At 32.9% G+C, this 67,666-nt stretch overlaps 6 protein-coding genes across 6 annotated transcripts; 4 read left to right on the plus strand and 2 right to left on the minus strand.

Moving 5' to 3' along the window:
- Window positions 1-2,014: 2,014 nt before the first annotated feature.
- TRIADDRAFT_63804 (uncharacterized protein) lies at window positions 2,015-5,159 on the plus strand (the record flags this gene model as incomplete). Its single annotated transcript, XM_002110672.1, has 8 exons — window positions 2,015-2,290; window positions 3,641-3,738; window positions 3,943-4,145; window positions 4,249-4,334; window positions 4,403-4,470; window positions 4,567-4,721; window positions 4,818-4,890; window positions 5,035-5,159. The coding sequence occupies 8 exons, from the start codon at window positions 2,015-2,017 to the stop codon at window positions 5,129-5,131; spliced, it is 1,056 nt and encodes a 351-aa protein (XP_002110708.1). The 3' UTR covers window positions 5,132-5,159.
- A 2,405-nt stretch (window positions 5,160-7,564) lies between these two features.
- On the minus strand, window positions 7,565-7,918 carry TRIADDRAFT_55029 (uncharacterized protein; the record flags this gene model as incomplete). The annotated part of the gene is made up of 1 exon (XM_002111229.1): window positions 7,565-7,918. The coding sequence occupies one exon, from the start codon at window positions 7,916-7,918 to the stop codon at window positions 7,565-7,567; it is 354 nt and encodes a 117-aa protein (XP_002111265.1).
- Window positions 7,919-10,596: 2,678 nt separating this feature from the next.
- Window positions 10,597-20,554, minus strand: TRIADDRAFT_55030 (uncharacterized protein; the record flags this gene model as incomplete). The annotated part of the gene is made up of 10 exons (XM_002111230.1): window positions 10,597-11,235; window positions 11,326-11,519; window positions 11,620-11,872; window positions 12,077-12,276; window positions 12,374-12,776; window positions 12,898-13,347; window positions 13,441-14,063; window positions 14,750-14,872; window positions 15,423-15,653; window positions 20,479-20,554. The coding sequence occupies 10 exons, from the start codon at window positions 20,552-20,554 to the stop codon at window positions 10,597-10,599; spliced, it is 3,192 nt and encodes a 1,063-aa protein (XP_002111266.1).
- Window positions 20,555-26,078: 5,524 nt separating this feature from the next.
- On the plus strand, window positions 26,079-27,385 carry TRIADDRAFT_55031 (uncharacterized protein; the record flags this gene model as incomplete). The annotated part of the gene is made up of 2 exons (XM_002110673.1): window positions 26,079-26,204; window positions 27,041-27,385. 2 exons carry the CDS (start codon window positions 26,079-26,081, stop codon window positions 27,383-27,385), a joined length of 471 nt encoding a protein of 156 aa, XP_002110709.1.
- A 387-nt stretch (window positions 27,386-27,772) lies between these two features.
- Window positions 27,773-33,982, plus strand: TRIADDRAFT_55032 (uncharacterized protein; the record flags this gene model as incomplete). The annotated part of the gene is made up of 17 exons (XM_002110674.1): window positions 27,773-27,840; window positions 28,501-28,684; window positions 28,748-28,888; window positions 28,997-29,170; window positions 29,267-29,333; window positions 29,503-29,567; window positions 29,649-29,733; window positions 29,831-29,928; window positions 30,046-30,192; window positions 30,318-30,397; window positions 30,461-30,547; window positions 30,611-30,665; window positions 30,733-30,828; window positions 30,900-30,954; window positions 31,021-31,138; window positions 33,379-33,462; window positions 33,916-33,982. The coding sequence occupies 17 exons, from the start codon at window positions 27,773-27,775 to the stop codon at window positions 33,980-33,982; spliced, it is 1,671 nt and encodes a 556-aa protein (XP_002110710.1).
- Window positions 33,983-62,585: 28,603 nt separating this feature from the next.
- Window positions 62,586-65,442, plus strand: TRIADDRAFT_23354 (uncharacterized protein; the record flags this gene model as incomplete). Its single annotated transcript, XM_002110675.1, has 14 exons — window positions 62,586-62,756; window positions 62,927-62,976; window positions 63,059-63,129; window positions 63,251-63,315; window positions 63,392-63,445; window positions 63,558-63,611; window positions 63,687-63,742; window positions 63,829-63,916; window positions 64,029-64,148; window positions 64,264-64,321; window positions 64,412-64,451; window positions 64,649-64,767; window positions 64,933-65,002; window positions 65,097-65,442. 14 exons carry the CDS (start codon window positions 62,586-62,588, stop codon window positions 65,440-65,442), a joined length of 1,362 nt encoding a protein of 453 aa, XP_002110711.1.
- Window positions 65,443-67,666: the final 2,224 nt, after the last annotated feature.

Consider the following 67,666-nt stretch of genomic DNA (forward strand, 5'->3'; position numbering starts at 1 on the left):
GACGGCACTTGTACAGTATTACTGTGTAGAGAGTAAAACTTCTTGACGGCAATTACAGTACTGTATATTTACAGTACTGTAGACAGTCCAACTTCTGACGGCACTTGTATTACTGTGTACTGTAGAGAGTAAAGCTTCTTGACGGCAATTACAGTACATACTGTAGACAGTCCAACTTCTGACGGCACTTGTATCACTGTACAGTACAGTAGATAGAGAGTAAAACTTCTTGACGGCAATTACAGTACATACTGTAGACAGTCCAACTTCTGACGGCACTTGTATGAGATAGAGAGTCCAACTTCTTGACGGCAATTACAGTACTGTACTGTACAGTACAGTATATTTACAGTACTGTACATACTGTACTGTAGACAGTCCAACTTCTGACGGCACTTGTATTACTGTACAGTACAGTACTGTAGATAGAGAGTAAAACTTCTTGACGGCAATTACAGTACAGCACTGTACAGTACATACTGTAGACAGTCCAACTTCTGACGGCACTTGTATGAGATAGAGAATCCAACTTCTTGACGGCAATTACAGTATAATTACAGTACATACTGTAGACAGTCCAACTTCTTGTAAAACTTATACAGTATGAGATAGACAGTCTAAGTTCTTGACGGCAATTACAGTACTGTATAATTACAGTACATACTGTACAGTACTGTAGACAGTCCAACTTCTTGTAAAACTTGTACAGTACAGTATGAGATAGACAGTCCAAGTTCTTGACGGCAATTACAGTACATACTGTAGACAGTCCAACTTCTTGTAAAACTTGTACAGTATGAGATAGACAGTCCAAGTTCTTGACGGCAATTACAGTACATACTGTAGACAGTCCAACTTCTTGTAAAACTTGTACAGTATGAGATAGACAGTCCAAGTTCTTGACGGCAATTACAGTACTGTATAATTACAGTACATACAGTACTGTAGACAGTCCAACTTCTTGTAAAACTTGTACAGTACAGTATGAGATAGACAGTCCAAGTTCTTGACGGCAATTACAGTACATACTGTAGACAGTCCAACTTCTTGACGGCAATTACAGTACATACTGTAGACAGTCCAACTTCTTGTAAAACTTGTACAGTATGAGATAGACAGTCCAACTTCTTGACGGCAATTACAGTACATACTGTAGACAGTCCAACTTCTTGTACAGTACAGTATGAGATAGACAGTCCAACTTCTTGACGGCAATTACAGTACATACTGTAGACAGTCCAACTTCTTGTACAGTACAGTATGAGATAGACAGTCCAACTTCTTGACGGCACTTGTATGAGATAGACAGCAAAATTTCTGACGGCACTTATATGAGATAGACAGTCCAACTTTTGGACATAGTCACAGTGGAACAGCGTCGAAGGAAGAGAAAAAAACTTGTTAACGCCACTTACTGTCCAGTATATGGCATACTGGAGAGTGTAGACAGCAAAACTTGTGAACGGCACTTGTATATGAGATAGTCAGTCCAATTTCTGGACATAGTCACAGTGGAACAGTGTCGAAGGAAGAGAAAAAAAACTTGTCAACGCCACTGGTAGAAGATAGACAGTCCAACTTCTACACGGCAACTACAGTACCGTGTATAGGACATACTGTAATCAGTCCAACTTGTCAACGGCACTTCTATGAGATAGTCAGTCCAATTTCTTGACAGTGGAACAGTAGACAGTGTCGAAGGAAGAGCAAAAAAACTTGTTAACGCCACTGGTAGAAGATAGACAGTCCAACTTGTCAACGCCACTGGTAGAAGATAGACAGCCCAACTTGTCAACGCCGTCATAGTGGGCACAGCCGTCGATGCTGCTAACACACAATCTGGATTGCGTGCGTTTATCTCCTTCAATTCCAGCCAGAACCACTGGTAGCGCAGACGGTCAAGCAAGTAGCTCAAATTAGCCAGTAAAAGGTCCAATTCAAGCATTGGCACGCCATCCAGGCCGACGGTACTTTTCCTACAATTTCATCGACCAATTCAACGCAAAGAAAAGGAATGAACCGTGACAAAAAGGAAAGTAGGAAAGTTGTTCATGCTGGCAAAGATGGCAATCAACGCATACACAATGATAGAAATCATGAAAATAATGGTAACAAACATAGCAATTTGACCTTAATGAGAAATCGAGATGGAAAAGTCAGCCGAGTTGAGCTACAAATGGAACAAATGAGGCAGTTATTGCTCTTTAATCTCGAGCTAATACAGCAGCAAAAGGATTGGCTTACTACAAAAGATGAACAAATTGCCCACTTGAAAGATCAAAATGAAAAGGTAAGCCTTGCCACATCATTTTCTACTTCATCAACCCTGTTATTGCGCCCATTTTCCTCCGCGTCGTTTTGCATCTTGCAAGTCGACATCATGTCGTCTTGATCCATCCTGACTGACTTTATGCTTGCATAGTTGATTACACTCCTTTGACACCCACTGCTGATAGCGTACCTACTGTAGTCGATCACACTACGCTAATGTCCATTTTTTTCAAACTGATTCCCAAATTGCGATCGCTAGCACACCTTGACTACACTATATCACTTTGCTATCACTGCAATGCAAGGACAGTACTGTACTGTTAAATGCGTTCAACTAGTACAATAACACTGACTGCTGTCATATGGCCCGCGCGCCTATCGATCAATGATATTGTCCCAACTTGCTTTAATGACATGATAGGCGATTGATGAAAGTCTAGTAGAGGAGGAGAGAACCAGACGTTCTACTTTTCAACAGTCCATTTTATACTGTACTGTATATAGTAGCCGATTTACAGTATGTATCAATGATCAATGTACATTCTCTTCTTCTTACTTTAGGCCATTGCACAATTCTAATAGCCTTCGTAGTCATGTCAACAATAACAATTTTACAATGGCCGACTGTATCATTGGTACAGTGTCTATGCCGTAAGACATAATCAAAGCAAAGTCAGCCTTGAGGATAGCATCCACAAAATAATTACACTTGGCTGTCACCGATATCGTTTTCATATTTTGCCTTATTTGCCAAGTTAGTAACATACTTCAAAATACATTCTCATCAATCAACAACGTTGCTCAATCGACCAACGATAGGGTACTGTACAGTATAGATGTAGATACATTAGACAACAGTATTTACAATTTGCTTCACCGGTGTTTTCCACCCAAGACAAAATTGTTTCCCAAATCCAATTTTGACCCAGGATATAACATACTGTACAACACTGTGTATTCTCTGTAAATAGGCTCAATCTAACCGTCGATGATTAATAGTATTGACTGTACAATATCATTCATAGTCCATTCTTTCTTTTTACTACTATAGTTACTAACCTTGCTGCGTAGCGCACATTCATTCATAAACTTGTTATTAAAAAATTCTCCATTCAATGCATTAGCAAGTCTTGATTAGTGTAGAGTACAGTACTGTACTGTAAAGCAGAGTCCATGTAATATAACTGTAACTGTCCACGCCTATTGGCAATCATCATGATAAGTGCTGTAGAAGAAAATCGTTGCTGCTACTATACTTTCCTTCGCTGGACTGCATTACCAATCGCATTTCTACAGTATACTACTTCTATAAATACACTTTCAAGCTCGAATTAGCACTATATCATGTCTTATGTCTTGCATGATATAGCTACGAAGCAGGCTAGAAAGACTAGAACGCAGAATCACGTTAGAACGAAAAGGAAATCTTCGAAGAAGAGTCAGAAGTGAAGAGGAAACGTTAGAATCGTAAGTGAAATTAGATACAAACAATTGTACGCTACTTGGCCATTGGCCAGTAACATACTTCCACGCCTGTACTTAGTAAAAATGTATAAGGTTACTAGTAGGCTCAGCTGAGTCAAGTCAGTGATGATGATGATTGTAGAGATAGTCATGAATTATTCAAAGTTATCTTATTTCTCATCTCATTTTATGCTCTACAACGGGTAGTATTCAAAGCATTGAGATCGAAAATGACGTTAAGGAAACTAAAGAATCCAATGAAATGAATATAACAGGATTTAGAAATGCAAATTATCTGACGACAAAGCTACCTTATCGACATTTGGATCATATCATGAATTTTTGCGCTGTATCAAACTTTCAAAATGTACCACCAATTAAGGTTGCTAATAAAGATGACGACGTACTTGGTAATGAAGCATAAAAACTTTCTAATATTATCCGCTACATTGCATATACCGTCCTAGATTAACGCTAGTGTAATCAAAAGTTCATTTATCCATTGATCATTAGTCCCTAAGTGGCGCGTATGTGACGATTCTAATGATATGCTACCTGAAGATGAAAGCAATGCAGAGCCAGAAGAAGAAGAAGCGGAAGTGAGTTATGCGTTTGCCAATGTCTTTTATCGCTTAATTTTAATATCTGCTATTTCATTGCGTTTTAGACATTGTCGGATAGCGATTACGCCAAACGTCATTGGAAGCATGAATTGGATGAAAAAAGACGGAAAAGGTTCATCTTTATTTGTAGCACTGATTACTTTCAGTACTTTGATTCCAAACTGTAGCCTCGATAATATTAATGCCCTTGGTTTCTTTTCACTTATAGATGGGATTTGCAAAGAATCCGAGAAGAACAACTGAAAGAAAACTTGAGAAGGCGTTCTGAAGAGAAATCGACTTCTAAAACGTTATCCAAATCTCGTAAGAGAAAATCACTTGAAGAACAGCGAATAACTTCTTTTGATCCATCAGTGGATAACAGTAAGTAACAGGCAGCAAAGTAATATAGCTTTAGCAGTAAAAATTTGTCTGGTATACCAAATTTGAATAATAATTTATACCATTTTTGGAATCAAGTAAAGGGTATATGCGTTGAAGACACGATACCTGTTGTTGCCTTTGGTAGTACAATCCCCATATTTCCTTCTAGGTATATAAGCTAAATAGGATGACTGGAATATATTTGTAATATCTTTTGTCATGATTCAAAAATAGTAATAGTCTGATCAACTGTGTCAGTATAGGGGATTAAAATATTGTTCTAAGTTAATCATGATCTTGCATTTCAATCCAGCGAATTTTCTCTCCCATGGTTTAATGAAAGCAAAGTCGACATGGACAATGACGAAAGGTCTACAAAAAAAAGAAGAAAATCCAGAAGAAACAATTAGATCTATTCCTTACTGTAAAAATACTTAGAATGACAGCGTGCGACGCAAGTGTGTATGTCAAACTGCTAAAGTAAATACAATCAAAGTACTGTATTTTAAATATCATCTCACTCAAGCCTAACACAAAAGCTTGCACGGATAAGCTCTTGCAAGACAGTAATTTTGCTATCATTTTTCCTAACGTATATATTAAGCGAATCTTCTATTTTGATACTGTAATGTAAGTAACTGTATCTACCAACTGCTCGGGCAGATTTATAAGGGCTTTCTTTGTACCGTAAAAATTCAAATCTATTTCATCCCTGAACACTTTTTAAGCGCTGTAGCTATGTAAAATTCTGGAAAATTATGGCGATGATAGTCAATTTGGCGTCAAGATATTGTACAGGTATTATCACAAAGTATCGACAAAGGCAGTCAGTCAGAATGCATTGAAACAACCCTATTGAGTATTATGCGTATTCTATATTAGTATATAATGCGAATTCGCTATAATCGGCGCTGTTATTGCATTACATTAAATATGTGCTGTATACGACGCAATAGTAATTACGTATGAACACGTTGGATTGCTTCATTTTTTTAGCATTAGTGTATCGAATGAGCCGTAAAATGTCGCTTTCCTTATTTTCTTTTTGACAGAAATTTGTTCAAAAATTAATTTTTAATTGCCAATCGTAGCCAGTTTTCGTTATGTAAATATTAGAGATTTTTAAAATACTCAAAGAATGCCTTGCCGGTTCTATAAATAATTATATAACTGATTGATTTTGCACTTACGGCTCTAAAAATCGGTTATTAAAATTTTAAATTTTAATAATAATTGTGTCCGCTATCGCAAAGTCAATGTTAGTACTGATGATAGGATCGGAAATCATAGTGCAGTGTGCACTGTGGGAAAGGTCTAAACAGCATTCTTGAGTGTGGTAGTCATTGTAGGGCTTGATATCTTTGCATTTAATGGTTATGATTGATTTTAATCTATCTCCGCAAAGTAACAATTACATCTGGATTACAGGTGACTGTGGAAAGTTGTAACAACTAATTATGATCGCGATTTCTATTCAAAATTTAATACTGAAATAGGTGTAAGATTATCGTAGATGTATAGAAGAGAAAATGGGATTTCTTCTGCATAAGGTGATACTGACTGTATTAGTATTGCTAATTTTTATTAATTGTCTACTAGCCCAGGTCAAATTTTCAGCTTTCTAGTTGTATTTAGAGCTACAATTCGTAAATATATTATCGTCCAAATGAAGAGTTTAACCGATGTTTCAATAGACCAGAACTACACTCTACTTGCAAAATTTGTACAGTACTGTCTATAAAGCTGCTGTAAATAATTTAAGAAATTGCTTTTACGCCTCGATAAGATTAACTAAATCAGTAGAGTAGCACAATTGATAGTACTTGTAAATATTGATCATGACCCTCTCAGCAGGTCTTGACAGTTTGGACTTTTACTATCAATGATTTTAACTACACTTTTCTAGATACCGTACTGTGCACTTCACACCTTACGATTAATATAAGATAGAAATTTGAAGAGGTTCGACGGTGATCATCATAATTTCTTACAGTTAAAATAGAATCTAACTTCTACAGACACAGTCCATTGCGAGTAAAAACGATAGTAGTTAAAATGTAAAATTTATTTATCCTATGTTATGGCTTCAGTAAAATCATTACAGCAAACGTGATACATGATAAGCATCACGTCTGCCGGATTGATGTAAAATATCAAGTTAGTCATAAATAAGAGCAAAACACAATAAATAAAATTGGTGAGGATTATCACCTTGATAATTGATATTCGATACAGTATCGAAGAAAACATGTTTTCCTAATAGGACTAGCGCACTTGATAAATCCTTTTATTTACTGAGAACGAGATTTTTTCATGCAATAGCAGTAAAGTATTACAGCAATAACTTCTTATAAGATTTCTATTCGTTCGAGGAACATCCACGCATCAGTATCAAAGCAGATAAAATCTTCTTTCATATACAGTGGTATACATATATTTGTATATTATAATTCGAGATTGTCTTGTATCATTGATTATATTGCAAAGATGATTCTCTTTACAATGTCAGCCAATCTATCTCAAGAAGCGACTACTGGTGTACGTAGCGTACGCCAGTCTAACATAACTGCGACAGCAATCCACTTTACGTTTACATTATAATTCTGTACAGAACTTTACTTTACAAAATTGTATCATTGTAATTGATTCAAATTGGATAAATTCTCATTATAGTACATTATTTGACGATCATACAGTAGGAAAAAAATTGAGGAAGAAATAAAAATAGTTGAGTGGTCGGAAAAGAGATGATGGTTTACAGTATCACGAATGGCTAGCTTCCTTGACAAGAAATATCGGCTTTATCCGTTTCTTAAATGAACTCTTGTATGTTACGCTAAGGATTAACGAGTTAATTCCATTTCAAGAATTCTACCCCATGTATCGACATCAAAAGGTCTAGTAGGGAATGTCGGTAATTGATCTATGCTACAAACTTGACTCATCTTGCCCGATAACCAAAAATTCAAAGTTAATTTTTTATAATAGTTCATTTTAGCCAATTGCTTGAGAGATTGTTGACCTTGCTCATCATCAAGTATCGATACATCGCAAAGTTGCTTCCAGATATAATCTGTATGATTAATAAAATCATGCCATGTTGTACATGTCTGTAAAGCTTGAGATAAATCGTTGTAATTAGCTAAACCAAAGATCATGACACTAATTTCCGCTGGCAAAAGATTGACGAAATCCATGAGAGATTGTGCTATTTCCGATCCACAGATGACCAACTAAGCGTTGCGGCAATCAGTCATCAACAATTTATACAGTACACACCATTCAATTGACAATTTGTCTTCACAGCAAGTGGTTGTCGCTAAATCAGTGCTGCCAACAAAATGAATCAATCACCAACGACGTCGTAAATCAATTCGAATCTACAGTAGCAAGTTGATAGTATGATCCACTTCTTCTCCAGGTGGAATTAAGTACTGTTCATCTGTAAACAACATCGATTTGAAAAATCGCCTTTCTCCGCATGATCTCTATATAGGGTCTTGAACGTGTCGTACGGTAGAAGGGCAAGTACTGGAAATGAGTCACCAAATTTTCGCCGCTAGAAAAGGGAAGGGTCCAAACATCACCATGGAAACAATGATTTCATTGGCTAATTTTATTATTGGTTTGAATGACGTACAGTACCAGACGTGTCTAATTGTATGTATTGTAACTGTACACTGTAGAGGCGATTCTACAGTACTGTACTAAAGTATAAATATATACAGTACTATATACAGTACTATATATACAGTATACTGTACTAAAGTATAAATATAGTACTGTAGTAGGCTATACAGTATATTTGTTAGATTGTACGATGTACAGTACTACGCTAGTCATAATCAGAGAAGATACAGATAGTACAGTACTGTACTGACTACAGTATAAATATAGTATAGTACAGTATGTATATACAGTACTATATATAAATATATATATATTGCTACGGTATATATATAGCATATATAACTAGTACATACATGTATATATATATATATATATATAGTACATATATATATAGCATATATAAATAGTACATATATATATATATATATATATATATAGCGTATACAGTATATATAGTAGTTAGCTATATATTTGTTAGATTGTACGATGTACAACAGTACAGTGTACTACGCTAGTCATAATCAGAGAACTTGGTAAAATAAAATAAGAATTTTCATAATCAGAACATTATCAATTCAATAATAACGACTTCATTGATAATAGTAGCTCCAACTGTTTTGGCAATTACTTCAGTAATGGCAAGTTACATATATATTGATTCATTGTTTGAATCAGTCCATTATTATGATTATGATAATCATCAAGGATATGGTTTTGTATGTCATTAGAACATATTACTACACTTAACTGAATAGAACAGTTATTCATATTATTATCTTGTACAACATACAGTATCATGACAGACTACCTAATCTGTCTTCCCTGTGTGGTTATCTCCTTGTTACTTATTTCTAATAAAGTGATTGATTCCCCTATCGATTTTTCATCCCATTCACTCAGCCTGACATCGAGAAATATTACCGGTATTGATGCAGCATAGTAGTGTACAGTAGTACAGTACATCAGGGACTTCTGCAAGGCAATGAAAAGTCTCTGGTACAGTAATGAAAGGATCGTACTTTCTCACTCACTTTAAAACATGATTAGGATAGTCCAATTTGGTGGACCAGAGCTAATACATGACTTATATGGACCGTAAACTATCAACGAATCCTTGAGAAATTATTTCGTAGTCCATATACGTACAATACAGTCGTTCTAATGGTACGCGCTGCAACGGTTCAACGTATAATTTTCTTCCAACTACGTTAAATTATTTATCAGAACCTTCATTCGCGCGGCATGGCGATAATGTGCTATATCCAGTGTACGGGTTCGGCTAGTCCTTTATACGCTAAAAAATAAATGACGGTTTTGCATATGATGGCTATAGAATTACAGCAGAAAGGATGGATATACCACCAAAAAAATGACTTTAATGTGTGTAACTGTTAATGCGAGCACTTGTTGCGTGCGTAAGAATAAAACTTCTACCTGGATAACGATGCCTTTTCCTACAGTCCATAACCCAAAACGATAGTATTATATTTATATGTTTGGCACTTACGGTTAATCTGAATTATACAAGTTTTATTCAAAGGCGTAAAATGGTATATCTTATATAACGGCAAATGTCAACATCAATTAGACATAGATATCAATATCTAAATTCCAACTTGAAATAATTTAAAAAAATAGCATCATCTATCTTTACATGATACAACAAGAAGGATGTATTGCGGCGCTGAGCAATGAAAGCAAGTATAGTTGCTATATAAAAGATACCAATTGTACTGTACAGCATATACAATGTACAGTACAATATGAAACATACAGTAAGCCATGACTGAAAGTTATAATTGCTGTAGGTACATTTAAATAATATGATAAGGGTAATAGGCACAGAATTTGTAAAGAAGAAATTTTTATCCTTATACGAAAATGATAATAAATCATACAGTAGTTTATAACTTATTGTAATTAGGTACCATATACTTACACAACTCATTTAATTAATGTATTAAATAGACGTATATACAGTAAATCAGTTTCGGCAATTTTTTCCTCGAATTAGGATAAAATGGTAATGAATCATTCATCATATATAAAAAGGAATCTTTACAAATGCAGCACGATTTCAAAATAAAAAAATCAATCCACAATAGCGTGATTAGAGTAGCAAATAAATGGGCTATGTTATATGTACACAGAATTTATACAAAAGAGAACTATATTATGTGTGGCGCGATCAAATCATTGATAGTCTGTACATTCAAAGTAATTAGCTCGGAAAAAGATTATCATATTACACCGATGAATTGCGCTCAGCGAGAGGTTCTGTCATCATCAGTTTCGCGACCTCGGTGTACTGAGCAGATTGCTCTTGTAACAGCAAGAAGATAGACTTAATATCTGTTTTTAGGTGCTTCTCTAATTCATCTATACGTTTCGATAGGATCGCAACTTGCCCTTTCAGTTCTTCCATAGGAAAAGACGAACATTCAGAATGTTCATTATTACATGTATCAAGAACACTGGATAAGCCTTCTTTATTATGTGAACATAGACTTGAACTGTCTACACTACTAGTTCCTTTGTGGTTCTCTGCATGTAAATCGTTTTTGCTTTGCAACTCTGCCCTGTGGTCAACACTCTTGCTAGTAACTTCATCGTGATTGGTATTAGCACGATCCAACGATTGTGTTGTAGTGTTTGTTGTATCATCAGGAGACAGATAACTCCTACTAATCTTTGTTGTAATAGACGAAGAACTTGATCTTACTCTAACTTTACATTTTTCAGCATTACTTCTACTGTACAGGTGTTCCAAGCTACGAGCCGAAAGTGTAACAGCACTGCTACGGGTTCTTTCTCTTGGAAGTGATGGTAAAGAATTAACGTTCGATTCATCATTGTCATTTTCATTTTCAACTGTAGCTCGTTTCTACGGATAAAAGATAACGTCATACAACTTGTTTGCATCCTTTATGTATAATAAAGTTTTCATTTATGAGCGCTAGCAATTTAATAGTACCTCTCTTAAATTGTAAGTAATTTCCAGTTCACGAGAGAAGTGTTCAGCAAAATCTGTATACGCGTCTAGTACCTCAAGGAGACTTTCTCTACTAATAGTATGTAAGTCACAATAAGTTAATGCTCTAACATTAGCATTGGATTTAATAATTTCTCTGTGAAGATAAAAGTTTTCACCAAAGGTATCACCAACACCTAAGTAAATATTAGAAAGTTTTCAAGTTATATGTTAAAGTGATGACTATACTACACACTAGCATTTAAAGCAAGTTTTTAAGATCATACGACAACATACCCAATATTGCAACTACTACATCATTGCGAAGAACTTCGACCGATCCGCGAGAAACAAAATACAATGCATTAAGCTTATCGCCTTGCATGATTAAGTAATCACCAGGAGGACAATGAGTAGATTGAATCTTAAAAGCTAGCGATCTAAGACAGCTAGGTGAAGACGTCGCAAATACACCAGAGTTTTCTAATAAATTCCTATTTAGATGTAAGGAAATATCGGCTTGTAGACTCTCCGGAAAACTCTTTAATACCTATACCGAAATTACACATTTCAATAATTAGTAACCTGTATACAGTACCAGGAAAAAATTAGTTATTAACAAGGTTATTAGTCCTGCTTTTAAACAACCAATACCAAATATATACTCGTAAGCATTGTCGTGCTTGTATCGTGCTGTATAGGCGCAAACCATACGTTGCAATTGCTATAATTACGAAGTTATTTTTCTTCTTACTGATGTCATATCAATCCCTTTGTGAAATGACCAGGTATGTTGGAAATATTCGGCTAATCGATCTTTCAGTGGATACGGAATTTTGTGAAATTTGATAAATTCTCGAATCTTTTTTAAGTGAGCATGATATCGCGCAGTACTGGCATATAGCCTCTGGATAATGGCTGTCACATTACCAAATATCGATGCGTACATAAGAGCTGCAAAATAAAATTGAAAACATGCCCCTTTATTCAAAATTATCGAATAAAAAATTCAACATAACTTTACAAATAATACAGATATTCCTTTACTTACACCCAAGCCACATTACCAAAATAGCGAATACTTTCTCTGCTCTAGTAGTTGCCGAGACGTTACCAAATCCTACAGTAGTTAAACTGCTAAAAGTGAAGTATAATGCAGTTAAATAACGATCAGTTATCGGGGGGCCACTATCACCAAGGGTCTTATTGATAGGACGGTGAATTTCCTCTGACAGTTGATCCAACCATGAATATTTCGGCTTTGGCAGTCCCGGTCTTTCAGCAACACCAATTGCATACCATATACAAGCGAGCCAATGGGCTATTAAAGCGAATCCAAACATGAGTAGAATGAGTATCGCAGCTCCTGTTTCGGAATAACGATCGGCCTTCCTTACTACTCGGATAACTCGTAATAAACGGGCGGTTTTGAGTAGACCAATTAAAGTGATAGTCTAGGAAAATTAAGATTAAGAGTAGTTGCATAGTCAGTTTTAACTATAAAGAATATCAGCTGGTATAAATTACACAAACTATTCAGTAGATGGTCCGAAAAATTAATACATGTGATAATACCTGGTCATTTTGTTCCCCACCAATAAAGAGTTCAAATGGAATCGCCGCAATTATATCGATTATAAACCATGATTTAAGGTAGTGGAGTGCGATCTTTCTCCAATCAGTTACAATTTCATCATTCGAGTTGACGTAAGTTGTTCGAAAGTTTATTAAAATATCTATAATAAACGTAATATCCACTATCCAATCAATTACGAATAAAGGGTCATTGTAAGCATCGTCGATAGCGTGATTCGAACGTGTTTCAGGGTTGCGATCTAGCATAGCTTTTTGAGCGTCTCTAGTTAGCAAAAAAGAAGCTGCAAAGGGTGTCACTATCGCAGTATATAATACAACAACGAGAATTAACCAATCCCAAAAGGCTTTAAACATGGAATAATGTACAATCATGAATTTTGGAATATAAATCTCTTCTAACTTATACTGTGGTAACGCTGATCTGCGAACCTATAATAGAATATATATTAATTTCAATATTTGACATTGGTATTTAAAATTAAAATTAAATAATTTGACTATAATAAAGAGGAGTTTACCAACCGTCGAAAATCTTTTATTATTTTTCTCCGATTGAGTAACGTCTGATGGATTAACATTTACTTCATCTAATGCGGAGATTATTTCCGCATCTTTGCCTCGCTTGGCTTCTGAAATTGACTGACGTAAGTTATTTAATCTATTGCTAATAAATGATGTTCTAGATTCGTTTGCACCAGCTGGACGTCGAATGTTTACGTCATTTACAGATGCTGAGTCGTTAGTAAGACGACCAGTTGCAGTAACGTTATATTTATTACTGGCGTTGTCATCATCGCGACAGGTATCATCAGCATTAAAAGTACTTGTACTCGCACTATCAGTCTTGTCCGCAATGTCTGTAATATGTATGCGATCGCAATTTCCAATTTCAAATTGAGGTTTTTGTATATTGTCTGGATGTTTGGTGTTAGAGTAGTATAGGGATTTACTACCAATTTTAACTTTAGGAATACCGGCAGTAACACTTGAAGAGTCTTCATCACGGTTGCTTTTATTATTTAATGAAAATTCATTTTCTTTTATTGCTGACGAGATTGATAGATCAGATCTTTGACTTCGTAATGTAACTTGGTTGACATTGTTATGGGTGCTCTGCTTCCTTGAAAATCTTCTTATCTTTGAAACTACAGCATTGCCGCAAGTAAGCAAGACAATAATATGAGGATGATAAATCATGGAGAAGAATACAAATACATCGATAACATAAATAATAAATTAAGCTAAATCTATCAATTCATGATAAGCCAGACTGTAGCTGGCAGGTGAATTTGTATATATAACACGAAAATTTTAAGACACAGGATATCTCAACCATTAGATACATGATTTTAATAATTATTTCTCGTGCATAATTAATTGGTTGCGTATGACTTTTTCAAGATTTCTAAGACTTTACACGAATGTTTGCGGATAATTACAGTAAAAACTCCCAGAGATATTTTATATATCAAAATATGCCAATTCGGACGCGACTTTCCCACTCGCTATCATCTCAAACTGCAAGTAAAATACTGATATAATGATCATTTTTGGGGACTATAAAATACTGCATTATGTGTCATTATTTATCCTCGCATAGGCTCATTGGTTTACTTAGGTATAAAACTGGTCTACAGTTGGTTCCTTAGATTCATGTAAGGTTAAAGATGAAGGAAAGCACCATAGAAATTTTACAAAAACATGTAACATAAAGCAGGTTGAATTCGTGGAAATTTTCCCAGAAAGACTGCCGTAGGCGAACAAAGGCATTTCAAAAGCGTTGAGAAATTGGCTAATTATTAAACTTTAATAATAAATAAATAGTACTTACGCCTGTTCTGTTTTTTAATTTTGATATTTTCAGTAAGTTCTTCATGGTTAACAATGTACATCACAATTTTGTCAACATCATTGACAATGGGAGCTACCAAAACTGATACTATAATTGGAACCTCTGAAACACAATTCCAAATCATAGTCTTATTATAAAATGCATCCCATAAATCGATACAATAGTAAAATGATAGCGTGAATCAGTAATTAGGTGTTGTTGTAGGATTTATTTTTCAATTAAGTAATAAAAGCCATGCTTTAATAATAGCTTTACAACATGATACAAAATTAATTTACAGCTATTTCGAAGGAATAAGCTTTGGAGTTAACAGAAGCAGTGCTAAAGTATTTTAACACGTTGCAAATAAATCGAGTTGCTATATGGTATTCGAAGATATAAATACGTAGCTTTAATTTTATCCGTGCAAGTGTAACTAGTATCTCTAACAGTGTAATAGATAATTTTATGCTTAACCTTTAGTTCACACACGGTAAATCAAGTATCGAAATTCACTGATTTAAGTGCAATGATGTCGTTTATGAGAGTATGCCAATACTGAAACTGAAATTCTTGTCGATACCAGTAGGTCGTGCAAAATTTAATGTTAACAACCTCCACTATCGGATGGCCTAGAATAAGTGATCTATCACCACTAGTTTAATGTGCTTACCGTTTTTCGTGTAAAAGACTGCATCAATTCGTTGCTCATGAGGCTCCGTTAGGAATTTTTTAATGGAATTGATGGTAATTTCATCTGTTTGTTCACCTTGTAGAAATTTACAATGGCTCGACTTTTGCATTAACTCAGCACGAGTGTATCCATAAAGTTTACAAAATCCGTCACTGCAGAAGACAATAGGGCAATCAGGAACAGTAGCATTGGCCAATATGAAGCTTCGACCTGTAGAATTGCATAATATAATAATGATAAGTTTTCTTATAACATTTATACATTCTTATGTATAATTTTTTATATCTGTTAAACACTATGATCGTAGAAATATGATCTATCACGTGGTAAAGCCCAGAATATATTTTTATTTTCACCTACAGTAGAGAGCAGTATACTTCTAGAATATAGCATACTGTATCATCTTTACAAGGTCAACATTTTTAAAACATTTAAGATTTAATTGTAATAATCCTTAATTAAATCTAATGAAGAGCCAAAATTCCATTCTTCTGAATGTAATTTTAGAAACTTGGCTTAATGATAAGATTTAATTGTAAATTAGACTTTGGAAATATAGCAATATATTAAATATTCTTCTTAATTCAACTCTTTTGAATTACATAAACTAAATAAGTACGTACATTTTCTAGAATAGTATAAATTGGCTGTAGCTGAATGTGACGACTTGAATTATACCGTACATGCAATCATTCGAATAGGAGGATCTACTGTATCAATATCAAGCACCAAATCACGAGATGATCAAGGCTCGTTATTAAACTATCATGATTATCTACTGTATGTATTATTGTCTATGTTCAAATGAAATCACTCTCTATTTTGTGGTGTATCTTGCATAAAAATAGATCAACGTAGAGTCAGTGATGTGCCAGATTTTTGATCAATGTTTTATTCTAGTACGGCATGTTTATGTTGGTATACTGTAGTACAATTTAGTTTACCACCATTTATAAACAGTCTACTCTTGTTGAAGTTATGCTTTTATCGAAATTTGTTGTATCTGTCTGTCCACTTAGTCGGTTTCTATTGAAAGTAATTTTCGAATTTTACTTGGCCTATGCGTATTGCCGTACTCCCTTTCTCTCTTTCGCTTATTTTATTAAAAAGTCCTTGTCCCTTGTTCCTTTCCCTCAATGTTCTCAGACATATTTCTCCTCTATTATACAACTCTACTTCTACTGCGATAAAAGTACAAAGCATGGTATACTGTATATTGGGTTAGAGTCCACGAACAACAATATGGCACCGGACATACTTACTGGAGTTATTTGTATCATTAGTAGATTAGTGCACTGAAATTAAGGTGCAGTATTTGATCAGCAAAAAGCCTGAGGCTTGTATCGGATTAATTAATTTCAATGCTATTCTAATCTGGTATTGTTAAGCCGTTTTCAAAACAACTTTAGTTCTTTCACAGAACTATACTCAGATGTTCTCCAAGATTATGAAAGGATAAATACATACGCAAATAAACAAATAAAAAATTAGATTCAACGGCAAAACTATGTGCTTTATAACATATTCTTTGCTGTTATCATATTATTTGTTCAATATTAGTCCATACAGTAGATTTCTATGAATGTACGATTCGTAATTTATGACCAAGTTTGATCGCCGGCTTTTAGACGTCTCTAGGTACTATTTTACTATTCAATTCAGATACTCATTCTATTATTAGAAGAGGGATTTATTAGTTTGCATTGTGATTAAAATTTATTTATCATGGGAATTCAAAATTTCAAATTTCTGATATTGACGTGTAATATTGCCAACTTTCTAAGATTTATGATATGCTATCGAAATCGTATTTGATTCAAGCGTCTACTCAGTAGGGATTCGTAGCGTAAAATGCAGCCTGCGTGTATATTTTTATGCACGTCGACTGACTGTAATTACGTTAGCTATAGTAAAAATAATAATTCTTCTGTACATACTCCATTTACTTCTGTATTGACAGAGAACACAGGGTATGCAATGCATGTGAGAAATTTGCTATGTGTGTATTGTAAATAATCAACGCAAGTTGCCGAAATCTAGATTTATTATATTAATTGCAGTATTATAGGCAATGCAATCCATTTTAAATGGTGATAAAAATGGGTAACTGAAAAACGCAGTCTGCACTTTTTTTTATCAAAAATACTGTAATAAGGTAGTTAAATCAGAGTATCAATATCAACTATCTACCGTTATTCAACTGCTCTACCGGTCATTAGAACTACTGTATAATGATAGTATACTGTACACATAATATTGACAGTAATGTGCGTAATAACGTTTTACAATTTACGATAAAATATTGTTTACTGTAGTAGAAGTTGAAGACAAGAGCTCAGTTCATACTAGGCAGCTACATGATTGATATTATCGATAATAAACACAACAGTCCTTGCTGGCTGATCGTGATGAACGTTTGATCTGAAACGAGTAGGGAATTGAATCTAATTCTACATACAAAATGAACATCGTTACTTAACAATTTGGAAACGTACAGTATATCAAGTTGCCATTAACCTGCTGCGATCGGACAACAGTAAATAAATCATGAATAGTAATTGTTCAGCTATGATATAGACAAGTAGAGAGGTTGGTTGACAGTATTAACGACAAAACCATCATGACTTAATTTATTCAGTCATTTTGGGTTAGCTTTCACTTAGTACCATAGGAGATATCTTACCGCTACAGTATACAGTACAGTACAGTACATAAAGTTATGAAGATATTGGTTACAGGGATGCTTTGAATCCCAAAAGTCAACATTCATTTTTTTAGAAATGAATTTCTTATTTATCAAAATCTAAGATAACTTGCAAATCGCAACAATACAGTTCCTGACTAGTGGAGTAGTTGAGGAGATCTATTAACACATAAAGCGATTATAAGCCGAACTAAGTATACGAATATCCTTCCATGGACAAAGATTATAGGCGTGGAAATTTAAAAATACCTGGATTTTGTTCTCAAAACACCGAGACTTTATTAAGTAAACAATATCTCGATAGTCCCACAACGGGGAACTCTTTCAACTACTGGACCGCGTTATACAAGTTGTAAAGACTTTGAAGGTAAAAAAAAAAAAATATTATTAAGCCAAAGGCCAGCAGCCCGAGGGTTTGAGGAAAATAGCTCAAGATACGGGAACCCACCCACCATAAGATGAATAACCTCAGTTTACTACACTATATCAGTTAGCATTCGAGATTTCCATTTGGACATTAAAAATTGGCAATATACACGGATAAAACAGTCAAACGGTAGTGGTGGAACACCGTAGACAATGCTAAAGAGGAATCAAAATAATGTGCAATACAATAAGGCCAGCTTGCATTCAGTCAATCGTACCGCCTCCAAATTGATAGTAGTGTCCAAGAATACTTTACCGGATGAACAGTTCAACACTGGATATCTCATAAACTGAATGTTGTATAGGTAGAAAGAATTCTAAACAAACGTAATATCTACAATTGTACATGCTAGTGAAAAGGGAATAACGCTGAAACAGGTTTAACGTTGTAGAATATAATTAATAAACAATTGTCAACTTGCAATAATAGCATTGGATTCGTTCACACGATGATTTTGCTAACTTTCACCTTCAACGTCAATAGGCTATAATACCGAAATACATGGTGAAAAAATAAAACGACATGGCTATTACATTTAACGTAGTACTGTATATGCTTTGTAGATTAAAATTTTATATTTTCATTATTAAATAATGGCCATGGTTGGGTTTGACTAAATAATAAATAGGGGGGGGGGGAGAGAGAATCTTGGGGGCAACTACAAATTGATAAGTTGGTCATACCTGTACTGTCCACTGTACAGAGTATAGCATCGTTTTCCGCCTTTACAATATTTCAATTATAAATATATTATCACAGTATATCTTTAAATGTATGTACATCCATGTAACGAATAATACATCAAGACGGGTACGGATGCTATCCAATTTTTTCTTGAATGAAACAGTCGCAGCAGGAATAAAGAATAATGCATCCAAATAAACTCACCCAATACAGCTGTCATTTCATTCGAATACAGTAGTGTAGTATCGATATTGGTTCTATTTACATGTAAATGGTCAAAACTGGAATATTTGCAAGTCGAAGATTGATAGACTACTCGTAATTAGAATGGTTTACTTCTGGCATGGTTGGATTTGATTTGCGGTAGTTCATTTTTTAATTGTTAAGTCATTCCAGTATCGAATAGGACAATCATCATTAGCATCTGTTGTCACCATTGCTGTAATAAGAGCGTCAATTCACTTTCATAGTCATTACGAGCAAATGATGATGGAGACAGCAATTTGTATTGATGAATGTGTGCAGTAGAGTATTGTTGGATAGATCGAAAAGGATAGATGTGATCCAAACTGTCCTAGCTTGATTTCATAAATTGGAAAAGTCAAAGACATTTTATATTGTATCGAAATTGTTGAGATCATTATCATCCAAGTATTCTATGCCAGTGACGATACACGATGATGATCAAATCATTTGACGGTCAAGTAGTAGACAACGGCGCGACTCGAAAGTGAAAGTATGACCATCCAGGGTAGTGATGATGATTAAAATGGTAGGGGTATAGTTACTCGTAGAAACTGGAGATTGATTTTGATTGAGGATGATACATTACTATCCTACTGGAGTAAGTCGTGTTCTGGATTGTAGTGATGGGTATATTTGGGGGACTTTATTGTATCATCATGACTACAAAAATGGCCTACTTTCCAGTTGTAGTAGTCTGTTTCTGTACCGTATTTCCATCGCATCATGATCAATGAATCATTGGAGCATTGAAGATAGGAAGGAGATCAAGTTTAATCGCCGCCCGAGCACAAAAACAAGATAGCAAGGAGATCAAGTTTAATCGTCGCCCGAGCACAAAAACGAGATAGCAAGGAGATCAAGTTTAATCGCCGCCCGAGCACAAAAACAAGATACGTACGTATATTGAATAGAGGGGGAAAAAAAAACCCACTTTGGAAATGGGCAAAATGACCATATAGAATCGATATACAGACCTGGGCCATCGAATTTCTTAATAATGGTTTCAATAAATATATTTTGGGGCGCCTTTAAGCCTCGACGGATAGGCATGTTGAAAAGTGGATGTTGACGTTAACACGCGTTCTTCTCCAGTTCAATTGATTGGGTATTGGCAATGTTTCAAATAGGAAGAATGCTTCTACGTCTATCCATTGGCATGCAAGGACAAAATATCTCAATTAATGAATCAATCAATTAAGCCTCTAAAAGTTGTGAAATATTATTACCAATAGCCGATGTTAATTGAAATAGTCTATGGAGAGAAAATTGTACAACAAGGCATTTGGATTTATCTTTCCAATATCTATTTACCCTAATCTTAAAAGATTGCATTGGCTATTCAATTCATTGAAAGCGCACTTCACCACTGTAGTCACCTGTACTGTAGATTGTAAACTAACCATGTTTCAGGCAGAGAGTCAGTCATGACAACACCTGCCCTACAATCCTCTAGACTGTAATGAACAATGCTTTTACAGTACTCTAGGGGTCTAAAGTACCGTAGTGTACAGTACAGTACGTGTGTGGAAGCTCAGTAGACCTGAGAAAGGTTCGGTTCGGTTCGGTTCAAACCGCTATGATCTATACTGTACTGGAAAGTCATTTGATATTTCAAGTGCCATTTAAATGACAGACGCAAAAATGTGTGGAAAATATCCTGATATTACACTTAGAAATCTCCAATGACTTTCCACACACATCTTGTTACGTATGGAATTCATTTCAACGTGTTTTCATCTAAAGAGATCGACATCGTCAGTACCCAATAGGAGAAAGAGGACAACGAATCTACCGCTTCCAATCAACTAATGCAGTCATCCTGGTATATCCTGTTTTCTACAGGCATTTTCTATGGTAATGTCAAGCACAAAACACGTACTGTACTCTTGTCCATGTCTTCGTCCTGCGCTCGAGTGCTAGTCTATCAGTGAGTCAGTCCTACAAGACGTGTAGACTAAAAGGTGAAGCACACAACACGTACTCTTGTCAGGCTTCGAGTGCTAGTCTATCAGTGAGTCAATCCTACAAGACGTGTAGACTAAAAGGTGAAGCACACAACACGTACTCTTGTCAGGCTTCGTTCGTCCTGCTTCGAGTGCTAGTCTATCAGTGAGTCAGTCCTACAAGGCGTGTAGGCTAAAAGGTGAAGCACACAACACGTACTCTTGTCCATGTCTTCGTCCTGCGCTCGAGTGCTAGTCTATCAGCGAGTCAGTCCTACAAGACGTGTAGACTAAAAGGTGAAGCACACAACACGTACTCTTGTCAGGCTTCGAGTGCTAGTCTATCAGTGAGTCAATCCTACAAGACGTGTAGACTAAAAGGTGAAGCACACAACACGTACTCTTGTCAGGCTTCGTTCGTCCTGCTTCGAGTGCTAGTCTATCAGTGAGTCAGTCCTACAAGGCGTGTAGGCTAAAAGGTGAAGCACACAACACGTACTCTTGTCCATGTCTTCGTCCTGCGCTCGAGTGCTAGTCTATCAGCGAGTCAGTCCTACAAGACGTGTAGACTAAAAGGTGAAGCACACAACACGTACTCTTGTCAGGCTTCGAGTGCTAGTCTATCAGTGAGTCAATCCTACAAGACGTGTAGACTAAAAGGTGAAGCACACAACACGTACTCTTGTCAGGCTTCGTTCGTCCTGCTTCGAGTGCTAGTCTATCAGTGAGTCAGTCCTACAAGGCGTGTAGGCTAAAAGGTGAAGCACACAACACGTACTCTTGTCCATGTCTTCGTCCTGCGCTCGAGTGCTAGTCTATCAGCGAGTCAGTCCTACAAGACGTGTAGACTAAAAGGTGAAGCACACAACACGTACTCTTGTCAGGTGCGTTCGTCCTGCTTCGAGTGCTAGTCTATCAGTGAGTCAGTCCTACAAGACGTGTAGACTAAAAGGTGAAGCACACAACACGTACTCTTGTCAGGCTTCGAGTGCTAGTCTATCAGTGAGTCAATCCTACAAGACGTGTAGACTAAAAGGTGAAGCACACAACACGTACTCTTGTCAGGCTTCGTTCGTCCTGCTTCAAGTGCTAGTCTATCAGTGCGTCAATCCTACAAGACGGGTCTATTGTGCAGGTCGCATGCCCCCAATAACTTCAAGCACAAAACACGTACTGTATCACTGTATGTACTGTACAGTGTACAGTACAGTACTGTACGGTACTGTACTCTTGTCAGGTACGTTCGTCCTGCGCTCGAGTGCTACAGTAGTCCATCCGGGAGTCAATCCTACAAGACGGGTCTACAGTATTGTGCAGGTCACATGCTACCAATAACGTCAAGCACAAAAACCGGTACTGTATCACTGCATGTACTGTACAGTGTACAGTGTACAGTACAGTACTCTTGTCAGGTACGTTCGTCCTGCGCTCGAGTGCTAGTCCATCAAGGGAGTCAATCCTACAAGACGTGTAGAATTGTCTATTGTGCGGATCGCATGCCCCCCCAACATTCATACAATTCTTATCCAAGTACAGTACAGTAGATAGAATTCTAGAACGTCAGATCATTCATTTCCAATACAAATACTTGTAATATGATAACAGTAATAAGAAGCACGGGTGAAATCATCTTCCTCGCTTCTTGGTGTTGATGATTCCATAAATAAAATAATTAAATACTGTACGATAACTAAGGCGACCATTCGCAACGATTCAGCGTTTACTCGGAGCTTTGCAGCGCTATTGCAAACAACCACACCGGCTACTATTAATTATTTATTTATTTATTTATTACACAGTATTATTATTCACTACAAATCCTTGCAGTGATGACGTCATACTAACTGCCGCGCACTACTTGATGTGCTGAAGGTTCAAGAACTGATTCTAATTCTACCCCCAACGTATACAGTATAGTAGTAATATACAGCACAGTACGTATAATGTAAATCGTTTACTAAAGGCTAGAGTTCAAAATAGGGACTACTTCATTTCTTACAGTAGTATCTGGTTCAAACGAATGCTATTGATTCCTAATCTCGATCGATAACACAGTTCTGTAGAATATGACAAGACATGAAAGCCAACACGAGCACCGGCATTCACTGTGTGTGTGCTGTATAAATTGCGGTGGCTATCCAATCCATTTGATAAACGTAAAACTTTAACCATACAATCAAATTAATGGACAGTGAATCATTCTTCAGGCAAAGTAGAATAACACTGCTATTGTATAATGCTATTGAAAAGAGAATACTTGGTGCAAGAGTCGAGAAAATGTATTTATTACGATCGCTCGTCCATACGATATTTGTGGGGAAGGGGGAAAAATTGAATAATTTAATACAAGGACTGAGGGTCATGAAATACTGTACATTTCAAATTTATTGATAGCTATCAGTTAAACACTATTTCGTTGCTTATTTTAATGGCATGATTGTTAGCTGTCTTTTTATTCATGATCAATGGCTTGATCAAGAGTAAAAAGTAGTAGAGTACAGCATAACAACAACAAAAATGGAACAAATTGAAAAATCTTAGCGGTTGATGATATCATAGGTGTAATTATTAGTACAGTATTATTCGCTCAGGTGTACGCTACGCGTTTTTTTAAGAGGTGAATGATTTGATCGAAAATGTTCAGTCTTCACAAAGGGTGCATTACTTAAAAAAACGCGTACGGTACAGTTACACATTGTTCTATTGGTACAACATCGGAAAACTGATAATCGTCATCAATAACATCAAAGTGTTGATAGCATACGGCAGGTATTCTCATATTATTCAGTCTTTGCCAAGCATATGGAGAAATGAAGGCATTCAGTTTGTGGTTTACATTCCCACGTGGACAAGGTTACTTGATACTTTCACACGGTAGTAGGTTTAGATGTGCCAATAATACTGAACAGTGCACGTGCACTAGAGTAATGTTGTATTTGTGTTGATGATCGCTGCATCCGAGCAGGAATTGTATGAAAGTTCTAATTTGTGTATTTTGTATTTAGAAACTGGAAAGAATAAGATAATAAAATAAATAATATAATATAGAGAAGATACAGTACTCCACATTATGTTCTCAAGCACTGTAACCGACTGCAGCTTTAAGCTGCAGTGTAAAGTCTACCAGATTAGGGAGTGTACTAGTCGCTCTACTATTCACCATTGACATCCAAATGAGCTGGCAGGTTGGTTTGTATGATTTTCACCGGTAGAGTAGGTGACCAAGAAAAAATACGGTGGCTTAGAAAAGTGATAGGCCTACACATTTTCTTGTACGGTACAGCGCGCTTACTTCATATCTCTCTCAGTGTACTTTTTGTTCGAGGTACATGCTGTAAGAGTAAAAATCTCGATCGCTACTATACCGTTATTGTACATATAAGAAAAGCAGAGACTTTAACCCCCAAAAGAGTGCCCATAATACCTGGCAGGTTTATTTTGTATTGATTGATTCATTCTCTCAACCTCATTTCAGTGCGTTCATCGGATTTCCGATTGAAAGAAGAAGGAAGTTGCAAAACGCTGCTGTAGAGAAGCATACGGTGTCCTATCTATAATGGAGTAGTGTTGGTGAATTCATTTCTGCTAGCAATTTGTACAGTTGAATACTCGTCTTTCATCGTCACTCCAATCCATCGAGCTGATGCTCTTTACAAGTCCTGGACCGGACCCTGAGTGCACAAGACAGCGTTCTTTTGTTTTACTTGTAGTCCTCTAAATAGGACAGGAAGCGGTCGGATTCAATATAATAAAAAAAAAAATATGGGCTGACTCTTTTACTGATCATTTCAACTAAAGCGTATATCACAGGTGATATATTATATGCTGTCCATTGAACTGTCTCCCAATCATTATCGGCAGCGTTGGTATTGTCTATGTTAGCATATGTAGTAGTATGGACCACTAGAAATAGACTTGGGCTGGGATTCATAGGAGTAACATTGATGATGTGAAGTTACTGCTTCCAAGCAAAGCTTAGCAACAGGTAATGGGATGGGATGTCATAGACAGTAAAATTACTTCATTTAGAAAGAAAAATATCAGTCCAATTCAGAATCGACTGTTTGCATCACTATCGTACTTCAACCCCATGTTTGACTTTCATTGTTGACCAAATAAGGCTAAATGTCTGTCTGTCTAAAAGCGTGTGCAGTGTGCACTCAGTTTACAGTACTGTACTGTAGGTGGATGGTCCATGTACTGTACAGTACTGTACAATGTACCGCGGATTGGACTGCACACTACACGCTAACCCCAGCTAGCAAAAACCTGCTAAGCGGTTCGGTTCGGAGTAAAAAGTATTCGGTTCAGACCCGAACCGAACCTCGGACAGATCTAAAACTTTGTACAGTACAGTGTACAGTACTGTGCTTCACGCGTTTACTCAAGCGAACCTTTCTCAACTCGAATCTCTATATGGACAGTACAGTACGCAGCCGCTAACTAAACCTTGGCCTTGTTGATCATTGCAATCCTTTTACCTACTGTCGTGTGCAAATCCGCCTTGGTCACCAGCAGCACGTTGAAGGAGTCGATCATTGTAGTTTTTGAGGGCCGAGATTGAGTATATTGGCAGCTTGGATTATATCATTCTTGTGGATGAAAGTTGCAAACTAACCAGATATTGAACTATGTACCGATCAGGATTGTTAGTAGTAAGCGATCAATTCAAGTCCAGTGCCTTCAAGTTCTTATTGAAACGAGCCGCACAACATGTCCGACAGACGTTGTATGTTCATTATGAGCAATTGGACAAGGTAAGGCTTTGTATCATGTAGGTGCAGTACAGTAGAAAGGAATGGATGCATATCCACTATCGGTAGCATCAAGTAGAAATTGGCACTACAGATTGCGTGAAAAGTAGATGTCGATGGTAGATTATCCATTAATTAGTAGTGAATAGTGAATACTACCTTGTAGCCTTGAAGCCTACAACATAATTTTGAATACATTGACATCAGTGGGTCTGTCACGGCTAAAGCGCCAATGAAGAGCAAAATCTTTTTTGAATTTCGAGCTTGAGACGACTATGCAAGTGCCTTGAAATACAATTTTCATCCTATTCAACCATTTTATTGCTCTATGGAAGTGTTAAATTGTATAGCATACTGGAAAAGAAACGAATGCAATTTTATTTCCTTTCTCTGTAGTAAGTAATCTTGCTTGCTTAAAGTATACTGTATGGAAGTACAGTACTACGCGTATTGTACTTTTCTTTCAGCCTTTAGCCGTAACAGATCCGTAGCAACGAATCACACACTATGGTAGTGTAATGTCGAAATGCTGCAATAGAAATTGTATGCAAAATAGGCTAGACACGAAATATAAATTGCATTCGTTATTCTGCATTAGACGCTATTCAGTGGACTCTCAGTGAGTTCATAGGAATGAATCATGATTCATTATGACCAGTATACACGTACCATCAAAATGTCGACATTTTGACCAAGGAAATTGTATACAAATTGAACACAAAATAGGTGCCCACAATAAATTACCTATTCTTGAATATTGCACCCTTTAAGATTACAACATTGATGAATCTAGAATACAAGCTATTAAATTGATACATCCATTTTCAATATATCTGCAGGAAAAGAAGATCAATGATAGCCTAGTCCGCAAGCAGTATCAGTTAATTATCAAATATATATACAATTCCGCATCAGAAATCAACAATGAATTGGATATCAGAGTATTGTTACCGACGACTATCGGCGAATGGAGCAAGCGAGAAATTGCTAAAAGTGTTGATGTAGCTTTACAAGCATCCAATGATAACTTGCAGTCTACAACTAATCTGGACTTGAGATCTTCGCTAATCAACAAATATTCTCTCAAAGATAGCGACCTCTACGCTCATGAAATTTTAGATTTAAGCGATTATGTTGAAAATAATAATATTGAAGACCATCTAGAAGAAATTGGTAATCACTAAACCAATAAATACTGTAAATTAGTAATGCAAACAATCATGTTTTCAATTGCTAATATGCAATTTGCAAAGTCATATTCCAAAATTGAATGCAGATATTTCGTACGTATTTGTTGGGTGTACGAATGCACGCATTTCAATGAAGGATCACACACAAAAAATGTAATGTACTTGTAAAGCGTAGTACTATATATGCAAAATGCTCATCAATCATTCATAATTGTTTCTATTTTGGTATTATTTTGTTTTTCATGATTAGATGGTGATATCTACCCAAGTGTTATAATTGGAGGCACATTTGATAGATTGCATAATGGCCATAAACTATTGCTTTCAACAGCATCTCTCTATTCTCAGAAAGAACTGTATGTGGGTGTAACTGATGGCCCTATGGTAGCGAATAAAACTTTATCTGAGCTAATGGAATCAACACATACACGCATTGCACGCGTCAAAAGGTACAAACTAAACTTTCAACTGTAATCATTGGTAAATGCCAGATGCTAAGTGATAAATATAAATAGAACCACGAATTATATGCATTTCCTAGTCAGATTTTCAATGTCATCAAAATATACTTAAAGACACATGTCTAAAAATTATTGTTCCATCTTGTGCTCTTCTTATCTTATCTCATGAGTTGTTGCTAGATATTACTTGATTGCATGCTGAGTAGCAACCGATAAATCGCTAGCATCTATTGTATTCATGCCCGGATATAATACAAGCATGAGATAAAATATATACAACATAAAGGAGTGAAGGCTTGTAATACTGTACTGGCATCTTTTCTAAGTAACGAAATCGATAGTAACATAATGAAATAATCCTTTCTGATTATAATCTGAATAAATCGCCATTAACGCGTCAGTTAAAAGCTTATACAATCATTACCGCATTAATTATATAGCAAAAGTATTACAGGGAGTCGACATTAGAAGAAATATAAAACTTACTTAGTTATTTTTATCTACTTGCTTTATTAACACATCGGTCGAAATAAAAGGTTTGGTTAAGACCATCAAAATTGCTCATAGTTAAGATATGCTTAATACATTATAGACAATTCATTCTGTAATACATAACTTATCGTATCTAAATTCCATACGTTTTTATAGTTTCCTACGTGACATTCAACCTTCAATACAATATCATGTAGTTCCAATTATTGATCCATTTGGTCCTTCAATAACTGAAAAAGATATACAGTGTATCGTCGTTAGTCAAGAAACATTAAAAGGCGGTAGCGTCGTAAATGAAGAAAGATCTAAGAAAGTTCGTTGTGTCAATGATATAACAAATGTAAATAGACTTATTGTGTCTGTACTACAATAATTATAATTGACCATTATTTAAATTTATTAGAATTATGATCCTCTTGTCATCAAGAAAATTGACCTAGTAGCAGCTGAAAGTAATAATCAACTGGATTGGATGCAGGATGTAAAAATCAGCTCTACAACATTACGTCAAAAAATTCTTAGTGATCTTTTACAACCATTGAAAGTGCGTCAAGTTTTGCTAATGGTTGATCGCTACACTATTTACCGGATCTTTACATACTCCTATAATAGGATATGTAACTAGACATTATTACTTTTATACTATGCTTAGGATGAGAAAATAAACGCTCCCTGGACTAAGAAAATTGAGAGTTTTCTTCTGCCGGATATACCGAAGCAACGTCTACCTTACTTAATTGGGCTCACAGGCGGAATTGCTAGTGGGAAAACATCTATTTCAGCACGGCTGGAAAAATTAGGAGCAGCCATCATTAACTGTGATAAGGTATGCTAAATAACCCTTATACTGCATGATAAATCACGAAATAATAGCTAAGACTTCAATATATTGAACATTTATTTTTCAATAAAATTATATTAGCTTGCTCATAAAGCCTATCTTCCTGGTACTAAATCTTACAGTGAAATTTTAAAAGTGTTTGGAAAAGGTTGGTTATGATGTTAATACCTGCATGCACTCTTGCTTAGAAGTTTTTGATCCGACCTTACCTACTTTCGTGCTAATCGTTATATTGAAATTTAAAACATCGTAAATATTAGAGCTAAAATGGTCATCAAATAAATCCTTTCACATTTATCATATTTATTATACTTCAGGGATTATCGGCGAAAATGACTGCATTGATAGAAAGTCATTAAGTGCAATTGTATTTGCCAATGCTGTATGTGCAGACAATTCGATGCCAGCTATTACATTGAAGCTATACTGTACTGAGTAACTATCTTAAAACTGAATAATGTAGGATCTATTGGAGAAGCTTAATAATATTGTGTGGCCAGCTGTTGCAGATCTAGTACGACAGGAAGTCCAAATTGCTGCTACAAATGGTTAGATTGGTATAGATTTATACAATAGAATAATTCTCCACATGCGTTCGCTGTAAATTACCTCATATTAATGCACGTAGTAAAAAACAATATTTAGGAACTTCAGTTTGTGTTATCGAAGCTGCGCTCTTGCTGGAAGCTAACTGGAAGAAATTCTTAAATGAGGTTTGGGTATCGACTATTCCAGTCAAGGAGGTAAATTATCGATCGTTACATTTTAATAGTTTTATTGAAGCCATGGCTATCATTATACTAAGTATTACCTGCTTTTGGCGACTGATATCATTAATAATTATGAAATTAAAATTTTAGGCAATTACTCGGGTAGTTAAACGAGATAACGTCAATGAAGAGCAAGCGAAACGGAGAATTGAATCACAAATGACTAATGCGGAACGCATCAATCACGCTGATGTTGTCTTAACAACATTATGGGAGCCTGAAATAACACAAAAACAAGTAAGTTACATACGTAGTTTTCAGGTTCCCCAACTTCAGCTATTGGCAAATTAGAGGCCATTAATAATGCTTTTAAAAAATGATTTTGGGCTTACTGGTATATTTTATATATATATGATACAAAGGTTGAATTTGCGTGGCAACAACTAAACCGAAGAATCGGCCTTTATCAAAGTCTGTCTATTGGCCATCCTATTGATAACAGGTAAATTACAACTTTTACTATTAGCGAAGGTCCTGTATCGGATTAATTATAAACTATTAATAGACTCCAGATGATATCAGACAAGCTTCGTACCCAGTACTCAATAGAAAATGGTAAAGACTTGTTACAATTGGATACAACCAAAAAGAGGTTGGTATGACGTTAGAACAAGGCGAGTTATTGAAGATTTAATAATCAGCTGATTTTGCATAGATCGACGATTACAGCAATGCTTGACCTCTGTGAGCTCTTCTCCTATTGGCTAAAGGTAAGTAAACTTAAATTTTAAAACGTTAATTATCTATAGCAACGGGCCTATTTTTATTTCTGTATAGGATGCCGACTTAGTTAAATTGGCTATCATTTTAGCACATTGCGACGATCAAAAGGACGTTTCAAGATTTTTAGATTCAATTTCTTCACATGAAAAGGTATTTACTATTGCACTAGTTCCTTTGATATTTCAATTTCTTTATTATTGATAGCACCTTTTTATTTGCAGGCTTTAAGGTCTATACACGAATGTTTAGATCTGCATAATGATTTACACAACTCAGGTATGGGATAATTTATATTTTCTCGAAAGAATCTGAGATAGATGAATAATTTTTTTTATTATTTAGGCTATCGTAAAGGTAGAACTACGCTAGATGGTGACTTTATAAACGATATGTACTTCATCGGATCATTTTTTACTGGTGATGTCAGTGTTAGCAATTCTGATATCTGCAGGCGTCAGGGGTAAGTCTACACGTAATAATTAAAGTTGAAATATCAAGTTGGAGCGTCCTCATAATTACACACTTATTTTAAATAAGACTGACGACAGACGAATATATCAAATTAGTCAAACAAAGACCGATTTACAGGTATACGTGTACCTTGATTGCCATCAATTACATAATGCTTCTACCGTAGAAAATATGGAAGATATTGATCGTATAATTCATGTATGCTGAGTTAATTTTCGATTATCTTTAGGACACATCTATGTCAGCAATTTTTGGAGGGAAGATTGGAAAAAATTGTAAACGCATAACTTGTATATTTTTGTTTAAAGTTCTGGATGTGACTGATCAAAGTTTCTGAAGTAGCTAAGAAATAATTATTATATTCTATTAATGTGCTACACTTGGTACTTTAAATAGGTGAAATTATTGAAGTAATACGCTGTAGAATACAATTCTTTAGTTGTTCTGATTGGGCGCTCTTTAAAACTACCTTCATAATTTTGTTTTTGCGCCATTAAGCGTTCTTTGTAAGCTATTAAAATTGTTATTTAAATCTTATGACATATCTTGGCGGGCATCGAAATCTATGCACTGTACTTAGGACTTTCTACTCTTAAATTCGAAATACAAACCTGCAGTATGTCTACAACCTTAAGGATTAAATAATAAATTGCGATAATTATTTTTTATTATATTAGTTGACCTTTATGGGCAACATTTATAGCTGATGTTTTATAATACATTTCAATCTTATGAAACGTTATAAATAAAATTGGCATATAATCATCCTTGTTCTATTTTGATAAACTCATATGATATAAAATTACAGAGGAGAAGATCAAATGAGCATACAGGAGTGATTTGGAAATAGAGTAATTCATAAAGAAACTACCACATTAAACTCGCATCAATATATCCCACAGTATACGTTATACATCTAAAACTAGTAATGCAAGGCATTCAACAATATTTTTTAATATAATTACTTTTTGCCCGCAATTTCATTCGTCAGGGATAATACTTGCTACTAATCATTATAAAACAATTGTTGAAGCCAGCATCGTTTTTTCTCATATAATAAACTGATAGGTAACTTGTTATCTAATGCACCGATGAATTTCTCGTAGAAACTAGGGTACATATATATGTTAGACCATATCAGTGAGTAAATTAGCTTTTTCAATGCTTAGATATCACGATTAACTTTCTCAATCATTTATTACTGTTTCTGTAACGATAAAATTTTTACGAATACAACAAATTGAGTAATATATTTTCACTCTAAAAAATATAAATACACATGTTTAGTATTTACTATTTGTATACAATACGATTTGATATAAATAGTGAATTTTTAATATATAGTCATAACTTTTTTAAGTATAGACAATAATGCATTTTCTAATAGTTTAAAATATAATGTTCGAGTATTTTCATATATTTTTAAGTAATAATATGTTGAACTGCTTTATAAAATATTGCAGTACTACAGTATCATAAATTAATTAGGAAGTTGTGGTAGATTTTACAAATTATCTAAAGCCTTTCATCGTCTAATTAACGCTATTCGAGCATTGACTATTCTTAATGAGTAGTAGTTATCAAAGAATATATCGTGATAGTGATGAATTATAACGTATCTAACCTGTAGAACTTGCTACTTTTTTATTATATCGGCATATTTATACTAGTAGTCTTCCTGTTTCAATAAATATATGTACAATTATAAAGAAATAACGAATGCTCCCAAGAGATTCTTAAACAAATAAAATGAAATATTACGTAAATATTTTATGACGATGTCGTTGAATATTGGGCTGTGTAATATAATAGATTAATAAATGATTATCGAGAAGAAATTTATAAGCTCTACATAATATCAATGGAATGATTGACATTTTAGAATTACCTTTTAGGTTATCTACGCGTAAAAATATTTCTTTATTGTAATATTTAATGTAGACATAAATTATATTTCTGATCGATGGTGACAATCAATTATATGTAGCTTGATCATGAAGGTAATACATATGAGAGATTCGATCTTCTGTATTTGGTCTATCATCATGTAAAAAATATCTCAATAAATGCTTGATCTAATTGTACATGAATAAATATGAGATAAATTTAAATTGTAGGCCTCTAATGACTGAGAATGCGATAGCTTAATTAGTGGAAAAATAATAATTGAAAGGAGTATGGTTAATTTATCCAGAATATGTAATGAAAATTGTTTACTATTCATTTTAGGGATCAACATTTAAATACTACCGAACTTCCTACTTCCGATAACGATCAAATTAACGGTATAAAATTTATAAAGTATGTTAGTTGGTAAGTAAGTCGCGATATTTACTATATTGAGAAAAGCGAACAATCTTTCCTTCAATATTATGTCTATCGTATCGTTATCATAATCGAGTAGGGAACTTTTCTTAAAAAGTCAAGTATGATAGTAAAAATTATTGATAATGTCGATGAATATATCACACGCACAATACCATTTTGCTTCAATCAAATTATTGATCATGCAATAGGAAATGAGTAAAAAATTGAGTTATTCTAAAAATCTGTATTAATGAATACAAGCGATCTATTTATATAAATCTTCAATTCCGTATTGTATTGAAGAAATCCAGTTATTCGACTTGTGCGGCCATCAATAAGTAAATGAATGTAATTGCATGCATGACAGTATTCTAAACCTTATTCAACGCTTAATAGATGTATTTTACAATATGTTACTTATGTTATAATTGACAATTTATTAATTTCTACTTTGCGTAGGCGTTATATCCTATTTAAAGGAAAAAACAAAAAATATATAAGAATTCAAGTAATCAACATAGCATGAGATGTCAAGAGAAGGAGTGGAAGAATTAGAAATGATCCAAATCAAGTAATGAACAGATTATTGAAGAGTTTAACAATATTACAAAAATAGAATGGAAAATGGAAGGGAAAACGGAAAAAGCATAAACAATAAAGAAAGAATAAAAGAAAAAAACATTCACTTATTACAATTAATAGCAGTTATCCACGCGACAAGAAAGTACTTGCAAAAAAATTTAAAAATAACTGAATACCGGTATTAAATTAGTTTTTGGCAAGATGACTTGGGATTGGATATGGTTTTCAAGAAGTTAGCTGGTAATATCCGAAATGCGTGACTGATTGAAGTGTTAACTAAAATATGATTGGCTATGATAGATTTTAGGTATAGAAAAAGAAAAAATTATTAGGAGATAAAATAACATAAGGACGGATTATGTAATAAGAATTGTCCTCTGTATTAGTATAAAAAATGGATTGAATTTTATAACTTTGAATATCTTTTCGATATTAGTTCCAAATTTACAGTTAATTTAAGCAAGGAGTAAAATTTAAATGTGAATACTGTAACTTATTAATAGTGTAAACTTTGACTTTTCTAATAGGGTTCTATCCCTTGTTTTTACTATTACCCTAGCAATGTAAATTAATGAACGGTTTACACTACGAACTAATAGAATTAATAAGCATGTTGAAGTGTATAGTGATGAAAGACGTACCTACTGAATAATTTATACTACGGATTGGATTTCTCTTTAAAGAATTATTTTACACTTGCTATTCTATCCGTAAATAGTAACACGGAAATTATCGATTAAATGATATCTTAAGGCTATAAATTATTGTTCCCTATTTGAATTTTTTTTTATTTGATATATTATAATTAATTCGTACAATATATCATGATTAGTTTATCGAAAATTAATTTTTCCATCAATCATTACTTTTTTCTGGTGGATCTGAGTTGTTTGTTTTATATTATAATTTTACTGTATTTAGTATAGCAATCTAGCATTCGAATGCTATTCTACTATAAAGAAGAACGATGTGGTGGCAATAGGAAATACATTGTGTTACCGTTAATCAATTAGAATGAAGTAATAATTCATCTACTACCGGATGAAAATTTAGAAAAGAAATGATTGGTATATTCCAGTCAAGAAATTTTGAATGATTTATATTTAATTCCTGTCTAGCTTAAAATTTTTATAATACGGAATTGATATTTTAAAGAACTGCTATTTTAATTAGTACCAGAATCGCTTGTCTATATCCAAGTTATCTTCCTCTGCAGGATCTATATATCTCAATACTACCTTTGCGTTACTCTACTCTATTACTGCTAGTACTTGTCGATCGATCGATTCAGTAGAGACGAAGCAATTGTAGCTAGTCAAGATTAGTAAATTGACTGCAACAGTTAATATTAGGCCGTAGGCTAGTATCATGATAGCCTAACAAGTTCATTCGTTATACCTAGGTATCTTCTTAACTTACTGCAAATGATAATCAATTCCGTAGTATATTTTCCAACGGATATTTAGAGTAGTAAAAAAACGGAATTGGCCCTGCCCTAAAAATAAAAAATTATACAATCCTATTTGCATTTGAATTTAGTGATGGCATTGAATGATAATCTAAGTTCAAAGTACATAATGGTGTAAAGTATTGAAATATTAATTATCCGCTTTTTTGTGTTTGTGTTTATTGCCGGTAGCTTCTATATAACTATTTTGTAACGTGTCAGTCTGTCTCTCTCCCCTCTCTCCATCTCTCCGTCTCAGACAATCTGCAATCCGGTTTAATTTGTTTTTTACCTCTATAGCCATCATCTACGAGCAATATCTATCATTAGGGTCAAACAAATACGCATAGGGTATACGACAAAATGATTTGTCTGCTCTTACTGATTTTAATTAATCAAGCCAATTGGACCTAGAATGGTATTGTCGATAGAGAGAATCGATGATAGCAATATTGTCTGTATTGATCTTTCTTTTTATCATTGTTCATCAACAATAGCGTCTATCAATACAATGACGACATCCAATTGTAGGATTACTATAGTAACGGTCCAAGTTGAATAGCAAAGGGATAATTGCGTGGTAGTTAGAACAATAGACATAACGTTTTGGCGCTATTGTCCTCTGTTATCGATACCTGCCCCCTCTATTGATAATAGTTAACAGTACGGTAGAGGCTATAAATAACTACAATTTTGGGCCATGGATAGCTATAGATGTGTCTAGAGGCAGAGTAGTAATCAAGTCAAGTTATTGATAGCGATGATGGATATGGTATAAAGGCCAAGAGAGAGAGGCAGTAAGATTGAGATAGAAATTAAGACGGTGTGAGAGAGACAGAAAGGTGGAAAAAGAATCGGAAGAAATTTATACAGGATCTAATCTACAGGCAATAAGAGAGAACATTTCAACTATACTATTAGTTGCAATAAGAGACAATCGATTGGAATATTGGCATATACATTCAGGCAAGATTGCAAACTATTAATCGATTCAAGGAATAAAAATTGATGAACTGTATATTCGACCTATCATTCGGTTAGTAATAGGCATTTCTATCCCGTTGTAGAAGAATGACATAGATTTGTAAATAGGTGCTAAATAGATCCTACTACTTGCATTCCCAATCTTTTTTCATTTTTTTAAATCTTGAATCGAATTTTCTGGATCATCGTTACTGTTATATCGTGCTTATTTCTACTGGATAATTTTGGATGATAGAATAAAAAATAGAAATGGAATATTAGGATAATTTCATACATAGCTCAAAGAGTCATGAGATGTTGTTTCAGTTTTATCCAATCAACATAGAGTAAAATGATATTGATTTTTTTTTCCTGATGCATGACATTTTATTGGCAGTTGTTATTTTATTTTTCTATCTTTCAAGATGCGGTTCTTTCAATACAAGAGTCAGACAGTATTGATTGCTTTTTACCCATACCATAGTTGCGTTATCCATTACAATCTGGCGATTAATGATGACTATTTTACATAAAAGGATATCCAATTATATAACACTACTAATATTAAAATCAAGCATTTTTTCCTCTCTCTCTCTCTCTCTCTTATTCTCTTTTTCACCTACGTTCACAAACTGTTTAGATAATCATATCCATTTCTATGAATCTCTTTAGCATCAAAACTACGCGATCGACTTGATGCAGACTTGATACTATCTACCTAAACTGACTTGATAACCTCCTACTTTCAACATAACGTAGACTATCATCGCTTTCTCATCTCTTTAGCATTTTTGCGCGGTCTATCGAATCGAACAGATTCCAATATACAGTAGTTTTATCTTATGTTAATAATTAATCGTGGAAAAATCCTTTGGAAATACGTTTTGACCAATAGTACTAATATGATAGTAGATTAGCAATGGGTTTCAAACGAAGTGACGCTATTCTATCGACAACTTCATAATATTACCTACAACTTAATAAACAGCTGTTGAACAAATAGGATAAATCATGTAACATGATCTATCCCTTCATCATTGTACACCACACACAAGATAATATTACTTTAAAGTACAAAACAAGTAAAATTCTAATTTTGCGCTGGAGGGGGTTACCAATCTCAGTTCTATCGCCACTTTTACAGAACAATCTTTTATTGCAAACTTCACTTCAGGTACTGGATATTAGTCTAATTTAGATTACAAGAATTATGTACACTAACCCATACGGTCGATAAAATTCATCATTTTATACAAAGTGTAAAGAATAAAAAATCACCGACAGGAAAGGAGCCTCATTAATAAAAAAAACGATTGGTTACACTGCAATAGATCCGGCGTTGATGAGACTGTTGCAGGTGTAATCAATTTTTATATTTTATTGATCTTTACGCGTGAAAAACGCCAAAGTAGATATCCGGTCGTCAGTAAGCTTAACTTGTAGGAAGAGTCTTTCGGAAGCGAAATTTCAGTAAGTTGTGTTGATTTTTTAGCCATTATCCATTTCCTTTTATTTTATTTTCCTCCTTTATTTGTATCTTGGTTTCGTCAATTAATTCTCGGCTCTCTATTTCGTTATTGATCTCAATCTTTCTCGTTTTTCTCCCTTCCCCATCTCTCTATCCTTTTCTACTATACGTACGTATTTATATGCATTTTATGAGACTAAGATTGACTGTTTGACATCATCTTCTTACTCGCTCCATCTCATTTTCTAATATTGCAATCAATTCCATTACGTATGTAGTTATTGGCAGAGGCGAGGTATCAGTTGTGGCTTTGTATTATTATAAACTATTGATATAACTCTCTCGTTATACCATTAAAAGCGATAACTGTAATTGGATGACCACGATTAGTTTGATCAAATCAATTTGACATATTCAAATGAGTTGATCGACTTATCTAAATTACATAAGTTAACTCGAGATAACGATAGCACCTTCTATTGTTGGGGCAATAACCTCCGTGACATACACATTAAAGTCGTTATATAATTTGCTCTTAATACAAATAACAAGATTTATTTTTTTATTGAAGTCATCTTGAATTATTTCTTTGACGTGACAGCTAAGTTATTCAGATGCTTGGAGCATGATGATGACAATAATCCGTGTTAACGTAGTGTTGACATGTAATGGAAAGTTTACCCATAACTAAATTATCTTGTACAAGAATTGACTTTGACAAACTTTCAATGATCAATACCAAAAATTAAGTTATGATGCATTGGATCTTTTACCGTTATTTAAAGAAGCTACGCTACATTATACAAGAATTGGTACGCTATTGCACTTTCATTGCCGTCGTTAGATCTTGCACGAATATGTTTTGTTAATATCGATAGTACTACTGTTGATTCTTATAGTGTAAGAAGAAATCAGATACTACAACTAATATATTGTAACTTTTAAGCTTTGCAAATAGTTATGCAGTCATAAATAGTCTAATGGAACTTATTTGTAGCTACTGAAACAAGTCGAAGTGAATCTATCATGATTTCTCTATCACACAGACGGTTGCATGATAGTTTCAATAATTTTTTTCTAAACCATAGCCATGCAGTTATCAACAGTGTTATAAACTTAATTCTACGTTTTATAGATCAGGTATAGAGGTCAAGGTTGTTAACTCTAGTTTAATTTGCTACCGTTGTTCGCTGCTATAACCAAGTAGTTCAAAGGTGAAGAAGACTTTTAAGATGGTGATGTAATAATCTTTCAACCTTGATTGAGACTGATTACACGACGCTCGGTTCGGGCAGAAAATGAAAGATTTAAATATATAGCTTACTTGAAAACCTCGCAGACGGAGAGAGTATAGCGTAGTTTTATAAGGAATTACTATCCAGTATTTGCTATAAAAGGGTATTTCTGGAATGGCTTATATGCTATTAAGGATGACATACTTCACGATAGGATAGGTTAGTTAGTGATTGAGAATTGCAGTTCGACTCTATTGCTTACTTTCACATTAGTCATGATAGTTATTATAATCTCCTCTAATAGTTGACCGTTATAGAGATCTTGTCAAGAGCAAGCTATCTCGAAATGATGATTGACGAATGTGTTTTTTCGATTCATTTATATAAATTAAGTTGAATTGGAATAACGATACTGGTTCAAAAAATTAGATGATTAGTTATTAGAAAAGCTGTCAAGAAATACAGAAGACAGAATATTCACATGAAGAACCTAGTAGAAATTTACCTTTAATGCTGATAGTAAGCATGGAGTCATGAAGTAGATTAAATCATTTAAGCTACATTTATATAATCTTACTATTTCAAAGGAGTAAAATGCCTTTTTATGGGTTGATAGATGCGTAAAATAGAATACTGTATCTGGTAGTTGGCAAGATTGAATAATGCTATAATATTAACTCATTCAACGTTACTGTAAAGAGTTTAGATAATTTATAGAATGGCAAGTGCTTTAGGTGGCTTGGGTTACATATGACTTGATGAATAATTATAATTATAATAGAACGTATTGAAGGTTAACTATTGCAATTTCGACGTAGCATCAATATTTGATCTTGCTTTAAACGGTAATATCTACATTGTGCTGGATAATAAGGAACAGTAAGCAAAATGAAATAGTACCGATAGTTACTACTGTGTTATAGAATTTACTAGTTCTGTTTATGATAGCGAAGAGATGAGGTTAAACATCACTTCTTGATTTATTTTATTTGATTATTGCAATCTTGATGCTATATTGAGAGCTAAAGCTGCTTCATGGGATTCACCTATCAGACGGACAATGATGACCTTAGAGTGTGAAGTTGAGCATTAAAAAATATGGTTGGTGATCACTAAGCTAGTCAATGGATGGAAAGAATTATAACTTCGTTTTAAATTACGCATAGACATGGTAAAATGGTTGAATTTACATATTGTAGTATCCATATTCAGCCTCGACTATACACCATTTATAACTTAGTCTGTATATGATATCAGATAGAAAAGCTTTGCATTCAATAGCGACCCTTCAATTCTAGTAATAATTATGATATATAATTGCATTATTAGCGTTGCTAAAAGCCGTCAAAACCAAATATCAATATCAACCATTGGACTGTTAACTTGGCTGATAATAGCTACGCGTAAAACAGTTACGATATAGAATTGATAACTACTTGCGTTATTTCGAGTTCAACTTGATCAAATGGTTGAATAGAGCAATATTGCAGCTATATGAATAGTGAATATGATTTTATAGACTAATAGGCAACTTCGATAAAGTAAATTGTCGCATTTTTACACACATGTAAGCTCTATTCTCAGTTAAGATAGGAAAGACATTCTATTAGATGCTTTTTTTATGATTTCGATAAAATAATAATTCATATCATAATATATTGGTAAGTTCTAATCCAAGTTAACATAGCAGAGACATAGCATTAGAGAATAAATTCATGGTCACGATAAAATAATGTTAGTACTTAAATACGGATCTATAAGCCTTAACTTTTTGTTAGCATAGCCAAGACATGAAATACGACGTTAATTGAATGGTTTCAACAAAATAATTGAGCACCTTATAACGGATTTGTAAGCTTTAACCTTAATTAAGAGATTCAAGACATGAAATTAAATGTGATTTAAGTGTTTAAATGGCTTATAGGTTTGATAAACTTCATTGAATTATTGCGGTCTCGATAGTCTATTAAGAATAAATCCTACTTCATAGGTTAGTGTGTACTAATCAACTGAATAATAAACGATCTAAGACGCTGTGGCATTGCGTATTGTAAACATTTAACGGTCAGTAATGCCCTGACTAGCCGACCATTTTAATTTTTCCCCCGAATAAGATATGGAGGTTTTTATCTATTGCAATGTTTTAAACTGCAATCTTAAACGATCAAAGCTATTTATGTCTCGATCAATGATGTTGAGCAAAATAATATTCCAAAAATTAAAAATTAAGCCATTCAACTTGACTGTTGATGATTCAAATCTTTCAGACATGCAACTAACAAACGTTCCAGTTATTAAAGTTAAATGTATTCTGGACACAGAATAAGTAGAATAATTAAATTAGCGCAAACTTAACATTACATTAAGAGATGATCCTATTTAATAGATCGATCTGATCGCAATAGTAGATAAGATCGATAATTAAGGTATAGGGATGGGAGAACATTTTTAGTTTGATTTTTACCAATAGTGCATAGACTTGGTGCTATGATTCGATTATTACATTACGCATTAAATTGCCAGTACCATTTGATAAGCTAATACATGTCTAACGGTGGATCTGTTATTAGGCAAGATTGAATAACAGTTCATATTAATCATATTTTATTTGTCGCCCATGCTATTGTTTTTTTCTTCTATTGGGTTGGATTGCTTGCATTTTCATCCATCCGGCCTGTCCTTGACAAAAAAGTATTGAATAACTATTTCTATACATCTTGTAAGCGTTTATAGTGGAATTGATATTGGCTGTAGCTATGTATTGACAAATGATTGAATAGTAGCCTATGTCTAATAACTGATTCTAGAATCGTGCGGCTTGAGATGAATAGCCAATGGTATAGAATAGATTGAAAGGAGACGGCGACTGTTGTATAGAATGTCAATAACAGCAGACATTAGCGATCTTTTCTTCTAGTTATATTGATCTTTCTTTCAGTATGAGCATAAAGAGAGAGAAAGAGAGAGAAATATGTACTAAGGAAAGGATACGCTTAAGTAGTACATTAATCATAGTCGACTAGACCCGTAAAAAAAATATCAACATTCTACAGAATAGCATCGATAGTCTACAAGCAACATAATAACTATCAATCATAGCGCTTAAGTTCAATAGAAGCTTTAATAGAGCTTTAAAATTAATATCATATAGAATAGGATTACTAATCGATAAGGAGAATAATTTTGCTGTTTTCATGTTCAAAGTGGAATCCAGGTTGTACAGAATAGCATTGATAACCGACAAGTGGAATAATTACAATCATTACTTTAGTTCTATTCAAGATCTAATAGAACTTTAAAAGTAAAAGTCAATACATGCAGAATAGAATTACTAATTGATAAGTAGAATAATCAGAATAGTTTTGCTGTAGCCATTTCAAAGTGGGATTATTCCGCAAAAATAAAATCTATTGTATACAGATAGGATTGATAAGTCGAATAATTATAATCATTATTATTACTTATATTTATGGTGTAAAAAAACTTTAAAAGTAAAACCAATATCATACAGAACAGGATTACTAATCGATAAATAGAATCATAATTTGCTATAGCTATTTTCAAAGCGAAATAAACCCGCAAAAATAGAATCCATTTCGAAAATAGAATAATTACTATCGTTATTTTAGTCATATTCAAAGTTTAATAGAACTGTAAAAGTAAAGATCAATTTGATAGAGAATAGAATTGATAGTCTACGATTAGAAGAATTATAATAATTCGCTGCAGTCATATTCAAAATGAATAAACCGACAAAAATACAATCTATTTGGTATAAAATAGGATTGATAATTGACTAGTAGAATAATTGCAATCATTATTATAGTCATATTTAAATTTAATAGAACTTAAAAAGTAAAAATCAATTTGATAGAGAATAGGATTGATAGTCGACAAGTAGAATAATTAAAATAATAATAACTATTGCTTTAGTCATCTCTAAAGTCCAACAGACCGGCAAAAATAGAATCAATATTATACAAACTCGGATTTGATACCCTAGGAGTTAAAAAAGAATAACCATTGTATTTATAACCTTTCTGTTCTTATTTCCTTTAATGATGTTAACTAGGTGGTAAACGACGATACAAGTAAATTCTAACTCGTGTCGACTGGTAATAACAAAACATCAATTTGAATTAATTGAACTTGGATCCAATCATTACTGAAGAAATAGAGATTGTCATTAGTGGGCAAAAAAATCATTTTCAACTTCATTTAAGCTTAACTAGGGTAATTTATAATTGTTTACATGACTGCATTTTTAGACGTTGCATGACCAATATTATGCTTGGTTCAATAGATCATCAAGTTGACATCGACTTTCCTTGTCAAATCTTTTTTTGCTAAAGGAAGAATTCAATTTAATTGCATTTTTGTCTTGATCTCTTTGCTAGGAAGAGAAGGGAGAAAAAGTCAATTCAACCAAGTACCAACAGTTATTGGATGAGCACAAATTCTAGTCGAGTGTAAAAGGCTTGTGGATTTTGTTTGATTATTTGCAAATTGATGCTAAATTATTTGCCCACCAACTAACCGGATTCTATCAGCAACTTTCATCTCACATCTTGGTGGTATTTTAACATTGGAATTGGATCTTCTCTAAATTGATTATTTTTAATAAATTGAATTTTCATGAAGTAGCTGCACTACTACTACCAACAATCCCAATTCAATTGCAATACTCCACTATTCCTACCTGATCTAGTAGTCATGGCATCGCGTCCACAATGTAAGTCAAATCTGTAAATAAATTATTGCTCATCTTAGCGATATGTATTTTTTAAATCTTTCATTTCAACAATGAATCAAGACACACATTTCATCTTGGCAACCTTCGTAAAAGGTGACCATTTCATTTTTTTCTCTATCTTGACGCATTTTGTTTTAGGGATCGTTCAAACTGTATTTTTGTTTTCTATTACTCGTCTTGAAAATAGATTAATTTCATTTTCAAAAATATTCTTGTTAACAAGAATGGGAAACGATCAATCATAAATTCATTGGACGATGAGTTTGAATGAGCACTTGTCGCTTTAAAAATCAAGGATGATTATAGGCTATTTCAAATATCATAAACGATCAACCATGAATAATTTGACGAAGGGCTTGAATCAACACTTGTCGCAGTAAAATCAAGGATGATTATGGACTATTTCAAATATCATATATTATCAGCCATAAAATAGATAAATGTAAATGGATATTTAAACAGTAACCGATCATGTAGAATTGTGCAATCTACTATACTTCTATTAATATAGATATAATAGCCATTATGTTCTACCTTGACGATCTTGACCGACATGTTCTATTTAAACAAAAACTAATCCGAATCCATAGGCCATCGGTCAATGATTATGATGACGGAAAATTTTACTATACACTATAGCAGTTATCAAACTCCTTCATCATAACTTTAATCAATACAACAACTAATTCATATCGATCGTTATACGGCCTATGATAATGCAGATGTAAAATTTTGCAATCTACTATTATAGCCATCAATCTTCATTATTGCGATCGTAACCGAAATAAACTATGAGCACAATAATTCATCAAAACCGATATTGAAAGGGTAGATAATTATGTCGGTGACTAATTTAGCAATCTACTACTGTAGCCATCCATTTCTATAGTCATAACCTTCCTTAAATCAACATATTCTAGTAATACAGTACAATATTTTATCAAAATCGATATTGAGTAACGGTATGATAGTGATTATAGTGATGAAGAATATTGCAATCGACTATGATGGCTATAATCAACTTCTTATGTCGACAAAACAACTAATCCAAATCGATAGTTTGACGCTAGATGATGTGGATAAATAATTTACAATCTATTATAATAGCCATCACTTTCCATCATGTCCATAATCAACCTATTCTGTTGGCATAATAACTAGTTCAAATCGATATTTAGACGGCAGTCGATGATATAGATCAATAATTTTACAATCTACAATAATAGCCACCCAACATTATCATTTATCAAGCCCAAATCGACATATTTTATTAAACGACCGGTTAAAATGGATAGTCAAACGTTATACGACTATATCGATGGATAATTCTGTAATTTACTATACTTTTATCAACAGTCTTGGTTGGGTAATAATTGCAAAGAATATAAAAGCATGAGCGATTCTACTTGCTCATTTGATTGCTAACTTTTTCAAATGCTATTGTTAGTATTTTTCTGCTCTTATTAGCTTATTATGAATGGAGAGTGGATCATACTAATTTCCTTGAAATATTATTTGTTCTTATTCAGATATAAAATCATGCCCACTGTTTAAGTTACCGGTGCTCTTTTTCAAATTTTTAATTAATGGATTGATTAAATATATTATTACATCCCTTCATAGTATTATTGATTGATTTGTTCAATTCCTGCTATTCAAGTACAGTATACCACCTTACAGTGTATTCTTATGCAAAATAGTGGAATTTACCCTAAAATAAGAATAGAAGAATTTTATATCCATATCAGCTAGGAAAAGCGTCATAATTTACTTATACTATACTTGAACGCGGAAGAATTGTATGGTAACAGAGTCTTTCTAGCTATAAAAAGCCTATTCTAATTGATAGGCTGGTTTATTGCGCTATTGGACCCCTTAATCAATCAGTAGCAATGATTATCTTCCAACCCATTTTCTAGCGAAGTAAAAAGCAATAATCTAAATTACAAGTTGCATATTCTCGATTTTAGTACCGGGTATATGAAGAAAGCAATAAAGATATAAATCTTCTGTCGTAGATGCATATCGCATATGTACGTAGATTTATATGAGTACTAGTCGCTGATTAGAAATAGACCGTTAACGTCGATTTAAATTTGTACCAATATCCTCTAGGAAAAATTTTTCATCGTTGATTCTTAGTCTATTATTGGTATGGCTTGATTATACAGTAACCTATTTATTAATAATAATACTAGCCCATAAGTAAATTAAGTTTGATTTAGGAGAAAAAATTACGTACAATTAAATGATTACGATGATGTAAGAGTTAATGGACGAAATACGAAATAGTCTTTTATCGATTCCCATATGCAGAATTTTAAGTTCAACAACGAATTTAATCTTTTGACTATTGCCATACCTTCTTACTACAATTCTAATCTTTCCAATTCAATATTACCTAGATACTTTTCTCGATCAATAGTACAAGTTCTGACAAACTGAACACTGACCCATTCTAATTAATGGTGGCAGTCTTTGACTTATACAAATACTGCACGTGCACTATTTATAAATTATTTTTGTCTACCACCCACCATAATCTATCTAATCGATAGGGCACTCAAGCACAATGTAGTATAGCAAGTGTTTTTATCAAGGTGATTTATTTCAGAGAAAGATTGAGATAGGTTTGATTTAAAGTACTTCTTGAAGCCTATTTGTTAACAATATCAAACAACTCATGCATTATAAACAGAGCTGTCAACATGGGATAGGAGAACCTACCGCTCTATTTTTATATTTTTCTCTACTTTGAATGATTTTTTCATGACAACCGTCATTATCTATTTTAAAGAGAACTAAATGGATTACTACATAGTATAAACTGTGGATGTTGAAACGATTAGACATATCCGCCATGTCAGTTAGGGACAATTTTAATGAATAAATTTTTAATCATGATATAGATTATCATGGCTTACAATAGTGCAAGACGATATAGAGCTTTAGAAGTCTATGATACTGGAGATTCTAAAAAAGTAAATTTATCGTTGATATACTATATGGCTTTAATTGATTGAACATAACCGCCTTCTTCGTTAGGGGTAATTTTAACGGATAAATTTTAATCACGACATTGAATAGATTATCACGAAGTACCATAGTAGAAGACGATATAGAGCTTTATAAGTTTATGATACTGGAGACTATAAAAAAGTGAATTTATCATATCATTTATTGTTAATCACTGCTACACTATGATCCATTTTCCATTTGCGATAGAAAATAATTAAAAGTATGTAATTCACATCTTATTATATTATGTACTCTGTATTTATGGATTTAATATAAACCTTTCCCTTTCATTTTAAAATATTATTAAAAGCATTATTGCTTCACTTTAAAGTTAGATGCGATATTTATACTAGCTGTAATATAGCTAAATATCCCTTATTGCGTAGAACAGGGATTGGATAATACCTACGACTAATCTTCTTCATTCTATCTCGATACTGTCAAGATTATTATAAATAGTACAATCACCATCATGGTTGCTTTCATCCTTTTAGTACATGCATGACAGAAATGATCAGAATATTCATTGAAAAGTTAATATAGATGCTATCCATATCTGTCCTTACAAATGAATTTAATTTGGACGTATTCCGTTAATTAATTTTTTCAATGAATGAAATTATTCCGGACAATTTTGCCTACTATTAACTACTCATGCAGTACCGATGATAGAAATGTATCCTCTCGTTTAATCTTGTACATCATTGACATTAGGAAGGTAACGTAAGATAGAATGACATAAATTGATCTTCTGAGGGAAGGTAGGGAGCAAATCGGATATAGCCCTGATTAAAATTAGACTTTATTGTGATTTGATGCATGGATTGAATTTAATTACAATTTTTATGCTTACCATCTTCGATTAAAGCGCATCTATTAGTCAAGACGAGATAGAAGACTATTTTAGGATAATATTTACTGGTGAATATTTTAGATCAAAAACTTTGTTGGCCCGACAGAATGGAATGAAGCCTTCAGCAGGAAAGCAGTATAAAGGAGAAAAGATTATGCCTTTTATTAGCACGTGAATAGTCTACATCTAGTATACCAATTTTATCCGATCATATAGAATAGAACAAACTATCCAGGAAGATTAAAATCATCGTCTTGCCCCTTTTTAAAGTCACGCTTTACTAACACAATAATATAGCATTTTTCCCAAGCAAAGATCCATCTTAAATATAAACTGATTACACTCAAATGGAATAATCTAGTGCTTTATTTGATATCAATTACAGACAAAAGAATATAACTTTAAGCTGTACCAAAGATCAATAATAACTTAAAATACAGTTGAAAATTTAAAAAATGTATCATTTCATCTGTATAAAAATAGAAATTAGCTAAACAAATGAATGTCTTTTCAATGACAGTAACTTAAAAATTAAAGTATTCTATGGTTAAGCCAAATTAAATCATATCATCGTGTCACACACCACTAGTGACAAAGTAGTCTACACACGCCAATCCTTGCGTAGAACGCCACTTACTAACTTAAAGAGGCGAGATTAGCTATGTCACCAAATAATTCAGTTCCAATAACCGAATACTATGGTATAATAATAATTAGGACGAGCTTACGCATCGTAACACATCGTTACCAGTTTTATACTATATCTTCGAAACATTATAGAAAAAAATTAGCCATTTAGCTGGCACGCAATAGTATACTAAAGTTGGTTCTATTCGATTAATTTGAAAAAAGGGTAAAAAATAATAAACCGTAGAATTTTTATTGCTGCCTAAAGTAATATTAGTTGATCAGTGTACCTTCAATTTACCGTAGCATTATATCTAGTCTAGAGTGCTCTAGTTAATATCAAGATTTAAGAGTCCATTTGGGCCGAGTCTTTCTTCCACAAAGCATATAATAACTACCTATTTGAATATATGGATAGATCGCGCATATACCAATGTGGTGTTTTAATATCTGCATATTTTGTTACATAATATTCTACTTACACCATAGTTAATTCACTTTTACCCCGAAAATAGACTCTGTTGCTATATCTAGATTGAAATATTTACTATCCATTTGTTTATAATAAATTTAGAGAATGACTTAAGAGCATTACTTTTGCGTTAAAAATTTGCATTATCAATTCTGGGAGCAAGTTGGATTAAGTTGGCCGTTTCTCCGATCTATTCCTTCTTCCTGTTTTAACTTTAGATTTTATTTCGTTCCTCCAAAGATGAGGAATACATTATATTTATATGTATCAGCGATGAAAGGGTAACTTATAATTACTAATTAAAGTATTTTTTTACTCTATCAGTGAATTCTATACTATTCTTATAAATCAACAACATTATACTTTACATCAATCTACAGTATTGATGATTTATAAATACCTATATTCAAAATTTTTCTTCTCTCCCTCGATAGAAGAGGCAATAATGGAAAGATATTCTAAGCAGCAGTAAAAGGGTATCGTTATTGATGTCAAATGGCTTAACTTTCATTAGTTACTATGCTTATTTCATGGTTATAATGCGGTAAACAATTATTACAAAGATACAATTGGGGTTGCTGTGAGGAAGATAGTCTTTGTTAGTAATAATCTGTGCTGGCAGTAAACTTGGATAGCTTGGAAGATTTCTTTTACACATTGCTTTTCCATCTTAAATCTTTTTTTATCATTCATAGCCTAATCAATTAAGATGATGCAAATGTAGGACTATCCGTGTCATGGTTTTACATAATATAATTCTTTATTTCAAGTTCATACTATTGGCAAGAGTGAAACACATCTATTAATTTTCTTACTGCGATAACATTCGAGTCGAAAGCATTCAATCTTGAAGAATTAATGCAATTAAACCATTGAAAGAACTAACCCTATTTGTTCTTGGCTACAAACTTTTGATATATAAAAATAGAATCATAACAGATTACTGAAAACGGGTCAAAAAATAATATTTACTTCTGCTTTCTCCCGTTACCGTGCTTCCTTGCTCCGCTATTATTTTCATGAAACCCCCTACCTTTAAAGCTGTGAATAAATAGCTATAGATGATGATAAATAGCGTATAACCAGTGTAAGCTAAAAAGAAAGTAAAGTTATTGTTAATTTAGTCAACTCTATAATACTCACAGATATAATATTAGCGATCATTTTGATGGAGTGAATTCATTTATTATTAACCATAATCATTTGAAATACACAAACTTGTAGTCATAATAGAACAAGTAAGGAGGAAAAAGGATAAACGGGATGTTTACTGTTTACTTCTTATTCTTCGAATACAGTTACTTGTTTCCCTGGCGTTTTTCTTAACTTGCTAGCTTTAGAAACATCCTTGCTAGTGAGTATATAAAGATACATATGGGATAGGACTAGTACTTTATAACGTCGAGGAGAGAGAAGATCTTTGCTTATTTGGTTAATTCCTTGCTTCGTCAAAAACTGGTATAGATCAATAAGCAACGCATGTAAGACAAATGATAACTTTTAGGAATAGACAGCCATGATGACAGTATTTTACTCTCTTGAATATAAACATGATTGTTATTGAGGTCAGATTTTACAACGCCAGTTTTGAGATTATTTTGGGTAGAAAATAGCTAGCCCATAAAGTTTGCACTTATTCTACTTTAGCTCAATAAATATCCATGATATACTGATATACGTCTACTTTAATAGCTAATTTCTATATGTTAGATTTGAATTGTCAATTTCGACATTATTAGAGTAGAAAGGCTAACCCATCACGTTTTCATTTTTTGTTTTAGCTTAACAATTGTCTATCCTGTAGGTGATATTTATCTTAATGATCGTATCTGTGCATTCTATTTTAAATGTAAATTTTGGTATAATTTTACTTCATTAAGGCTACTGCACAAAATTTCCATTTTATTTTTGGCCGCAGAAAAGTATATGATATAGTCTTCTACTTTAATGGCAATATTTGCCTATTTTAAAATGTAAATTTGACATTATTTTACGTAAATAGCGGTTACCCTACCCCATCAAATTTCCAATCGATGTTTGGTTAAACCAATATTCACCTATTTTGACATGTAAATTGGATATTTTTTTGGCTTAAAATAGTAGCTACTCATCAAGTTTTGCTTTTACCTTTGGCTTCAGTAATATTCCACTATCTTAAAATTTATATTCGACATTTATTTTGTGTAAGTAGCTGTTACCCCTTTGAGTTTCTCTTTTTATTTTTAGCTCCAGCAATATTCGCCTGTTGAAAATGTAAATTTGATATTATTTTTTGGTAATATTGGTTACTTATCAAGTTTCCTTTTTTACTTTTAGCTCTAGCAATATTCGCCTATTTAAAATGTAAATTTGATATTATTTTGAATCAATAGCAGCTAGCCCATCAAGGTTCCTTTTTATTTTTAGCTCAAGATATAGACATGATGTCGGTAACTACCCTTGCACGAATATCCCTCCAATTTTTGACAATAATTTTGAATAGTAAACGGATACCGTATAAAATTTTCAATTTAGTTTTAGCTCAAGACAGATACAGATAGATATCCATTACGTGCAAGCCTACCGCTACAATAAGATTTATAGGTTAGGCTAGTGGATTCATAAATAAAATAGTTGGCAAGAAATTCTCATGGGATCGATAGTGATAGAAGTGAAGGAAATGCATAGGTTACTCCATGTTGATCCTTTTTAAATTGGATTTTAGCCTGTTCTATACGGCTAATCCTATATGCATATTTCGGGGTAGTTGTTCTTGTGGTGTGCAATGCTTTCTTAACTCTATTTTAGTCTATCCATTTGAGTCCAATTAATTGATGGCAAAAGTTTGGAGAACTTCTTCTCTGTTTACTTGACTAGTGGTATCTGCACACTCCTATCGGACTGAGTGGAAAATAGTTAAGTAATCAAAACTGAAATTGAATGAAATTTTCCAAGGTTAATGTGACATATTGATTAATTAGTGGTAAAGGATAGGCGTAAAATACACTCTACTGTCTACCCATGAATAGGTTTGAAACATATTTTACGCTAGGAGATCTATTTACTACTGTATTTTAAAACAATATTTCCATCATTTATTGATTGCTACGATAGAGATTCAATTCATATCAGCCTCAATGATTGGGTGGGGAAAATAGTAGAGTCTAAAAAATAAACAAATTCTTATTTCTTTTCTACCCAGTATATGAAAGGGAAAAAATTGAAATAGAGAGAAAAAAACAATGTCTTCTGATGGACTTTGTTATAATCGTATTCTATTATAGCAATCAAATAGAAAATAAAAAATTGAACTGAATTCATAGTTTAAGCAGAACAATTCGCTTTGAAAATTCATGTTTAAAGTAGACATTATCCATTCAATACCTATGGAAAATGTTGGCGGTCGAAATTAGTCGCCATTAGCGATGTTCTGCTGTTGCGAGCTTGTCCATTTTTTGCTTATCATGATAGCATTACTCTATCTATAATCCAGGCAATATTATTTCTATCCCATTGACTAAATTTCCAAATAAGATATTGTTACCAACGCTATTTCTATCGATTACTTTCCTCCCCTTTCCTTCTATCCCATCGTGGGATAAAATCGTTCTTGAAAAATGGTTTATGACTGGCTGCAGTCAGTAAGGATTTAGATATACTTTACAGCAATTGAATTATATCACCATGACGAACAAAATGGTGCATCCTAATAGAACATGAAGTTAATCGATTTACGCAAGATTCTCATGGTTGTATCTACATAGAATACAATTAGAGTAACATTAATTATGCTGCTATATTGAATATTTCATGCATCAATTATTCTGTTAGAATTTATTGGTTGTTTTGCTACGATAGCCGGATAATTTATTATTTGTATATTGTCTCTATAATTTGTCTCTTCTTATATAATCATCATGTAAAAATATCAATTTACATCTGATAAAAAAAGCTTTTCAACTCCATTGAGTGGGATTTTCCTTCCCCTTTAAAAAACCATGACTGTTATATGATGGTCATTAGCTAAGTAAAATATTGTGTCATGAATCATTGGTGGATTATTGCACCATCATTGAGTGGGCTGACTGACAGGACTTGAAAATATTAACTAGGTGATAAATAATGATTGATTGATCTTACTAATACCTGATCATTCAACATTTCTACCCTTATTTTAAGTCTCAAGATTTAGTTTGGGTTTAAATGGATAACAACAGAAACAGGGATGGAGCGACAGGATTTTTTGAATACAAATGTTAGCTAGGTCATGAATTATTCAATTCCTTGACTAATACCTAATCTATCAAGATTATTTTCATGGTATCATTGGATTATTGAGTTGGTTAAAGTGAATGCCAAAGAATAATTAATTCAACAAGCATCTTTATACCATAGAGTAGATTTATCGATGAATAGGATGATCTTGTACTTGAATAGCAGGAGAAAAATACAATTTAAAAACAACGATACAATCGTCAATACCATCCAGATCTGCTCCATATTTATAATGATCTTTTTTCAGCTATTTATTGTTGCTTTTATTGATGTATATAGACATGGTAAGAAATAGTGGATAGTTGATTATAATTATCATCTTTTAACAAATATCATTATTGACATAAAAAATTGTCTGCCATACGGACAGTCATGGTGTTATGATTTGGATGTCAATATGATCTCTTGACGAAGATAGAATTTGGCAATTTCACTCTTCCATCAAAAAAGTGGAAGACTATTTGCAATAACACTAGAATGCTAGGAGATATTTTCCATCTTGAGGGTGATTATCAACGTCATTAAACTTAATCAATCGCTGAAGATAGGGATCAAGATACCGCTAGATGGATAGATGAGGGATGATGGCTCTATTTTGAGTGCTAAAAATCGTGATAGAATAGCGTAGGAAATTCAAAATAATAAATGGTAAAAAATGTTATCGTAATCTTTCATTCTTATGTAGTAGGATAGGGGTAGAAGAATTGATTTTCGGTTTGCTTGTACAATTATGGTAGGATAGGATACCCAATTAGAAGATCAACTTGATAAATTAGGAAAGCTTGTTCAGTATCTCTCATCAAGTAGGGAGTTGAAGGAAGAATATCTTCTCATGCTTAAACATCTCTTTTCGATTAAGGCATTGATAGGAGAATCAGATTCCCTTCTTCAGATTCCCCTGCAATAACTATTGATAAGTTGTAAACATGAAAGATAATTTCTCATCCTGTAGCATAGGACTGAAAGAATTTATTTTTGTTTCTAGCTTACTTAAACATCTCCTATCGAGTAAGGCATTGATAAGAGAATCAGATTCCCTTGCAATAACTATTGATAAGTAGTAAACATTAAAGACAATTTCTCATGTAGTAGAATAGGAGTAAAAGAATTTAATTTATTTGCATACTGTATAGCTAGCTCGACCTCGCCCTATCGAATACGTCGTTGATAGGCGAATAGATTCTCACACAATTATAATATTAGACCATTAATAAATTGTTAAACACTAAAGAATATTTCTCATCCAGTAGAATGAACGTGAAAGAATTGATTTTTATTTTACTCATTCAATCATGACCAGATAGAATAAAACCTTTTAGCTTGTTCACTATCGATCAAGTAGAACGTTGATGGAAGAATATGTTCCGTCATGACCATGTTCAAAAGATACGGAGGCTAATAATCAATCATTGCATACTATTTTTTATTAATTGCCATTCTTATCTTAGCCTATTTAATATTGGTGTAGTAGAATCTTGATCGAATTTGATGTACTTCTATTTATCGAGGTATTACCCTATACTAAATTGACACAATAAATCCATTCTTAGCTAAGCCTAGGTAATATTAATGGAATAGAATTTAGACAGAGCTCTATATACTCCTATTTGTCAAGGTATACACTAGATCGATAAGCTTATCAATCCTTAAGCTGGAAATTAATCATGCCTTCACAAGTAGACTCAATCAATCAATCCAACATCTCTTTGGGAACCAACTCCAATTTCTATTACTTTTATTAAATAAGCTGTCATCATTATAATTATTGACAGTTGGTAAAGTCAAATAGGATCTTCCTTGTATGTTATGATCATTGTAGCTAAATAAATGGAATCCTGATTCATATAGTCGATATAGTATAGTTTTAGCTTGGAATAACGAAGATAAATCCGTTACTATCAAGAAAAAACAAAACTATATTAGCTGTATGATGATGGCTATTCCTTCATCATCACTTTGTCCAGCTTACGTCAATTGATTAACTATGAACTAATGACGATCAAAAGTAATTTATTGCAACATTGGGATGATCGAGTAAAAGACATTATTCAATCTTAAGCGTTTGTTATTTATAGGTAGTAAGTTGATCGTATTCAATGATTACATCGACCAGTTTATTTCTTTCATATCGAGTTGTTTTTACCGTAATAGACATAAACGTTGAGTATAACATGCCTATACATTAACTGATGATTTTAATTGAAACAATAACGTTCAAGAAGAATATTTTATTGTCATCCATGACAGTTAAATCATCAAGATAGGCAGTTATTGGATCGATGTTGTCAATGTGGTAGAAGAAAGGATAAGCGAAGAAAAAGAGAGAAAAAAAGACTGATCTTCTACTTTTATAATAAGACGATGGTGATGATGAAAATAAAAGTGATTTTACCATTTCCAATTAATCATCATCATGACAATAACATAGTATAAACACTATGGATACAATCAACAAAAAAATGGAAAAAAATCCAATCGACTGCGTCATTGGGTGGAAATCTTGCAATCTCCCAGTCTATAACTAAAGACAATCTTTTCAATAGTTGATTTTTTCATTCTTGTTTAATTAAGTCATTTTTTTATTTTACTTTGTCTCCTATTTGTTTTTTATTCTCTTGGCTTGAATTATTTTTCTAAACTCTTACGTCTTTGTTGACGTTGCAAAAATAATTTTATTTGTAAATGACTACTCAAGCTTACGTCAATAAAACGGGATTCTATTTGAAACAGGGACCAGCTGGATAGAGGTTATAGTTTTCACCTTGGTATTATCCATTCTTCCATTCTATTTTGTCTTCTGATTCTATAGAATACACCCAATTTAGAATAGTTCAATTTTTTTTTCTTACTGGATAGGCAGTAATTGTTGCTGCACTCATTCGTTTTGTCCTATTGACTTTTAATACTACGACAACTCAAATTGATTTTAATGTAATTGAATAACATCAAAGTTATCGGGGAGAAAATAACATCTACTATTTCTCCTGACTTGGATGGATGATTTTGAACCAATGTAATCCTATCTATCTCTTAATCTTTCCTACTATTCTATTATTAGATGTTAGTACGCCATCCAATCTACCTATCGATCCAGCCAATTTAGGTATGACAACCATGCAGGTAAATCATGATACAGCGAGTTCATCGCTTCAACGTGAATTAATGGCTATGCAACAGCAACGACATCAATTAGAGCAACAAAAATTACAGCAACAACTTCCACTTAGTCATCAACAGCAACCACCACCCACTGGACAACATACTATTTTACCCTTATTTCCACCGGCAACAGCAACAGCTGCCCAACTTTTATATCGTAAACGTAATCAACACTTAGACCATATCCAATTGCCACGACAACAATCTTTGCCGGCATCCCTTGAGCAACATTCGCCATTAGATCGATTTCCAGATTCACAGCGAGGTAAAAGAGTAATCTAATAGTATATTCTATCCTTTTATGATTGATTCATCTACTTTTCAAGAAGTAATTGCAACTTTATCATCCCGTAAGAATCATAAATTAGTTGAATAGTTGAAGTTCAATTCGAGTAGGTTGAGAAATAGATTGAATAATTGCATACTTCCAAGTATTAAGATAGCTCTCTTTCCTACCTCTTCTCCCCCAAATTGTAAGCGATCATAATGATTCTGTCGCTAGAGCCTATTATACAAATAGAGTAGTCTAGCTACAACCTCATGGTAAAATAGTATTTGAATTCGTGCTTAATAGGCTTCCTATAGGGTAGTGTTGAACTATCATGGCTTATACCAATAAAGTGTTGTTATTTTAGCGATTAGAGTAGACAAGTATTAATCATCAATAGACTTTATAATTTCTTCTTCTTTCAATTCGACTCCAATCGTCATCATACTGGTGACTTGAGCTACGAATTAATAAATAAATGATGATTAGAAATAGTTATATTAATGAGTAATCTAAACTGATTATCTCGTAATTACACTCATGATATCTATTAAGACATTGATTGTAGTCTAGTAATTACTTATGTTGATCTATTCTTGATTGAAATAGAGTAATGCTATGTAGATTTGCTAGAGCTAGATCTATTCTTGATTGAAATAGAGTACTGCTATGCAGATTTACTTAGGTTGATCTATTCTTGATTGGAATGGAATACTGCTATGTAGATTTACTTAGGTTGATCTATTCTTGATTAAAATTGAATGCTAACGTATAAATTTACCTAAGCTAACCTGTTCTTGATTGAAATAGAATGCTAATATGTAGATTTACTTTGATTAATCTATTGTTTGATTGAAATAGAACGCTGACGTCGGCATGTAGATTTACTTAGGTTGATTTATTCTTGATTGGAATAGAATGCTGATATAAACATGTAGATCTGCTTGGATCAATCTTCTTTAAATACTGATGACATGTAGACTTTTACTTAACTTGATCTGTCCTTAGTTAAATACAAGTAGAATGCCCGCATATATACAGAGATTTATTTACTATACGTTGATCTATTCTCGTTGGGAATAGAGTGTTTGTATAGACGTACAGGTTTACTTATGTTGATCTATCCTTGATCGAAATACTAGCAAAATGTCTACGTAGATATGGAGATTTACTTCCTGCGTGTTGATCCATTCTTGACCGAAACAGAATTTTTACATAGATATATAGCTTTAATAATGTTGTCTTGCCTTGATTGAAATAGAATACTTACATAGATATGTTAATTTTACTTACGTTGATCTATTCTTGCTTAAAATAGAATGCTTAAAATAGAATAATTACATAGATGAGTAGTTTTACTAATGTTGGCTATACTTGATTGAAATAGAATACCAAATTAGATACATAGATTTTACTTATATTGATCTATTCTCGATTAAAATAGAATCTTTACATATATATAGATATTGATTTATGTTGACAATACTTTATTGAAATAGATTACTTAAATTTGATGTGTAGATTTTAATTATATCGATTTATTCTCGATTAAAATAGATTGCTTAAATAGATGTAGACATTGACTTATATTAGCTATACTTGATTGGAATATATATGTAGAGTTAACTTAGAGAGATCTATTCTTGATTGAAAAGGAATGTTTACATCGATATCTTCATTGACTAACTTCAGCTATCCTTGATTGAAATAGAACGCTTAATTACATACGTAGATTTTACTTATAGTGATCTATACTCGATTGCAATAAAATGATTACATGCATTTATACTTTGACTTATATTAGATATATTGGATTGAATTAGAATGCTAAAATACGCTTGCAGATTTAACAATGTTGATCTATTCTTTATCGAAATATCCTTCATCCGTAAACACATAGATATTCCTATACAATTAGAGTAGTGTCGATACTCTGAGACATAGAAATTGATGGGAAAATATGGCTATGTTATTAACCATAAATTGAATTATTGACCCTTCTAGATGGCCATAAAGATGTTAAACAACGATTACAAGAATTTGTATTAAATAAACAGCAAAGCATGTCTTCAGGTAGTACACCATCAACACCAACTAAATCGGATCATTTCCAGCCTAGCATATTCTCGCCAGCTCAGGAAATTGAACGAGAAAGTCGAGAAGCAAATGCAAAAAGACCAACTCAAGGGGAACGAGAATTAACCAAGAGAGCATTACGGGATCCTTTCCCTTTGCGTAAAACAAGTAAGTACATGCATTGAAAAGGTTCATTCAACTCCCTTCATTTCTATTTTTAATTAATTTTCTCCCTTACTTTGTTAACCATCGTAAATATTAATTAACAATGACAGTTGAATGTCATTAACATCGTTTGGTATTTCAATTTTATTGCTACCACTTGAATGGTAACTTTAGTGTCGGAACCCGATGTGCAAAATATGAAAATGAAATCAAAGATGAAATCCCAATTGACTCGATGCTATCGTAAAACGCCTATAGGAAGTCCAGCTAGTCGTCGTCGTGATATGTTTCGATCTACTCATTGTCGATCTTATAGTAGTAGTAATGAAGATGTAAATTATGAACCTCGTCGAAGACATTATCAATCATTTGAAGGTATAGTAACATTCTCATACTGAAATAAGTTCTCTAAATCAGTCCATCAGTAGGAAAGCTGTTGTTTAATCCTGATTTACGTTCATTAAAAAACAATTTAAACTCTTCATTTTAAGTCTACAAGTTTAATATCAGATCTCAAGTTTAGAACTACGTATTTTTTATATCAAAACTTTTCCTTTTGACCTAAAACGCGTCAAGTCGTTGTTTTCTTTTTCATGGCAGTTATTGCATAGGCATCTATTAACTAATTAACTTGATAATTAAATCTCCGCTTCAGTATTTGGATTTTGCAATTAATTCATCAGATAGCTAAAATACCTAATTTATCTATACTAGTACTGCTATTTCTTTGTCATTGTTGTATAGTAATGAAATTGAGCCCTCAATTAAATGTCCGTAACCCTAATATCGTGCCTTAAGTATAGAACTACATTTTTCTATATAAGCACTTTTCCTTTTGACCTAAAATACCTTTATATGATCGTTTTCGTTCGCTTTAAAGTAATCGTGTAGAGCATTTATTCTCTCATATATTTTTTTTAAAATGAACTTCCATACGTTGCGCAACTATTTTATTGGATAACTTTTAATCTATTGCTTGCGATCTTACTATTTATTTAATCAGTCACTGTAGTTAGTTCGATAGTTTCATATTTATTTATCAAGTCAATCTCGATAATTGATTATATTTCCCTTAATCAACTTACTTACTTTAATCAGTCATTATAATGTAGCTTAATAATGGCATGTTTATGAAATTAGCAACTGATAATCAATTGGATTTTCCTTGATCGTCTTATTTATTTCATTAACCATTATAATGTACCGTAATCATTCCATATTTATAAAATCAGCAACCTATAATCAATTTAATTTTTCTTGATAATATTTAGTTAATCGGTAATCACAATTTAGCTTGTTAGTTCGTATTTAGGGAATCAGCTATTGATAAAAAAATTAATTTTTTCTTGATCATATTAATTACTTCGTCATGAGCCGCAATTTAGCTCGATACTGCAATATTTATGGATTTATCACCAAGAATGGATTTTATTTTTCTTGATCATGTTAATCAATTGATTATTAACCATAATTTAGCGTGATAATTTCATATATATGGAATTCACCATCAGTAAATAGTTTGATTTTACAGTTCGCTAATTGAAATTATTTCATGAGAAGAATACTTTAATTAATTAGCTGTTGACTACTTTATCTGCAAGCATTACTTGGAGCTTAAGGTGATAAATTGGTCTACGATTTATTTTTACTCACTAGCATTAGATTTTCTCGTTATTATACCAAATAGCTAAATATAAATTAAAGTATTAACGACATCTTGAATTGTTTATAATAGAGGATAGCAGAAGTGGCACAAGTAGCCCACTATTAGAGTCGAATCCATCACCTACTGGGAGTAAGGTCTGTTAAAAAGTGAATTATAATCTAGATTGCAGATACAGTACTCCATTGCAGATTGTTTCGCTTAGGATCCTTGATTTCAAGTACTATCTTTCATATCGCAAGGATTGATAATTCCCTATAATACTGACGTTTCTGCCTAATTTAGTTATCGTTTAATGATTGTGTTATTGGTTGCTAATTTTAGCGATATTTTAGATTTCTTGTCTATTAAGTTAGCAATAAGTCTAGGCTGAAGTCTCATTGGAGTTGCAAATTTTTGAGCTGTTCAATTTGTATCTATTTAAATAGGAATCACTACATAATTTGAATATTAGTGGGCAAGATAAAGTTGCTGCAGCTGAATTACTATCCAGTGCAACACCACTTACATTGCCTTCATCTTCTATAACATATCCAACAACAACACCACATGGTAGGTTCCATATTTTAATAATTGCAACGGAGTTTTGAGCATAAAGACTGAACATATCCAGTATTTACAATACTACAGAAAGGATAATCTCGTGGAAAAAACATTTATTATTTCATTTTGTTATTATATCAAGAATAAAGTTTTAATCAAGTTTTAGGAATATAAATAATAGTAATAGAGTTATTACGATAATCGACAGTAGATAAATTTTTACGTAATATTGCCCCAAATAAAACGCTACGGTATCTAGCTGAAACCCGAAAAGCAATACTGCTAAGATTTACTTCTTGTCTCATAATCTGTCATTTAAAGATGTGATGCAATCTAGTAAGTGGCTATGGATGTAAGTTAGTAAGGAAATCTTACCGATTTGTTATAAATTATAAATAGAAAGAATTTAAAGATAAGGTGTCGATCCTTCATTATCCCACGTTGTTGATACTTTAATAATGGTATTAATCATGTCAATATATTCATCTGCACCATTTATATCACTTTCCCAGTCTTAATACAGTATAATTTGATATAATACTAAGGTTATTAACAATTGCTAATTCGAATAAGTGAGAAAAGGTGTTATTCTACATTTAATGCACTTTGGACCGTATCTGCTATACATTTAGATACTTCAGCGTATAACTCATTTTGAATTTTCTTTTTCTATTTCAAGCACAATTTGGCGTTGGGTATTCATTTCCGATCTCATCTGTACATCCTTCCCATATGCTAGGTGGTCTTGTTAATGTTGGAAACAACGTTAATTTTACTGATAGTTCACAAGCTGCTCATTTTCCTCGACCTGTTGAACCAGTAACGGGAATACAATCACCTCATAATACACTATATAATTATCCTACGCCACAAATGATAACATTAGGCGACGCAATGAAAGACAATTTACCGCCTAATTTTATTTCAACTAATGTTGGCTCGATGTCTACATCAACATCTGATAATCAACAACCTTACCCTATTTCTAACTATATTTTACCTAATAATCCAGCTCTAAATCAGCAAATGCATCAGTTTTTACAACAGCAACAATCTCAACAGGTTGCTATCGTTTCAGTTTTTATATGCTAATATTATTAAATTAATCCATTCTAAAATTTGGCTTTTATCCTATGTTAATTGTAAAATTATCGTAGATGTTGATGTCGGAAATATTTATGCTATATAGATATTACTACAGCAGCAGCAACAACAACAGCAACATAAGCAACAGCAAATGTACTTTTTAGAGATGCAAAGGCAGCATCAAGAGAATATGAATAAAGCAGCCAGTGCTGTACAAATGCAAGGTAGTTTATTCTATTATTCTAATTTATTTCTGGTAAACATTATAATTGAAAAGAGAACAGTTGTAAAATGGTTGATGATAACTAGATAGTTCTTTAGAATACGATATAGCTTATATATATATTATTGCTAGGTGGATTTAACATATATATCCATTTTAAAAATTATAAGTTATGACATAGATGAATATCTTAAGCTGTGCATTATTTTACTTTCAAAACACTGTAGCTGATCAAGAACGAGTGGAACAAGTACCTAATGTAGCTTATGTAACTATGCCTACCAGTGGTCTATCAGGTCAACAAATAACTGGCATTGCTTATGATAATATTATGCAAAAGCATATGTGTAAGTGTGAGAATCCAACAATTCATCGAGAATCAGGCGGTCGATTGCAGAGTATTTGGGCAAGACTAAGAGAAGTTGGAATACTTCGATATTGCGAAGTAATGATATCATATTTGTGTATAGTAACAAGCATAATATACTTATATCATTCAGGATATAACGTGTGAAAAAGATCGATAGCGTTATCATACATGCTCATTAATGGGGGCTATTGTCATTATTACTGTTATATTAATTTGCTATTAATTAATTTCAAAATCTATTATAGAAAATTAAAACACGAAAAGCGACTACACAAGAATTACAAACAGTTCATAGGTCTGAATTAAAATAATAATTCTATGATAACTAATGAATACGAATAGTAGTAGTAGTGAATATCGTTATATTTTTACTCTAGTGAAAAGTATGTATCGTCCTATTTGGATAAAATGCAAGTAACTGCTAAAACAGATCATGATGAACTAGAAGGTAGGATATCATAACATAGATAGAATCTATATAATAAAATTCATAATAGTTTATACAAGTCTTTCTGCTTGCCAATGGGAATATTACTAATTTTCATATTAATTCTTTTAATTGTACCTAGTGGATGTCACTGATGTATCGACAAATGATTTAAATTTAATCCGATTACCATGTGGTGGCTTAGGGGTAAGATTGGATGCAATATTAATGCTTTAATGATGAATTTAGTTAACTCTATCGAGACTCAATTTTATTTCTCTAGATTGATAGTGAAACTGTATGGGATCCATGTCATACACCTAAGGCGGCTAGAATTGTATGATCATAAATTACACTATGTTATTTCACTTCTTGATTTACATTGACGAATTTGTTTATTCCAGGCTCGAGTCTTATGATATTAAGTATTGCCTTCTTATTTATTTTAGGCTGTTGGATGTGTCGTGGATCTAGCAACTAAAGTAGCCAGAGGAGAGCTACGGGTACTTAATAAATTTTGATCCAATTTAATGATATTCCATTTTAGTCTAATTTCAGCCATTTTAATTTTCTCTTAGAATGGCATGGCAATTGTTAGACCTCCAGGACATCATGCTGGACGTGATACAGCAATGTAAGGATTGAAAATAGTTTCAGATTTACCTTTATAAATCCTGTTGAGAAAGATAATTCCAAGACATTAAAATCTACTTGATGTAGGGGAAGCTGCTACTTCAATTCAATTGCAATTACGGCTAGCATTCTGAAGCAAAAATTGAACCTACGTAAAGTTTTAATATTTGATTGGGTAACTATAACAGCAATTAGAATTAGCGCTCCCTAAAATGATCACTACATTAGAAATATTGATTTCAAGATAATTATTATTATCTGAAATATTTATCTTATTTATTTTAAAGGATATTCATCATGGAAATGGCACACAGAATACATTTTATGAAGATCCAAATGTTCTAACAATCTCAATACATCGATACGATAAAGGTTTATTTTTCCCTGGTACTGGTGCGATTACTGAGGTAGACAAACAGATATTAGAATATCTATTCTGTGAAACTTATTAAATCATGTTTAAGAGAGTTGCAGATAGTATGTAATCGTATCATACTCACGACTAGTTGTAATAATTTACAGGTAGGAAATGGATCTGGAACAGGCTTTAACGTCAACGTAGCATGGGATAGCGGATCAGGTAATATCATTTAGAAGATCATCAATTGCTAGATCATGTTATATATTAAAGCAATTTTATTATTTTCCAATTCTATTTAAATTGAAATAGATGTTAAAATGGGAGATCCAGAATATTTAGCGGCTTTTAGGTAAATTTTAACTATCGAATTTTTTGTTTTAAGCATACTACAAATGGATAACAGTAGTACATGCATTAAAATCGATGCTCACAAATCTACATAGTCTCATATCGGATATGTATATCTTTTATATAGATAAAAGCTGCTCACTTTAGTTGAAAAATGTACGTCTAATATTTCAATTTAAAATTTTATTTATTACGTAGATGTGTGGTACTACCTATTGCAAAGATGTTCAGTCCTGATATAATCTTAGTATCAGCTGGTTTTAATGCAGTTGCGGGACAAGCTCATGAAAATTTTAATTATAGAGTATCTCCTGCATGTAAGTAAAGCATTTTAGTCTATAGGATCCTTATAACAAATTCTAATCTTCAATAGTTCTAATTACTGATGCTTTCTTTGATATCATGTAATATATATATTTTACATATACCCATTTTGGAATTATGGCGGATATTCCTGACGTAAATCATTGGTATAACTATAGGTTTTGCAAATATGACAAGAAAATTAATAGAAAGCATCAATAGCAAAATTGTACTAGCCTTGGAAGGAGGGTAATTATAATAGATATCTACCTAATTTAAGCTGCTTGTTTTGAGACAATATTTTATGAATGACAAATTATTAAGTTAAAATTTTATCTATAAGGCACGATTTACCTGCGATTTGTGATGCCTCTGAAAGTTGTATGAGAGCACTACTATTAAGCGACCCCATGCCTGCTGTATCAAGCGAAGAACGAAATAAAGAGCCCAATCAGGCGGCTGTTAAGGTTTTAGAGAAAGTAATTCAGATTCAACAAGAACATTGGCCGCAGATTAAGCGAATGGCATCGTATACTAAATACTCGCAAAACGAGGCCGAACGGCATGAAAAAGAAGAAGTAGAAACAATATCTGCTTTAGCAGCTTTATCTATGGGTGTTACAAGTGAGTTTGAAAATGTACTCATTCATTTATTACATTTAGATTTTAAAAATTATAAAGAGAACTAATCCGGAGCCATAAAATTATTTATTGATTTATTTAACCGAAATCGTCAATATTTAACTTTGTGCTGGATTTATAGACTATTTAGATTATAATTAAATCGAGTACTTTTAATTTTTCATTAGATTATGCTCATTAGTTTGGCTTTTCCTTCCGTTGAAAATATGGATATGTTTCTATAGTAAAATAAATATTTAAAAAAGTTGAGCACATTTAAGGATACAATATCTACTCGCTGCTGTCAACTTGATTTTTACCATTTCTATTGATTAAGAGATAATTTATTCCATTGCTTGATTACAACTGAAATGAAAGTGTTGATGATTCGTTTACTATCATAGAGAAAGATTTTTGTTGTCGATATAAAAAGTTGGAAAACTTTGTAATAATATGACTAATATGTTTCAAATATGATAGAAAATTGTTTATGATGAAAAGTAATATAATATTGTACGAGCTTGCTAGGCATCATGAGTACGGCATAGCTTAAAAATTATAACAACAACTATTTGACGATAAGAGAAATTTATCACTGCCATCATCATAATCATATTATCGACGTTACAACCTTTGTTTAGTATAAAATGATCTGAGCTGCGATCTTATATCAGCTTCTCATTAAATTGCAGTATTTGAATTATAATATTGTAGACATAATTCATACATTCCTAAACTATCCAAATAGTTTATTTAACCTACGTAGGTAAAGCTATATTATAAAGTTGAAAAATTCTAAGATTGAAATATCTGTTCCTTGCGATGGTCATAATGATAACTTTACAGAAAATTTGTTCTTGTTTGATATTAATGCGCGCTGATGTTGATTTTATATCTATCATGAGAAATCACTTTTAACAAAAAAATATTGAATATAACAATCTTACTTAAACTATACTTATTTCATGGAATGATTACGTTGACTACTTCCATCCAACTTGTATTATCATAAATAATTTCTATTACAAAAAATATGTGTAAAAATTTACCGATGCATTGTCATGCATATAGCAGATGCTTTTGCAACACTGCAAAATTTCTCATTGCCATTTAGGCGAGAGAAAGAAATGTTTTCTCTCATTTTAATCATATTTTAATGTTGGTAAGAATCTTTGGAATTCATGGATAAAGATACAGATTCGATTTTGTAGAAAATTCATGCAAATGCCGCTGAATAAGTTTGAAAGAGTTGTTCTTATAGTCTGTTAAGTTCTTTTGCCTTTGATTAAGATTACTACAGTATTAACTTTCAATTTCGTATAATAAATTAAACCTGTTTGAATAATTGTGATTTGCGTTAATATCGTTCTTATCATTGATGTCTAAATAATTGCTATAACAGGTATTCCCTTCTAAACTACGATACTTATTTACATAGTAATAGCATACCATGGCGCTAGCATCCGCTACCGTAATATTTCTATAAAATATTTTTTAAATTGTATCAAAGGAGTACGTTTGATCTTAAATTTATTTTACACGTGATAACCATTATTAAATGCACGGGTAATGAGCTTTTGCGTAAAAGTAGTTAATAGTCCTTATGTATATCTAGATAATCGCTAACTTTAATTTGTTATTAACTAAGCTATGCTTAGTTACTGATGATGTTTGCAGTATTGACCACTAGCTAATTTTCATACAATGATATTAGTAGCTCGATAGATTAATGCCTACCTGCGTGCAATTGATAAGGATATACCGGTACTTCTTATGGTAGATATATTTTACGGTAGTTTGACTTGTAATAGATAAAAGCTCAAGATAGATAACTATAACAGAAGTTGTAGATATTAAAGACAGACCAGTTAGAAACTCATAGGGTATTTATTTGGAAATGCTTAAATTAGAACAGTTTGATGGATAAAATATGGCAATAGAATGATGATATTAAATTTTGAGTAAAGAGTATTATTATTGTACTTCTTTTATCACAAAATTAACTGAAAATGTTAGAATTTGAAATCATCATATAAGGATCATAAAGGAATATTAAGTATAATATGATACTGATTAGAAATACTGCAAATAAAAATTTGTAAGTTATTTTGTATTAGTTTATACCGCATAAATTTTTATAAGGTAGTAAAGTATCCTTAGCTGTTTATTCCTTCATCGTGAATTTATTAAGTTAAAAGCAATGACCTATCGTAAAAAATTGAATTAGATTTATTGGTAGCGCGNGTTCCAAGTAGAGCTGAAGTTAGTGAAGATTCTGCTATAGCAGCTTGG

This window comes from Trichoplax adhaerens, genomic scaffold (assembly GCF_000150275.1).
Source record: "Trichoplax adhaerens TRIADscaffold_3 genomic scaffold, whole genome shotgun sequence".
NCBI classification, from domain to species: Eukaryota; Metazoa; Placozoa; class Uniplacotomia; order Trichoplacea; family Trichoplacidae; genus Trichoplax; species Trichoplax adhaerens.